A 72,089-nucleotide genomic window follows, 5' to 3' on the forward strand; every position below is an offset into this window, starting at 1 on the left:
TGAAAAATCTCGACGGAGTCCTCAATAACCGAGGTACATGCAATGCGATCCGTCGATCTCTGGAAGAATATGACCGAGGTTCTCTAGGGTGAGAAACCTAGTCTTCTAATTCTATTTATGTGTAGTTTGCTAAGTTGTCCAAACTGTTCTTGTATCTCCGTGGGTGTTTAAACTATAGGGTGACCTGTTTTCGGGAGTCGTACTGGGTTCTATGCTTGTTCTCATGATGATGTGATTACTCGTACTTAGGCAGTTCTCCGTCCTGAAGTTCATATTAGAATTCATACCTAGTTTCACAGTCACCCTTTCGTGTATACGAGTCATATATAATTAAGGTTGAAAAGGTAGTCGAATAACTGGTTCTTCTTTAAGTTCACATCCCATCGGGGAAAAAGAATTTAAAGTGGAATCATCAATTCTAAACCTGTAGAACCTTGATTATATATCACTCTTATGCATACATTCTTCAGTGATAGATCAACCGCATGAATCCCTGGATTAAACTTGACGTACTGCACGAGTGGTACTTCGGGGATTTCTTCGGAAAGAAAATAACTAATAGGTACTCCTGGCATGAGTACTTCGGCGTTCTGATGTGACGGTTTCGCTGGAAAAGTGATCTAGAAGAAAGGGGTGTACGTATGAAGCTGTTTTCGTGAGGATCAAATTGAATCGAGTCGTATGATAATGTCGAAATCATACCGAAACTTAAAGACATTAGATTTGAAGATAAGACGTTTACAGACAAAACACAACCGTGCAACCATGAACAAAGTTACAGTACTTTAGGTTTACCACAAGACTGTTGCTGTGAATAAGGTATACTACAAAAGACAAGTATACGCAGCACGAGAGTCCCTATACAGACAGGATCTCGCAAAAGGTAAGACTCTAGTTGCACTAGTTCTAGATAGTTTTTAAGTCTGTTACAACGAAACGCCTTAATTACATTAACGTGGTTCCTAAGCAGGCTCTCCTGTAGCTGTGATCCTGAGAATCTTCCCATCTGCGCCAGAATTCTGCATTATCGGGCAATCTTTCTTGAAGTGCCCTGTCTCACCACACTGGTGGCATGTCTGGCTAGTACTAGCTTTGGTGATGGAATTACGGTGCTTAGCTAGTGTTATGTGGACACGAGTGACCTCCTCGTTACTCCACTTTGAAAATTGCTTCTTAAATAGTTCTGCGCTATAACTCGTCTTGCGCGCAGGGTCAGTCTCGATGAAAGGGACTTGAGTGATGGGTCGTTTCGGTGCTCCACAGTCACGAGCATGATGCCCTATGTTTAGGCAATTGCAACATTGCATCTCATGGCAAGTCCCATGATGATGGAAACTACATTTATCACACTTAGGGAGTTTTCCCTCATATGGCCTGCTCGGTACGGGAACGGAAGGGGTTTCCACTTGCTGCTGTTGTATAGCCAGCTTTTGGGCTCTCTTGCGTTCCTTCCGGGCTTGACGCTTTCGTTTCTTGTTCTCTGCTTTCTGGCTTTGCGAGCCTGTGACTGTTACTGTTTGGTGACTTCCTGGATGGATATCACGGTTGGGAACTTCATTACCATCAGCAGTATCGACTGTGCTGCTAGCGCTACGGTGCGCAATGACCGCGGTTACGGTAGCCACTACAGCAGCTGTTAATGTCGCTTGAAAGGTAGCGGCGTCCATCGAAAAAGTAGAGGTCTCGTTGCTTGGCTGGTTGTTTCCAGATGACGACATGATTCTGTAATACGAAAGATAAGGATTTGTGAGCGACTTTGGTTGACCCTGATGTACTTAGATTGTTCATGTAAAGAGTAGAAGTATGTTCTCGAAAGTTGGACCTACATCCCCATGATGCAGTCCTAGTCACGGGTGGAAGTAAGTTCGTAGAATGGTCTCAAGATGGTTGTCGTTCGAGCTGAGGTATCGTGGGTTGGTGAATAACAAGATCCAACCACTGAAAGAGACTTGGAAGTGTCTCCGGAGATAAATCGCTATAGTCCAATGATTTGACTAAAGCATGATTCAGATAGACTCTTATGAATGAATGACAAGAGTACTTGAATGAAGAATGACACAGAAGTTAGCCGGCTGTTAATATCTGTGATATTCACGATGTAAAGATTCTGGAAAATGACCTTGTAAAGGTCTTACATCATATCCACTAAAGATAGTTCCTGACAGCATAAAGACCTAACTAAAGTACTTATGGTACAAGATAATTTCATAGAAAATGCCACATCCGGCATAGACAGAAAAATACGATTCCTTTGTATAAGGGAAATAAAGTAAAGCGTCGACTACTGGCGACGGTCATCCCTCTGGTGAACTCGTAGTTCAACCAATTAACGTTCCATGTCAAGTAGGTGTCTTTCGCACACCATATGGCGTACCCGGAGCTCTATGACTTCGGCTCGTGATTCGGCCAGTTCTAGTAGCAGGGTTTCATGGCTTGTCTCTGATCTCTCGTGTGCATCTTCTAGATGAATGGTGTGGAGGGTATGCATTCTAGCATAGGCGACAACTTCTGTAATCTGATGTAGGGCTGTCCTACTTTGAATCTCATTCCGGGCCACTCTGTGGACCAAGATTGGCAAGACTATATCTGCTAAGCCCTCATTGCTCAAGTCGTAAAAGCTTCGGTCGCCATCAAAAAGCATAAACTGATCTTGTCCTTGGCTCCATATTTCCAAGCATTCCACTCACTCAGGGTCGGGCCATGAAAAGCCGGAAGAGGGTTAGGAATTGGAAAGGAGCTACTTGGGGTAGGTTCTCAACCTCTGGTTCGGGGTTAGTATCATACGAAAGGTCTTCTTCATGGTGATCATCCAAAGGGATAGGATGATCGTTCTTTGGTTATTCTCCAAACCAACCAGCTATGACTTCATTCGGAAGGTACTGGTTGTCGAGGGGATGGAGTCCAGTCATGTTTTCTATGCGAGATTTAGGGTAAGAGAATAATTATTAGACGAACTATCTAGATAATTCTTTAGAAAATCTTCATCAGTTACATCGCTATTTGTGAAGTGCATACCAGCTATGTGTAATCTAAACAGGATAGACCTTCGAATAAGTGACCTTAATTCCAAATTCACACAGAATAGGGGTAAGGCCAAATTATCACTGATTCTAAGTCTATAACATCCTAATTACATGTAGCCTTAGTGTATCCACTTAGCAACTATCAACTTAGTAATGAAGATCCCGTTTTAATTCTCAAGTATAAAGTACTTATAGTAACACCAAATACACCTATAGTATTTGAATTTTAATGTTATATTCTATTGTTCTCATTGTGGTAGGGTTGGTAAGATTTTAGCATTGTTGCAACCACACACTTAAACTTAGGCACAGGCTAGTCAACCCTCGGGTAATATAGGTGATCAGGCTATATCTTCCCAGTTTTGACCATATGTCTCTAAGCCCACTTGTGTTGTCCAACAATCGTAATTATTTTGTACTATCCTAGTGACACTGATTTTAGTATGAATGCAGCACGTATACCTACTTAAATATTTTACTATTTAAAGTATAAACTCTTGGTCAGAGTATTTTTAATCCCTTATGTATTTATAGTTCGTATATCTTTTATGGGTTGATATACTTAATTCACTATAAACAATGCTATGATACCAATCTGTCACACCCCAAAACCAGGAACGGCGGAAACGTTCTGGGGCGGAGGACGTCATGTATAATATCAACAACAATGTAAAGTAGTAAACAAGCAACAACATCATCCATTGCATTAATAATATAATTATTATACAAATGTGTTCTATCAAATTTTGATAAACACTAAAGCATAAATCAAAATGAAACATAAGTCTTGAACAAGCTCCATCTTCCTTTCTCCTTGCATCGGTACCTGTCTATGATGACCTGAGGATACAAGTAATTTTGAAAGCGAGTATCAGCTCTAAAGCTGGTGAGATCATAAGTATTTAGTGTCTTAATTTGTATGTGAGAAAATGTAAGTATATGTACTTAAAAGTATTGAAAGTGTATATGAACTGTAAGTGTTTGAAAAACCCTAGAATCCCTATGATTCCTATTAATAACAAAAGGAGTGTTCTACCAAGACCTAACTATTCTGAATGTAGTCTTCTACCAAGACCTAACTGTTCTGAATGTAGTCTTCTACCAAGACCTAACTGTTCTGAATGTGTGTGTCTCTTGTAAGAGGATGTATTTTCCAAAGTATAACTATCATTATTCAAAAATATAGTTTGTACAATAATGTTTAAGTGAGGTTATCACTAGAAATATGTAATGGAAAATCAATGTAGTACTATGGTGTAGTGTCCAACTACAACCGTACTTATTACCTTAAATCTAGGGTAATACTTCCAAGTACTGTAGTATTTAATAAAAATAACTACATCGGTACTCAACTACCTTATTTGAGGGATAAGGTATAATGTGATGTCTAGATCCCAGACTATACGCTCCCCTATCAAAGGGATTTTGGGACCTACCCATGACCCCTGCGTGAACGCAAGCCGTGAGCATCCAAATTACCGAATGATCATGTATACTCGATATAACTATCACAATTGTGGTGTGATTCATCAGTATAGTTAGATCCTAAACTGGTTTCGTGCTATAGCACCTAATGATGTCTGTTCTATGTATATGTAAGTGTGATCATGTAATTGTACTCAAGTAAGAGTGATCATGTAATAGTACAGTAGTGTACTGTAATGTTCTACGTGTGCTAGCTGTAATGTGTGTTCTCTCTATCTAGCAAGTATAGTAATGTAATCATTCTAGTATAGTTGTATATGTTCTCGTCCTAGTATAACTGTATATGTAATGTACTGAAAAGTTCTAGAAAGTATTGACTTATGAATGAACTGACTCATTGAATGATATCGCGTTCTAGCAATGGTTCTAGTATCTTCCTGAACTACCGATATGGTAGCTTTCTAGTAATCTAAGTGTACGTATGGACATGGATGTATACCCTTGCTACCCAAGGGCATAGGATGAACTGGAAGGACCTTTTATGACTATATATGTGTACATGATATATAACTAATATTTAAACGACCTTCGGACGAATACCCAAAATCCCACCAGACCACATCTCAAGGCGCGAAAAGGAAATAGGGTGGATAGCCTTCCTAAGTCTTTTAAACATTTCTTATATAAGTATACATATAGAGGCATGCAATTTATAATATAAAAGCATAAGTAAGATTTGTAAGACATTTGAAATATAAGTATTATTTTAAGAAAAGATCGACTTGGTGTCAATCTATAAAACAATTTGAAGGCATAAGTTTAATAAAACAGTTGAAGTATAAGGAAAAATTTGTTTGAAACACGGTTGTAAATAACTTTGAAAGGAAATGTACGGAGTAAGCTTCACAGTGTAAAACGGAGTTTAAAACATATAAAATGTTATAAAAAGTCATTTGAAGGAAACTGTTTGGTAAAACGGCTAATGAGTAGCCAAATCATTTGATTGTTGTATATTAATCACATGTGATTGATGTAATAAGTAATATAATCCTACTTGCTAATCACATGTGATTGACATAATAAGTAGCATGATTCTACTTGTATCCCCCCCATAAAACATTTAAAAAGAGTTTAAAACATTAGTTAAGGGGTATGAACTCACCTGCGGTAAGTGACTGGAATTGAACGGACTGTTATCGTACGGAAGGATCGGACAAGTGCTTGGTGTCAAGTGGAGACTTAGACACACACTATGATCCTAATTACATATGAAACCATATGTATATAAATAATTAGTGATTATAACACTAATTATACAAGTAATAACATTTAAGTGCGAGGATAACTCTTTTGGGTCAAGTGCTAGGAAGCTAAAGGGTTGCAACAAAGGAGTGAAATGCCCCTAATGTGAGTTTAAGGTCAAAATACCATATTCATTAGAGTTTACGGCCCAAGGAAGTAAGTTCCTGGCCGTAAACTCCCAACCAAGGCTTGGGATGGTACTTTCAATTACTACAACCTTAGTGGGAATTGTTTCAAGGCATATACAAGTGTTTGGGCACCATATTGACTCCTTTGGGGAGTTTACGGCCCAAAGACCCTTTTCCCTTGGAGTTTACAGCCGTAAACTCCCTTGGGAGGGTGATTATGGTGCCTTCAAGTCTCTCAAATAACTAGGAACAATTCTAAGCTTTTGTACTTGGCCTTAAGAGGATTTATGGCACCATTTGGTACCATTTCTTGGAGTTTACGGCCATAGAACATCTTGGGCCGTAAACTCTTCAACATATGTGCTTTCCTTATGTTTTCTAGCTCCTAGATACTTTAGGGTATTTGTCTAACATGAAGTCCAAGCCTTTGGGGGTGATTGGGCACTTTTAGCCCTTGGAAAAGGGGTTTACGGCCCAAGAAATGTTCTTGGCCATAAAATGCTATAAACTTATGATTTTGAAGTGTTTTGATGTCTAAAATAGTCACAAGCATATGAGGGTTAAAGTCCTTAGGCTTAAGGGGTGAGTTAGGGCACATTTGTCCCTTGGAAATGGGGTTTACGGCCCAAGAAACCCTTGGCCGTAAACTCCAAAACTCTTGTGATCTTGGATGATTTTGGACATGTAACAATGTTATAAAGCATATGACAAGTATTAAAACACATCTAGGGAAGTAGACTCATAATCTGGGATGAAAACCCGAAGATCCGTGAGAGAGAAATGGGCGTTTCTCTAAATGGAATTCAACTAATGAACCAATTTGGTTCAAAATTCTATTTATAGTCCTGAGATTTTTGGTAGAAAATATTTCTATTCTCGAAATGGATTCTATTGATTCTAGGGTAATGGAATTTACAGTGTTGCACAAAATCCTTGTGCAACCACTCTCCTAATACCCCTTTTTGGTGTAAAACCCTAAAACTGCCAAACTTATTCCAAAAGTTTGAATTTTTACTGTAACTGCTCTACTACTATTGGATTGAAATGGTTTGATTTAGAATGGAAATTTTGGGTTGTCACAATAGAGAACCTGAGTGTACAAAAAATATACTAAGTCTATTACAATACGCTTCGCATAAAACTGACTTAGTAAAATAACTAAAAATGTGAAACTAAACAAACACACAATTCGAATTTTACAATTTAACCTATACAGTTTCTTGCTTCATGATATAAGCCGCTAATCAATAGCTTATGAGATACTCCTTACTTTAGGTGAACAGACTATTATTAGGAGAGTAGACAGATTTCAACAGCATATGTTGAACACCTGGGTCGGATCTCTTCCAATCACACAGAGGGGTTAATATATAACTAACCAGAAGTAGAGGGTTTGAGAAGTAGAATGGTGCATATGATGTGTTCCAGGTTCGAGCTATTTCATTCACGCAGAGGAGACATCATATGGCTAATAGACAGAAAGAATCGCATAGATAGGAGATGCAAAGAAATAGAGTTGCATATGTTGCAGTCCAGGTCGGATATGTTCCAATCACACAGAGGATGAAACCTATGATTGATAGTAAGAAAGAAAGAAATTAATTTTCTACAAACCTACTTTATCAGAATTCCCCAGACACCCTATCAATACCAGAATTAAGGACAGAGTTCGTACATCGAGGAAAAGTTAAACCACGGTTCTAGATACAGATTATTTAGTGTAATTCGCAGATTCCTATGTACATCTCCCTGCTGAACCTACCCAAGCGTCGTATTGTTAGGCTAAACAGAACTATCCAAGTCAGTTAAGATTTGTCAAGTCTCTAGATTTCTTATGTTATGTATGCCTCATCAAGTCCAATTTAACCTTTCGTGCCTACCAGTGCATTGAACACAGAGCCTACAAAATTTAGCTTTCGTACCTTACACATATTCAAATTGTATATTATCACATATTGATATCACTTCCCAAGGCATCACCTACAAAAACATATTTTTGGATTTTTTTTTAATTTTCTAAAAAAAAAAACAAAAATAACACTATTTTTGAATTTTTGATATTTTTGATATTTTTGTTTATTTCTCCCCATAAATTTGTGCATAGAGGAGAATGAAAAGTAAATACGTAAATTTAAACTACCCTAAAAACAAAAATCAGTCTTCAAAGCTTATTATTTTCAAAAATCCCACCAGCACATCGAATTGAGCTTTGTTAAACAATTTTGTTAACAAATCTGCCACAATAATAGCAGTGAGAACCTGTTCCAACCAAATGAGTGAACGCTCATAACAATCGCTAATAAAAAGCATTTTATGTCAATGTGCTTGGTTTTTTAGTGTTGGACTGGATTTTAAGAAATTTGAATTGCGGCTTCATTGTCACAGGAAATAGGGGTTTTTAGAAAGTTTAAACCATAATCCATTAGCTGATTTCGGATCCATATGACTTGAGAACAACAGGCAGAACGAGCTACATTTTCCGCCTCCGCCGTTGAGGTTGAGACTGTATGATGTTTCTTGCACTGCCATGACACCAACCGATCTCCCATAAACTGACATACCGCATAAGTTGATTTCCTGTCAAGCTCACAACCTCCGTAATTACTATCAGCAAAAGCATATAAATAAAATTCAAAAATTTACCGGTACCAAAGACCCAATTTTGGGCTGCCTTTGAGATACCAAAAAATTCTTTTGACATCAATTAAATGGGAGAGTTAAGGATTAGCTTGGTAATGTGCGCACTGATAGACCGTGAACATGATGTCTGGCCTACTCGCGGTCAGATACATCAACGATTCGATCATCAAACTGTATTCATTCTGATCTATGGATGCACCTTCAGGATCTAGAGTCAACAGGGGTCGCTCGACCATTGGTCTCAAGTCAGGTTTTGCGTCTCTGAACATGCACTTCTCTAGCATATCATCAACTTACTTGGCTTGATGGAGCAGGATTCCTGTTGAATATTGTTTGACCTAAAGCCTTAGAAACATGGTTATCTCCCCCAGATAACTCATCTCCAACCTCTTCTTCATCACGACTTCGAGCTCCTTCCACAACTGTGGACTTGTTGAACCGAATATAATGTCATCGACATATATTTGCATAAGAATCTGATTAGCACCAACATGCTTATTGAACAGGGTTTGATCAATTGTCCCCCGTGTATATCCATGCTCGAGCAAGTTCTTCGTAGGAGTTGCATACCACACCCTTGTAACTTGATGTAATCCATATAAAGCCTTTTGCAACTTGTAGACATGATTCGAAAACTTTGATTTGACAAACCCAAGAGGTTGATCAACGTAGATTTCTTCCTTCACACCGTCGTACAGGAAGGTAGTCTTGATGTTCATCTGGTAAACTGTGAAGTTCATGTAAGAAGCATACGTGAGGAAAATGGGAATACCTCCAAGAGAGCAACCGGTGCATAAAATTTAGTGTAGTCTAGTCCCTCTATTTTATGGATCCACAGATAACCAATTGTGCCTTATTCCACACAATAACCCTGAATTATCTTGCTTGTTTCGATATACCCAACGCGTGTCGAGGCACTTTTTTCCTTTAGGTAATTCAACCGGTTTCCAAACCCCCAGCTTTTCAAACTAATTTAGCTCTTCATGTATTGCATCAACCCAGCTGGGCTCATTTAGCGCCATATCAACATTCTTTGGCTCTATTTGAGAGATGAAGTAAGAATAGGGACATACGTTGACGTATCCACTCTTACTTCGCATTCTATTACCGTCGCCCATCTGATTGATGACGTTTTCGATCAGGTAATCGTGCTGAAGTCTGGTGGGAAGCTCCTGGACGATGTCATTGAGCGTTACGGGAAGGTTGTTGATGTTGATGTGTCCATCATGCGCTATATCAGATAACTCAGATGATCTGGAATCATTAGAAGTGCTTGCCACATACTCGTTAGCAATCGGCTCGGGAAAGAGTAACTCCATGAAAGTCTGAGTTGCAGCGGAAGTCTCTCTGGTCATGAATTCTCTTTCTGCAGGAGTAAGAGGAGTTGCTTCAGCATCGGGATTGGTTCTTTGGCATTGCGAACCTGAGGAAGTACTTGTAACAACTTCATCCACCGCATGAGTCGTAGAAGGCACCAATGGTGGTCTGTACACGACATCTTCTTCTTAATTTTAAATAACTTCCTTCGAACCAGAGCAGGAACCAGACAAATCATATGAAGACACATTTAACGATTTGAAAAGAGATGTGTAATCAAATAACCAATATGGACTAACTCGGACGTCCGTTTTGTTCTCTTCCAACCAGCACACATCAAAGGATTCTACAATTTGTTTTGTCTTCTGATTGTAGACCTTGTACGCCGTAGGAGCAGCATAAACTACAAAGTAACAATCATCAGCCTTGACGTTGAATTTGGGGTCGGATTCCAGATGAAGGAGGGTGCAAGGATAGCCAAAGATACGAAAATGACTAACAAATATCTTGTGACCATAGAGAATCTCGTACGGGGTCTTCGTATGAGCTTTGTTGATCAGGACACGATTTTGAACATAGCACGCCATGTTGATTGCCTGGGCCCAAAAGAACCTCGGAAGTTTGGAGTCACATAACATCATCCTTGTAGCGTCTTGCAGTGTACGGTTCTGCCGTTCAACAACACCATTTTGCTGTGGTGTGCAAACGGCACTGTATTGATGGAATATCCCTTTTTCGGCACAAAAATGATCGAGAACGACATTCTTAAATTCCATCCCATTTTCAGTTCTGAGCGCCTTTACCCAGTGATTGTTCCAGTTCTCTATCATTACAACAAACTTCTTAATCAGGTTAGCAATCCCAACCTTGTTAGACAAGAAGAAGACCCACGTGAACCGCAAGATATCATCTATCAATACAAAGCAGTATGAATTTTTGTTGATGTTGTGGACGTTAACCAGACCAAATAAGTCAGTATTCAACAATTGGAGCAGCTGGTTGATCGAATTAACCTCTTTTCGCAGGTGTGGCTTTTTGTGATATTTTCCTTGAGCGTAGGCCACACAATTTTCAAAGATGATGAAATATTTGACAGGAAGCTCACACACTAGTTCGTTCTTTGAAAGTCGATTCAGGTTCTTTGCGTTAGCATGTCGGATCCGACGGTGCCACAACATAACACTATTCTTGGAAACCTTTTGAGAAGAGACATGTGACTTGTTCAGGTAGATCATTTTTCATGTCAATGAAATATGCATTTCCATCCCTTTTCGACTTCACAATGATCCATTCATCTAGGATGACAATGTCTGGCTTCAAAATTAAACATTCCTTATCGGTGAAATGCATCGACTAGCCCTTGTCACAATTTTGAGGGACACACAACAAAATGTGCTTCAACTCGGGTGCATAGTTCACGTTCTCGAAGCTTATCACTCTATTTGAAACTGTTCCCTTTTGAGTGAGCTTTCGACCATCCCCTGCCTTAAAGGACACATATCCCCCATTAAAATTTTGAATGTTGTGCAATTGGGAGATGTCTCATTTCATGTTCCGGGAACAACCGTTGTAGACATACCATGATCTGGCGACATTCCTCCACAGCTGTTCCTGCACAATGAGCGGGATCATTTAAATTTGGGGACACAGGTGATTACAACCCTGGGTTTACCCTTGACATTCATAGATTTATCTTTTTGATTTTACAATTTTGAATTACAATCTAATGCACCGTCAAAAGATGATGATCATTGGAAAAGTGTAGATTTGGGAACCCACTAATAATTAGGTTTTGAATAATTCAAAGGTGATTTAGAAATATTTTTCTTTTGATTTAAGCGTTTAGATTTCCGGCTAGGATTAGTCGATGACCCAGACGCACCCTTTGACGACATCGGCCTTGGCTCAGCCGCATTCGATTTCGCCAAAGCACATGTGGCTGGTTTAGCGAAAACTTGTTTGTTCGTTTTAAGATCAACCCTTTTCTTACCTTATGAACTTTCCGATCATCATCACGAAGACGAGATTTCGAGGACTTTCTCTGTGTTGAAAAATATACAAATGCCTTATTAGGACAGTTGCGAGCAATGTAGCCGATGGTACCACAGTTGAAACATATTTCCCTTTTTATCATTAGAACTGGTACCGCCTTTATCATATTTTGTGCTCTTTTTTACTCTTCTACCTTTCCCACATGTGCAATTACAGGAGTCTGATTGTGTGATAGGTGTAGAAGGTGTAGATGTGAAAGTGTCAGATTCAGTAGATTTTACAAAGCCAACACCACATTTATCAGAAACATTAGAGTTTGACACCAAATCATCACAAATCAAATCAGTGTTAACTGACATAGTCTTGTCACTGTTCAAAATAGGAACACCAAATTTAGGCATAAAATTATTATCAGCCTCAGTCTTTCCATCCTCCTACTTTCCCTTACTTACTGAAAAATCTGCATGGGTAGTAGAAACGTTAGTATCTACCTTCCTAGCACTACATTTTGTTGTCTGTTTAGTAGTTGGTTTACCATAAACCATAGATGGCTCTCGTTCAATCTCCTCCTGATTCAAAGGTTGAGTAGTGTAGTTGTTATTGAATGGGGGAGGGAGACTCTCATAACCTATACCAACTTTCTTTTGATCCTTCCACTTCATTTGTTTCTCAACCACTGTTGCAACTTTGTTACTTGACACATCATATTTTTTACGTTGGAAACCAACATTTTCAAAACGATTTTTCAATGTGTCAAGTTCTTTAGTTACAGCAGCAAGTTCTTTTTGAAGGTATCTATAATTGACACACTTTTTTCTATAGTCCTCCTATAGTTTCCTGAAGTCCGTAGTCTTGGCCTCTAATTATTCTTCTAGAGGTTTATGGCCTTTCCTAAGGGTGTACCTCTCATACTTATGGTCCTCATTCTCCCTATTTATCAATTCCATTTTCTCACGTAAATATTTGATTGTGTTAATCCAATATTGAGAACACAAGTTTTTCACTGACCTCTGGGTTTGCAGGCTCTAGGGTATTCTGCACCATAAAAACGAATTGCAGTTCCATCATCTCTGCCTCTGGGTCCACCTCAGCTTCTCCTTCTGGGATGTCGTTGATCTTGGAAAGATAAGCATTTTCAGGTCATGAGATGTTCAGAGCCTGAATCTGATCGTCCTGGTCGAACGATTGAGCCACCACTGCAGGATTTGTTGTCTGGTTGTTGGTGGTAGTTCCCATGCTACTTCCCACACTATTGTTCTTTCGCTATTCTCCCTTCTTTATAGCTTTGAGAAATATCTGGCAAAAAGGCCAGGTTCATGGAAGTTGAAGCATCTAAGTTTGCCCTTACTGAATCCCACCGTCTTTTCAGCATTCATTCCCAAATTGTTTTTTCCTATCTTCTTGGAGAATTGCTTTGCTTTGAACACAGCCATAGCGATCTACCATGTGATCTCTATCTCCTCAACATCCTTTGGATGTATTTGATCCAAGTGAGCAAAGGATAGTTGAGGAGGTAGCTCGCCAGCCACGAAGGCGTTGTAGCAGCTGACAAGGCCAGTAGCTAAAGCCATATTTTCAGCACTTTCTTTGGGAGTAGAAACTAAAGCAAATGCTTTCGAGGAAGATGCAACTTGTGGATAAGACATTGAAGATTGAATGTTTTGCATGGGCGGAGTGACATAAGATGGTGGTTGAGGAGCAACAAAAGGTTGAACTTGTGGGACAGTGAAGGATGAGAATGCACTGTTGGATTGAATCCCTAGGTTGGCTATTGAGTATGAATTCATGTGATTAATCTTCCTTTGTTTGTCTTCTAGGTATCATGCTTTGATAATTGTCATGGTTTCAGCGAGACTTAGACAGTTGAGGTCCTTTGTCTTCTTGATCACAGAAACGTTCATATCCCATGACTTTGGCAATGAGTTTAGCAGCTTTTTGTTGATTTCGGACCTGGTGACCACAACACCTGCAGAGCTCATCTCGGTTGTAAGAGTGATGAACCTCTGCAATTAAGCCTCTATGGACTCTTCCAAAATATCATTAAACATATTAAACATTTTCCTGAGCATATCCTAGCGAATTTTCTTCATGTCCTCGTTGCCTTCATAAACCTCGATTAGTGCCTCGCATAGAGCTTTTGCAGAAGTATATTCTCGGAAACCCTAAGCAATTTCTGGTGATAGGGCCATAGTGAGTGTGTCAAGTGCTTTCTCTTGCTGTTCAACTCTCTCAAAATCTTCATAACTATAACCTTTAAAATATTTATCAACAATTGTTCCATTCTCAAGGGTTGTGGTGATCTGGACTGGTACTTTTAAGATACTTCTCCAGATTTTGAAGTCTTTTATTTTTATGTATTTTTACATACGGTATTTCCATTCTGAGAAACCCCCATCAGATAACAGTCTTGGAATGCGTGTAGTTGTTCCCATAATGGAGTCCAGTTCTTGATGAATAGTGGTCTTTTGATATTCCATTTTCTTTGTTTTTTTTAAGTTGAATTAACAAACAAAATAAAACAGGAAAGTACAAAATGGAAATTGTTCAATAACCAAATGGGGTTTGCGGCCATATAAGGTTCATGGTCGTACACTCTTCACGAACATACAAAGTAGTTCACGGCCGTACACAGTTAAAGATGAAGGTTTCACGGTCAAAGGATGGAACACGATCAATAACATTTAATGGTTCACGAACGTACACTTGTTCATGGCTGTAATCACTTCAACTGTTGCAACTGTAGACACTTACATTTCGATGATAACATCTGATTTTGATCCTAATGGCCTTGAATCCTCGAAAAAATTTTGAAATCCAACAATTAAGCTCGAATCACACATGAAAATGATGAAAACCTCGAGCTATAAACACCAAAAACAAGTTTAACACCGGATTAGCTCTGATACCAATTGTAAATTCCAAAATCAAGGATCCAAACCAGTGATCAAACAAGTAATCAATCAAACAAACAAGAATGGAGTAGAGAAAAGACTTAGTCAAAAAATGCATACGTTTATTTCATAAAAATGTCAGGTACACCTTGAGCATACACACAACACCGTGAACACTCTCTTACAATATCACTAACACATTCTGATAGACTTCTATATATAGGGACAGACTGGTCGTGAACAAGGTTTACGACCGAACACACATTCACGACCGTATACCCAATCATGGCTGTGAACACCTTTACAACCTCAAACAAGACCAAAACACACATTAAAAGACCAAGACCCTATTAAGACCTATACAAATATTTGCCTAGCCCAAACCATATAATTGTATCCTAATAGGAATGACCGATCAAACGTTGTTTATAGAGAAAGTAGATAAAGACTTGATTGTCATCCAAATCTATATGGATGACATCATTTTTGGGTCAACAAGTTCATTGTTGTGCAAATAGTTTGAAGAAGTCATGAAGAAAATATTTGAAATGAGCTCCCTCGGTAAAATGACGATGTTTCTAGGATTACAAATTCGTCAAGATTCATCTGTAATCTTGTTGCATCAGGGAAAATATGTTGAGGATATGCTTGAGAACATCGGGTTCAAAGACTCCAAACCTGCCTCTACTCCCATGGCTGAAAGACCTCTGCTGGGACCATATCCAGAAGGAGACTTCATAGATCAAAATCGAATATTGATCGATGATAGGATATCTTTTGTATTTTACAGCTAGCATACCTGACATTATGTTCGCCATCTGTCAATACTCTAGATATCAGGCTAATCCTAAACTATCTCATATGATTGTTGTTAAAAGGTATCATAGCCCGCTAAAGCGGAAATACGCGGTGTGGCAGTACCAAGGGTTTCATAACAAAAGTTAAAAGACAACACCAACCATAGTTTTAAAATCATCACAAATCTACAATGAGTTTGAACAAAATTTTAAATGAAACTACAACGTAAACTGAAATACAACACATGCGAATGCTCCTAAAACTGAAGTGTCACTAAGTGCCACTTACTCGATGATTACTGAAAAAGTATGTAAAATGAGCGTCAACTATAAAAATAGTTGGTGAGTACTCACAAGTTTATAAATAATATAGTTTGAAATTCATGATAATCTGAATATTTATAACAGTTTCCACAAAAAAATGTTCATTGCTAGAATAAGTAAATAAGTTTTCATGAATAGAAGTTTGTTGCTAAAGCAAATAATAAAGTTTCCATAAATAGAAATATATTGCAAAAATAAGTAATAAGTTTGCATAAACAAAGTTCTTGGTCATCATGAGAGATAAAGTATGTTGTCCAAATGAGATGCAACGTTTATATTCTCATGGGAAATAAATTTTGTTACTAAAATAAGTAAACATGTTTCATTGCTATAATGAGCAATCAAGTTCTTTGCGAGCAGGAGCAAACGATTTTGTTACTATAAGCGGAAACGAAGTCCGTTGTTAAAACAAGAAAATATGTATTTAGTAACATAAGTTCATTGTTATAATGAGATACAAAGTTTATTGCTATAATAAGTAATGAGTTTGTATGTATATGAGCAAACAATGACTTCCGAACCAAGCCTATGACTGATACCCTATCAAGATCTATGCTTATCGTTCCATATATTACATGGTATCATGCACGCAAGCAATCGGGCGAGCGAGGAGTTGTCGATTCCTAATAGCTCTATCCATAATGACCATTGGCTCAAATAGTTAATGGTTGGATTAAAGTGTAAGAGAAGGGACTTAAGACGATAAGGCCTCATGTTTCAAGTTGCATAGACATACATAGCAAAATATAGCAATCTTGTTTGATACAAATCAGTTTAAATACAACGAATAATAAATGGTTTTTCGGACATGCTTTTCCTCCCCCAAAACGTAAAAGCCGAAAATAGGGGAGTCGTGAATACTCACAATGCTTTAAGATGATGCAAATGATTCCTTGAAGTATGTTCCATTCGTACCACTACCGATTCCTACAATAATGATATTCGCTAGTGAGTCTGTAATCGAAATCTAACACTAGTATATTTACTACTACTATAGAATTATGTCAATATTACGTCAAAAGTTAATATTGATTAGTTACAAACATTTTTCTGTGAAAATTAAATTTCAATGAATCAATAGTTATATAACAATTTAAGTGGAAAATTTTCATTATTGAAAAGTTAATATTTAACATTTTAAGAGGTGTTCCAATGATTAAATATTGAAAGACTAAATCAATTTAGTTGAAAAAGTTCTCAAACTTTGTATTTTAGTTTCAACTGAAGTCAAGGATGTTAATATAATTTTTCTTGCATTTTTTATATGTCTAGCTATTTATACCATTTTAATTTCTTGAATAACCATAAAATCATGAAAAATAATAAACATTTAATTAAAAATACCAAACTTGAGATTTGGTTCTAACTACATTAAAAGACTTCCAAATAAATTTTCATGGATTATAGATGTGTATAACCATTTTTCTTCTATTTAATTCTCTAAATAGATAAAAATTCAAGAAAAGTAGAAATCGTTTAAGAAAATTCCCCATACTTTTTATAACAATGTCACAACACATACTTAAGTTGAGAAAAATATAAAATTGATTTATAAACTGTTTAACCAAATTTTATGATTTTTCTGTATTTAAGTGTATTAAAACTTGGGAAAATAGAAGAAAAATAGGATCCAGATGAGAAAAATCATCAAAATTTGTATGTATTGTCCGCACATACTAAAAGAGTTTCTAGTAAATTTCCATGAATTTTGGATGAGTTAAACTATTTTTCTAATTTTTAGTCCATTATAAACACAAAGATCACCGTATAATAGATATACATTCTTGAAAAATTCCCAAAACATTTTTCTTAGTCTTAAACATAAGGTAGAAGCTGCGAAAAATAAGAGATGACATTTTCACATTCCCTAAAATGGTTTAATGATTTATTCGAACTAAATAAAAAGAAAATTAAAAATCATACTACATAGTAACAAAAAGCGATGAAATTTCATCAGAGATGTTTATTCTCTTAAAGTTTCATCCACGAATTTTTCCAGAATTTATGTTCTAGTGTAATTATTTGATATGCTTTAACACTCTATCTTCTTATTATTTTCATGTAAAAATAAATAAAATATATATTGAGCTGAAAATTTCCAGAATTCATCCTCATATAATTTAATAACAATGAATAATCGTTTTCGTATTTTTGATGTCGAAAAACATGCCTAAAGGCTCAATAAATTATGGAGAAAACTTGATTCTTGTGATTTTGGTAAAGATTATTGATGCTACTTTGAGAATTTTTGAAACATGTTACAAAGACTTTTGAATCAAGATATTTTTGTTCCTCTTAGTACATGATGTTAAGCGCTCAATATTTCCTAGATTTTTAGTGATGAATAAGACCTTTGAACATGCAATACAAACTTAGTAATCCCAAAACGGTGTTGTATGAGCAACAATTTTGTAAAAATTGCTAAAACTCGAAATATGGAATTTTCCAGTAACATCAGATGGGTTTGAAAGCTAACTCAAAATGTTATATTTTAGAAAAAGAATCTAGAATCTTGGTTAAAAAATGAGTGAGATATGGTAGTTTAAAGTCAAGTAAAGAAATCTGGCAGATTGCATGCATGATGATTGGTTAGAAAAGTAAGTTTTCATAATTTCTTTGAGTAAATATTTTGAAAAATTTTATGAATTCATGATAAACTCATATTCTAGTCATGTTTCCAGATATCAAAAGATCAAAACTTATCAAAATACATACATGCATTTATGAACAAAAATTTGTTTCTCAAAAAACTCTTAACTTGAGTTTAATGTTTTAATCCTTAAAATCGATTTTTGCACTAAGATCATGAACATGGAACTTTGTTTATCATACATGGATGATGTTCTATAAACCATTTTAACAAAAAGAAAACAAGTTCAAAGAAGATGAAGAAGTAGAAGAAGGAGAAAGCGTAAGAAGAACCTTTATTTCTCTTTTCTCATTAGTAATTAAATCTTTTATAAAAAAATATATAAATGTTTTATAAAATATACAACTTAACATAGCTTTTATCCATAAAACCTTGATTTTTGTCTTATAAATTAAGCGTAAATGTTAATGACTTAAATTTTATTATCCTTGATCGTATATTCCTGAATTTATTATTTTAAAGTGATATTATAACGTTCATGACAAACTTTATAGAGTTTTAGGTGTGAAAGTTTATAAATTTGAGTTTACGGCTTTTCGGGTTTTTCGGATTTTGCTAAACTTTGAATATCATTATAAATTGAATCTTTGAGACTTCAAATTATTTTTGTGTTTCCTAACTCTTATTCAAGTTAGAAATAATGTTTCTAATTTATTTTTATTGATTTATTGGCATTCTATGTAGTTATCCCTAGATCCAAATGAAATTGAGGAATCAAGTATACTAGCACTAGTCTTCAACTTTGACTTAAGTTTCTATAAGACTTTGACCTAATTTATACTACTAGGTCAAGTGCAAGATGGGTGTATATGATTCATGAAATGGTTTTCAAGTCAAGGAATGACCCGAATGTGGATAATCATTAGAGTTAAGTGGTTGTAGAATTCACATACCAATGTCAAAATCCAAGTACACTATCCACTGATTCTAAATGTTTCCAAGTTTCTATTTGGTTATAACTTATCTTTTGATTACTAAGTCTATTATGTGTCATGCCTACTCATGCAACTAAGTTTATCAAATCTAGAATCGACTCGAATTTTTACGGTTGTCACAGTCTCCCCCAATTGAAAGAATTTCGCCCCGAAATTAGCTTAACACAACTGTATAGTTAGAGAGGTGGTGACTTTAAGAGTTCTTTGATTACTTTGGGTGAATTCATCAAGGGAAGGACCCAACTTATTTAGCTATAATCAAATTAGTGTGTCCTTAATTCGAGTTCTATCATATAGATTGTGGGAAATTTAGTTTATGGAAATCCCGATCCAAGCATGGCAACATAGTCGAAAATGATTATCCAGTTAGATATTATCAAACTTAAAAGAGCGTTATAAGTTTTTTCTGAAGCACTAACTGCATAAGGCATTAAGTCTGCATTGATCTTAAGTCGCACTCTAAATCACCACTAAGTATAAATTCGCACTCTAATAAAGAAGGGATTAGGAACAATTTGTTCACTTCTGGGTTGGCTACTAAATTTGGAAAAGATATATTCCAAAATTAGAAGGGGTAACACAAATGAAAGAGAAGCGATCGAGGGTAAGTTCTTAAATATACGTACTAAGGGTAGACAACGAAGTTTTGTTACATTTCAAATTTAAAGGCTATTTAAGTGTTGTCTACAAAATAAATTATGAAAGACCAAGGATTTTCGAAGTTATATTTATTACTATTATTACTCTTGCTATAACAATTAAATTTTTGAAGAATATATATATTTAGAGAGTCATTGTTGCAAATGGAGGTGATAAAAGTTTATGATAAATTAAATCACCTTGTCTAGATAGCAATTTGACTGTTTAGAAATGATAAGTAATCTCACTATTATAAAAATGTTTAATAATTCCAAGATAATTAAGATACATGAGTAAAGATAGTAAAATATTAAAAAGTTAATTTAAAATTAGTGGTTTAAGTCATCAATGAGGGATTTATATAGTAATATTGATATTACGCTTTTTGAAAAATTGTCCAGTTGTTTAAGTCATGAAAAATTCGAGTTTACGAATCAGAATATTTATGAAAACAGGGTTGTGAGTTTAGAAACCCACTGAAAATTACAAAGTAGAACGCTATTTAAGAAATGTGTAAAAATGTCGATCATCTAAAATAGTGCATTCTTAATTTAGTGATTCTACAAAAATAATCATTTGAAGGATAAATAATCGTAACATTTAAAACTTTTTATTTTCTTAAAGAAAATATGAAACCTATCAAATGTATTCTTCACATATATTTTCTTGTTTTTGAAAAATGATAAAAACAAGTGTAGTCACCTTGTGTATTAAGTGCAAGGGAAATACAATGAAATATATGGTTTAACCAAAATTTTAAATTTAGAGCAAGATGAAAAAATCTAAATAAGGATTACTTCTTTAATAGTAGATTTCAAAATAAGAAATAAAAAGTATATGAGAAATGAAATATTTGAATATATAAAAGTTGACTAAATCAAAATTTTGCCTCACGACTATACACATATTAATCGCTCAAAACGAAAGGGTAGACTTCTAGTCAGTATATGTACGAACATGGTACCAAGAGAAGCAAAATAGACAGAAACAAAGTTAGACAATGTATTATGTTACTATTATGGGCGTGCGAGATCTAAAATCAGAAGGAGAGTGAGAATTCAAGTTCGGGGGAAAGAAAAGGAAGGTAGCAGCGACAATGATTGCTATAGTTAAAATTTTAAGGATAATATACGTAAGTAGATCTAAATCTTAGGTTGAGATATATTTCAACTTCAACCCTTGATGTATGTTAATGGTAACATAGAAATGTAGAAGTTTTAAAGTGTTTGCTAAGCTTTGACAGAAATTCACGAGTTATATTTTAAATTAAACTCCATTTGTGAAAAAGAAGAAGCACTACAACTGGTAATTGAAAATTTGTCACACCCCAAAACCGATAACGGCGGAATACGGGGTGGATGACGTAGTGTACAGTATCATCACATTTGTATAATAGTAAAAGCAAGAAACATACAACCATTTCATTTACATAGTAAGTGTATTTACAAATGTGTTTTGTAATGTTTGACAAACACCAAAAGTAAACAAAAATAAGAGATGGGTCTTGCATACTCCATCTTCTCCAAAAATGCTGCAACTGTACCTGTCTATCTTTGACCTGAAGATACAAGTTATTTTGAAAAGAATATCAGCATAAAGCTAGTGAGTTCATAAGAGTTTAGTGTGAGTACTTGTATAAAAAGCATTAAAATCATTAGTATGAAAACTGAAGTTTGTAATCATAAGTAGTGGTAAAACCTAGAAAATCCTATATTTTCCAGAACTGTATAGTAAATGAAAATCTTTAAGAAATATGTTGTTTCTATCTTTGAAAGCCATTTATCGTAGAAGTGTAATAGTGACTCACCATTAAATAAGGCAATATAGTGAGTTATTCTTGGAGTACATAATAGTGGTGCAGCATCCTTTAGTATTAGATACTTATTTACTCCAGGATATTACTTCATCTTTCTTTTAGTATTTTAGTGCAGTTATAGTGTCTTTCTTGTATGTTACCAATAGTGTGAGTAATAACGGACCCTCATGACCTTCCCTGTCATGCATAGTGTAGTAGAGTAAAGGCATCCCTGGACCTGAGCGGCACGGACTGAAGTTATCAGTCGGGATGTAATAGCGTCTGCCCCGTATAGATCTATACATATAGTGTCGTCTTCCTATCGGAAAACTTCGGGCGTAGTGTGTAGCGTATGGAGTATATCATAGTGGATTAATGAATTATCTCATGATTAGTACATTCTCTTGTATTATAGTGTAGTAGTATTTTGTATAACTTGTATTGTATTCTCTTATTAGTGTATTGCTTCATAATTGAGAGAATTATAGTAGTGTAGAGTAGTAGTTAAAACAAGGGATAGAGTCCTTAACTATACCTATTATAGTTAAATTAGTGTGTGTGGTTCTAGTCAGGTTAGTGATTTAGGCATCTAATGAAATAAGAAGTACTCGTAATCTGTACTAATATATGAGATATATAACTAAGAAATCAATGACAGTTGGACGGATAACCACTACCCTAAGCCCACAATCAAACAAGAAACAGGAAATAAGGTGAGCTATCGGTCCTAAGTCCTTCAAGTCTTACTTATATAAATGTATTAGTGTGGTTACATTTTTATAAGAAGTTTTATTAAACAAAAGTGTTGTACAAAAGAAGCATTTAAAGCTTGTTTGTTTATCCAAGATAGTTTTGAAAACAATTGATTTATTTATAAAGCATAGTGATAAATCACATGTGATTTGAACTACAGGTTGTGAATCACATGTGATTAATTCTGTAATATGAAAAATTGTCTTGTATAACTTTTCATAAACATGTATATTCAACTTGTATCTCCCCCCTAAAACATATAAAACATTTGAAAGGTTCATTAAAGGGGTATGAACTCACCTGAAATCGGGTAAATCGGGTGAATCGGGTAAATCGGGTAAGAGTGTCGGCTGAGCGTTTTGTTCCAAATAATGACTTGTACACCTTTAGGACCCTAATGTCATATGAAAATATGTGTTTTACAATAAATTAATCATTTTATGCTTTCCATTTAAGTATTGAGGCATTCTAGCATCAATTCGGAGTTTTAGGGCCTAGAAGGGGTTCCCGGGAGTGGTTTAAGGCTAAAGAGGATTTACGGAAGGATCCATGAGCTCACTCCCTTGGAGTTTGCGGCCTAAAGGCCACTCCTTGGGAGTTTACGACCATAAGCCCCCTAGGCTTGGCTGTAAGCTCATGTGGTCTTCCAAATTGCATGATTAAGGCCTTATTTCACTTTCTTACTTTAATGGTATGTGTCTTGGACCAATATGGAGGGATTAAACTCTTGTTTTGTGACATTTTGGGGAGTTTACGGCCAAGACTTGTTCTTGGGCCGTAAACTCCATTAAATCCTTCAAGATGGATGTTTAAATGGTACAACATGTTCCCATTCACCTTAGGTAAATTCTAGAAGGCCTTATAATGAGTTTTGGGGAAATTTGGCATGAAATTTGGGGAGTTTACGGCCCAAGAATATCCTTGGCCGTAAACTCTTCATTTGGCCTCAAAATGGGAAGTTTAGTGGTACAACACACATCCAAAGTCCTTAGCTAAATTCCTTACATGCATTTGAGGGGTTTTGGGACTTGTTTGACGCAAAAACATGGGTGTTTACGGCCCAAGCTTAGCCTTGGCCGTAAACTCCTCTTTTTGCTATCAAATGATGTTGTTTGATGCATTTAAGCCTTCCTTGTTGTCAAGTCTAAATTACCAAACACTCTAGATGAGTTTTTGGGACTTTAAACAAGGGTTTTTGGGGTGTTTGAGGTGTTTACGGCCTAAGCACAAGCTTGGGCCGTAAACTCCTTTTTAAGATTCAATTCTTTGTGTTTTAGTGTCCAAAGCCTCCTAGGTTTATACCTTAATTAGTCCATAAGCTTAAAGGAAGGAAAAATGAGGTTTTTGGCATGTTTTTAGGGGTTTACGGCCTAAGGGGCTTCTTAGGCCATAAACTCCATTTTGTTCCTTGTTTTCTATGATTTTGGACTCTAAATGCAGTAAAGTATGTTTAGATTAAGATAGGATATGAGTCCTTACGTTTGGAAGTCGGAAATTCGCGGATTTGGGGTCGATTTCGGGTCTAGAGAGAGAAAGTAGTGAGAGAGAGGTGAAAGTGTGGTAAAAGAGTTCAATTGTAGTGTTCAATCGTTTTTATATGTCTCGGGTATTGCACCCGATACACGGCTACCCGATGCTAAAGTTTAACGGGGTTAAAACTTTTTACCCGGGTGATGTGGTTGAAAAGTAATATAACTCTATTTAGTTAAACGGGGTTAACATTTGCAAGTTATAATTACTTATGATAATACCGGAACATATAATTAACTAGATATTTATTTATTGACGACCCAAACAATACCGAGAAATAACATATAGTGACGCATTCCGTTAGTGAAAATAGGGTTTGTAACGACAATATATTTGGGGTTGTCACATTATCCCCCCGTTAGGGGAATTTCGTCCCGAAATTTAGAATTCATACAGATAAGAATTACAATACTACTACGCGAAGAGATGGGGGTATTTGAGTTTCATTTGGTCTTCGCGTTCCCAAGTGAATTCCGGTCCTCGTTTGGCGTTCCACCGAACTTTCACAATTGGGATACGGCTTTGCTTCGTTCGTTTTACTTCTCGATCCATAATCTCAGTGGGCTCTTCCACGAAGTTGAGGCTCTCATTGACCTCAATCTCATCAAGGGGAATTACGAGTGTCTCGTCTGACAGGCATTTCTTCAAGTTAGAGACGTGAAAGGTAGGGTGTATGTTGCTTAGTTCGTGAGGTAAGTTGAGTTTATAAGCTACGGGGCCGATTCTGGCGAGAATCTCAAAAGGCCCTATGTACCTTGGGTTCAACTTTCCATGCTTTCCAAAGCGTATCGTGCCCTTCCAGGGTGACACCTTCAACAGGACTCGATCTCCCACCTGGAATTCCAAAGGTTTTCTTCGTTTGTCGGCGTAGCTTTTCTGTCGATCCCTAGCGGCTTTTAGTCGTTCGCATATCTGTACAATCTTCTCGGTCGTTTCTCGAATGATCTCTGGACCAGTGAGAGAGCCATCAGGAACTCTTCCTTTAGCTAGCTAAGTGTCACCCACCTCAGCCCAGCACAGAGGGGATCTACACTTACGGCCGTAGAGGGCTTCGAATGGGGCTGCCTTGATGCTCGTATGATAACTATTATTATAAGAAAATTCCACAAGAGGTAAGTGTGTGTCCCATGACTTACCGAAGTCAATCACACAAGCTCGCAGCATATCTTCTAAGGTTTGAATTGTCCTCTCACTCTGTCCGTCGGTCTGCGGATGGTAGGCTGTACTCATGTCCAGCCTCGTCCCTAGTGTCTTTTGCAACGATTGCCAAAACCTAGAGGTGAATCTACTATCTCTGTCTGAGATAATAGATATAGGGACGCCATGTAGTCGTACTATTTCCTTAATGTATATTCTAGTGAGTTTCTCCATCTTCTCCGTTTCTTTAATGGGTAGGAAGTGTGCGGACTTGGTCAGTCTGTCCACAATGACCCAAATGGTATCTAATCCACCCACTGTTTTGGGAAGTTTGGTTATAAAGTCCATTGTGATCCGCTCCCACTTCCATTCTGGTATCTCGGGTTGTTGAAGGAGTCCTGAAGGCTTTTGATATTCGACCTTGACCTTCGCGCAAGTAAGGCACTTACTCACAAAGGTGGCGACCTCCGCTTTCATGTTTGGCCACCAGTATAGCTTTTTGAGATCCAGATACATCTTATCTGAACCCGGGTGGATGGAGTAGCGAGTGTTATGTGCTTCCTGTTGGATTAATGTCTAAGTCCATAACTATAATTGGTAAGACTTGACCCGACCCGGCATGGTCCATTTGGGTTGCATGGCATCATGCACTTGGATAGACTATAATGAGAGAAATAAGACACTTATGGTTATTAATATATTATAAGTTCTAGTATATTAATAATAAGAATAATGAGATTATTTAATTAGTATTGATCAAGAATTAATCTAGGATTAATTAAGTGATCAAAAGAAGAGTAATTAAATATATAGGTTGATTGTGTAAATCATCCATACTTGTATAGTGGGCTAATGATCCATGGATAATCAAGTTGGGCTAAAACCCATAGGATGGTCCATGGATGATCCATGGTGTATTTGAACCCATGGATTCAAGGAAATGGAAAGTCATGACAATTAGAGTTTACCCTAATTGTAACACTATATAAAGATCTTATTCTTGACCAAAATGGGCTACTAGTATTATACTAGAGATTCTAGAGAGGGATAGCCGATTTCATGAAGTGTAGAATTCTCTCAAGTTATTCCAAGTGTATTTGGTGTTGTGTGAACCATTTGAGGTGTCACACTTGGGGCACTAGGCACTCAAGCTTCATAAAGACATTCTACATCAAAGAGGTATGTATTCTATCTTGTTATATTGATAGTTTTGTATGCTAGATTAGGATAATACCTTGGATATTCATATTTTCATGTATAATAGAGAAAACATAGATCCAAGGTATTTAGGGTTGCATGTACACTTAGGAGTGTTAGAATGCTCATAACCCAACACTTCCGTCATAACCAAATCTCTAGAACCTCCATGGCGTGGAGTCCAGATTCGGTCCATGAAGTAGTAGGCTCCGTCACCCTTAACCTCCAGATTTTTATCCATTCCGCGTAGAGATTCTCCCAACACGTTCTCAGGCTTTAAGGCTTCCAGCTGAGCCTCTTTGATCTGTGTGGAGAGATGCGAATGGATAGTCATCGTCAACAATTTGGTCTTTCGACTAGTATACTCCTTCCTGCTCAGTGCATCTTCTACTACATTGGCTTTTCCCGGGTGATATCTAATTTCACAGTCGTAATCGTTAAGTAGCTCGACCCATCGACGCTGCCTCATGTTGAGTTCATTTTGATTCATTATGTGTTGAAGGCTTTTATGATCAGTGTACACCACACTCTTCGTCCCATATAAGTAGTGTCTCCAGATTTTTAGTGCAAAGACAACCGATCCTAACTCGAGGTCGTGAGTAGTGTTGTTCGCCTCATGGGTCTTTAGCTATCTCGAGGCATATGCGATAACCTTACCCTGTTGCATCAAGACACAACCGAGCCCCTGATTGGATGCATCACAGTATACAACAAAATCTTCTGTCCCTTCGGGAAGGGATAATACTGGTGTGGTGCATAGGGCTCGCTTCAGGGTTTGGAATGCCTTCTCCTGTCTTTCTTCCCAGTCGAACGGTACCCCTTTCTGTGTCAGCATAGTGAGAGGCTTCGCAATCCGAGAAAAGTTTTGAATGAATCTACGGTAGTAGCCAGCGAGGCCTAGAAATTGATGAATTTCTGTAGGCGTCTTCGGCGCTGACCAGTTCTCAATAGCTTTAATCTTGGAGGGATCCACATGAATTCCTTCTTCACTAACCACGTGACCTAAGAATTCAACTCTTCAGATCCAGAACTCGCACTTAGAGAACTTCCCATATAACTTTTCGGATCGCAATGTTTCCAAGACTCGTCGTAAATGATCCCTGTGTTCTTCCTCGTTCCGAGAGTAAACGAGGATATCGTCAATGAAGACGATGACGAACTGATCCAGGTATGGACGAAACACTCTATTCATCAAGTCCATGAATACTGTGGGGGCGTTAGTCAGTCCAAAGGGAATCACTACGAACTCAAAATGTCCGTAGCGGGTTCGGAAAGCTGTCTTCGGAACATCTTCCTCAAGTACCCGTAACTGATGATACCCAGATCTAAGGTCAATCTTGGAGAAGTAACTTGCTCCTTGTAGTTAATGAAACAGATCGTCGATACGAGGGAGAGGGTAGCGATTTTTAACCGTGAGTTTATTGAGTTCTCTATAATCGATGCACATCCGAAACGATCCGTCTTTCTTCTTCACGAACAAGACCGGAGCTCCCCAAGGTGAGAAACTCGGTCTTATAAAGCCCTTGCTGAGCAGTTCGTTGAGTTGACCGGATAGTTCTTGCATTTCGGTGGGCGCTAGACGGTAGGGCGACTTAGCTACGGGGGTAGCTCCTGGAATTAGGTCAATTCTGAACTCAACCTGACGTTTGGGAGGTAGGCCGGGAAGATCCTCCGGGAAGACATCAGGGAAATCGCATACTATGAGAATGTCTTTTGGATCTTTCGATTTTTGGTTAGTGTCGACGACGTGGGCAAGGAAGGTGCGATATTCCTTGCGTAAGTATTTCTGAGCCTGAACACTGGAGATGATACGAAGGCTCGTACTCGGCTTATCTCCATATATTAAGAGGGTTTCGTGATTCGGAAGGTTCAGACGAATGGCTTTGTCGGAACATAGGATATCAGCGTGATGGAGACTCAACCAATCCATACCAACAATGACATCAAAATTTTTGATTGAGACTGGCATAAGATCGATTGGAAATGAGTGATCGTCTAACATGAGAGTGCAACCTATGTAGATTTCGCTAGAGCTTTCTGTTTTCCCATTAGCCATTTCTACGATGAATGTTTCTTTTAGTGGTCGAGGGGTTTGTTTGAGTAAGTATTTAAAGTTATGATTTACGAAGCTTCTTTCTGCACCACTATCAATTAAGACACAGGCATAGGAGTTGTTGAGAAGAAACGTACCCGTGACTACCGTGGGATCTGCTACCGCTTCATTCTGACCGATAGCGAGTAGCCTTCCAGTTCCTCCAGCATTTGTGGTCTTTGGACAGTTTCTCTTAAAATGACCAGCCTCTCCACAGCCATAACAAGTTGGGGTCACTCTCGTACCAGGAACCTGCGTGATAGGTTTGGGAGGGGCCTTACAAAATCGGACAGTATGGCCCTTTCGACCGCAGTTGGAACACTGCAGTTCACGGCAGGGGACGTTGTGGTGGAAAGGGCACTTGGGACACTTGGGCAAGTTTCCACTGTATGCTTTCGGCAGGGCTGGAGCAGCTGCAGTAGTCGGGGTGGCGGCAGCATGGACCGCCACAATTTGCTGGTCCTTTAAGGAGTTTTGAGTTTTCTTGCCCTTCTTCTTATCCCATCGCTTCCTCTTTCTGTCAGATGAAGCGGGTGGTGCAGTGGTTGTTGTGGTTGCTGTCGCTGGAGTGGAGGAGATTTCATGGTTGATCAGACTCTGGGCCAATTCCTTGGCGCTGTCAAAAGTTGTAGGGCGTGAAGCTAGAACATTTCCTCGATACGGAGGCACTAAACCCCAGATGTACCGTTCAACCTTCTTGTTTTCCGAGGGGATCATATTGGGGCACATAGACGCCAAGTCGCAAAACCTGGCCGTATAAGCCGTTATGTCAGTCCCCTTCATCTTGAGGTTCCAGAGTTCTTCCTCAAGTTTCTGAACATCCCCTCTAGGGCAGTACTCTCCTCTCATGAGGTCTGTCAGAGTGTCCCAGCCCATAGCATTGGCTGTGACCAAGGAGAGTGAACTAACATGGCCGTTCCACCATGTCAAGGCCCTGTTAGTGAGGGTAGCAGTAGCGAACTTGATTTTGCTCTCCTCGGGACAAGAGCACATCTCAAACACCGCTTCGGTTCTTTCGAACCATTGGGATAATGCTAGGATTCCTCCGGTACCGTCGAAGAAGGTAGGTTTACAGTTCATGAAATCCTTATAAGTGCATCCCTGCACCCTATGATGGACTTCACCGAACCTGGAGTTACCACTGCTCGCATCCCCAGAATTCATTTGGGCCATGGCTGCTGTCACGGCCACGATCACCGCTGTTTGGAATAGCACCGGATCGATCTGTAGGGGAGGAGGTGGTGGAGTAGGGGTTTGAGTTGCGGGCCTTTTTCTGGTGGGACGCTTTCGTGGAGGCATCCTTTACTGGAAGAATTATAGAAATGATAGCAATAGTAAGAGCCTATTGCGAATATAAATAGAGTGTTTCGTGGATTAAATCAACATAATCCAAGATCAAGATGAGAGTTATAGCAATAGAGAAATCAACTGCCAATATATTGGTATTAATGATGCAACACAAGTTCATGAAAATTTGACCTAGCAATAGGTCTTACATCATACCATAGAGAAAATGTTGGCAGTTAGAGGTTTAACTAGAGTACTTTCAAGCTAGGAATGTTTACAGATAATAGATCTACGGAACATAGAGTGAAAAGGTTAATCCATTAAACAAAAGATTGAGGTAACTAGACGTCCTCTACTGGCGACGGTTACTTGTCGGGTGAATCCTCAGATCTGCTAGCTGACGCATAACTTCTTGAAGGTGTAGATCATGAGTCCTTTGGTGTGCACGGAGTTCTCCAACTTCGGCTCGGGATGCATCCAGCTGGTGCTGCAGAGCCTCATTGGTCCTCCTTGTCCTGTCCATGGCTTCTTCGAGTTGGCAGATGCGAACTGTGTTGAGTTTTGAGTTGGCATCCACTTCTACAACTCGACCTATAGCAGCTTGACCCTGCTCGACGTTCCTGGAAATCCTTCGGATCATGATGGGCAGGACCTGATCTGCTGATCCTCTTTCATTTATGTTGTAGAAGCTTCGGTCTCCATTGTATGGCATGGGCTGACCCTGTTCTTCGCTCCATCTGTGCAAGGACATGGCCCACATAGGAGTGGGACCCTGAAATGCCGGATGCGGGTTAGGGTTCGGAACTCTGGGAGGTAAGTTATTAACTTCTGGCTCGGAGTCGGAGTTATCCGGAAAGCCTTCTGCTCGGTGGTCATCCAAAGGGATTGGGTGATCATCGTCCGACTCTTCACTGAGCCATCCCCCATTACCCTGGTTTAGGTAGTACGGGTCGCCAGGAGGGTGGAAGCCAGCCATGGTATCTATGCGAGAAAAGGGGAAAAGAAGATTAATAGGCGTACTAACCTAAATTATTTATAAGATGGTCGTCACGAGTTGGACCAATACTTGCATAATGCATACTAATTACATGTGACTGGGGCAGGATAGTCCGTCGAATAAGTGACCCTAAATCTAAATCCACAACCAAACAAGGAACAGGAAGTAAAGCAAAGATCACAGATTCTAAGTCTATAACGCCCTAGTCACATGTAACCGGAAAGTATCCATTTAGCAATTATTGCTCCATCAGTAACGACCCTTTTTAGTTCTCACAGATGTATGTTTTTAGAGGTACAGAATACTCCTATAGTATTCTAATGTTAACATTATTGTGGTAGTGTTGGTAAGTTTTAGACTTGTTGTAACACCACAACCAAGCTTAGGCACATGCTAGTCACTCCCAGGAAAACGTAGTTGATCAGGCTACATCCCCCTAAATGTGACTATATGTCTCTAAATCCAATCGTGCTATCCAACAATCATAATACTTTTGTTTTGTTCTAAGATGATACTGACTTTTGTGTTTTATAGTGATATGTGTATATATATACTTAGTTAAATCCTTTAGATACTTAACAGTATATATTCTTGGTCAGAGTGTTTTAGTCCCGAAGTGTTTATAGTTCGTATATCTTTTATAGGTTGATATACTTGATTCACTATAAACAATGCTCTGATACCAATCTGTCACACCCCAAAACCGATAACGGCGGAATACGTTTCGGGGTGGATGACGTAGTGTACAATATCATCACATTTGTATAATAGTAAAAGCAAGAAATATACAACCATTTCATTTACATACTAAGTGTATTTACAAATGTGTTTTGTAATGTTTGACAAACACCAAAAGTAAACAAAAATAAGAGATGGGTCTTGCATACTCCGTCTTCTCCAAAAATGTTGCAGCTGTACCTGTCTATCTTTGACCTGAAGATACAAGTTATTTTGAAAAGAATATCACCATAAAGCTGGTGAGTTCATAAGAGTTTAGTGTGACTACTTGTATAAAAAGCATTAAAATCATTAGTATGAAAACTGAAGTTTGTAATCATAAGTAGTGGTAAAACCTAGAAAATCCTATATTTTCCAGAACTGTATAGTAAATGAAAATCTTTAAGAAATATGTTGTTTCTATCCTTGAAAGCCATTTATCGTAGAAGTGTAATAGTGACTCACCATTAAATAAGGCAATATAGTGAGTTATTCTTGGAGTACATAATAGTGGTGCAGCATCCTTTAGTATTAGATACTTATTTACTCCGGGATATTACTTCATATTTCTTATAATATTTTAGTGCGGTTATAGTGTCTTTCTTGTATATTAACAATAGTGTACTAGAGTAAAGGCATCCCTGGACCTGAGCGGCTCAGACTGAAGTTATTAGTCGGGATGTAATAGCGTCTGCCCCGTATAGATCTATACATATAGTGTCGTCTTCCTATCGGAAAACTTCAGGCGTAGTGTGTAGCGTATAAAGTATCTCGTAGTGGATTAATGAATTATCTCACGATTAGTACATTCTCTTGTATTATAGTGTAATAGTATTTTGTATAACTTGTATTGTATTCTCTTATTAGTGTATTGCTTCATAATTGAGAGAATTATAGTAGTGTAGAGTAGTAGTTAAAACAAGGGATAGAGTCCTTAACTATACCTATTATAGTTAAATTAGTGTGTGTGGTTCTAGTCAGGTTAGTGATTTAGGCATCTAATGAAATAAGAAGTACTCGTAATCCGTACTAATATATGAGATATATAACTAAGAAATCAATGACAGTCGGACGGATAACCACTACCCTAAGCCCACAATCAAACAAGAAACAGGAAATAAGGCGAGCTATCGGTCCTAAGTCCTTCAAGTCTTACTTATATAAATATATTAGTGTGGTTACATTTTTATAAGAAGTTTTATTAAACAAAAGTGTTGTACAAAAGAAGCATTTAAAGCTTGTTTGTTTATCCAAGATAGTTTTGAAAACAATTGATTTATTTATAAAGCATAGTGATAAATCACATGTGATTTGAACTACAGGTTGTGAATAACATGTGATTAATTCTGTAATATGAAAAATTGTCTTGTATAACTTTTCATAAACATGTATATTCAACTTGTATTTCCCCCCTAAAACATATAAAACATTTGAAAGGTTCATTAAAGGGGTATGAACTCACCTGAAATCACGTAAATCGGGTGAATCGGGTAAATCGGGTAAGAGTGTCGGCTGAGCGTTTTGTTCCAAATAATGACTTGTACACCTTTAGGACCCTAATGTCATATGAAAATATGTGTTTTACAATAAATTAATCATTTTATGCTTTCCGTTAAAGTATTGAGGCATTCTAGCATCAATTCGGAGTTTTAGGGCCTAGAAGGGGTTCCCGGGAGTGGTTTAAGGCTAAAGAGGATTTACGGAAGGATCCATGAGCTCACTCCCTTGGAGTTTACGGCCTAAAGGCCACTCCTTGGGATTTTACGGCCGTAAGCCCCCTAGGCTTGGACGTAAGCTCATATGGTCTTCCAAATTGCATGATTAAGGCCTTATTTCACTTCCTTACTTTAATGGTATGTGTCTTGGACCAATATGGAGGGATTAAACTCTTGTTTTGTGACATTTTGGGGAGTTTATGGCCAAGACTTATTCTTGGGCCGTAAACTCCATTAAATCCTTCAAGATGGATGTTTAAATTGTACAACATGTTCCCATTCACCTTAGGTAAATTCTAGAAGGCCTTATAATGAGTTTTGGGGAAATTTGGCATGAAATTTGGGGAGTTTACGGCCCAAGAATATCCTTGGCCGTAAACTCTTCATTTGGCCTCAAAATGGGAAGTTTAGTGGTACAACACACATCCAAAGGCCTTAGCTAAATTCCTTACATGCATTTGAGGGGTTTTGGGACTTGTTTGACACAAAAACATGGGTGTTTACGCCCCAAGCTTAGCCTTGGCTGTAAACTCCTCTTTTTGCCATCAAATGCTGTTGTTTGATGCATTTAAGCCTTCCTTGTTGTCAAGTCTAAATTACCAAACACTCTAGATGAGTTTTTGGGACTTTAAACAAGGGTTTTTGGGGTGTTTGAGGTGTTTACGGCCTAAGCACAAGCTTGGGCCGTAAACTCCTTTTTAAGCTTCACTTCTTTGTGTTTTAGTTTCAAAAACCTCCTAGGTTTATACCTTAATTAGTCCATAAGCTTAAAGGAAGGAAAAATGAGGTTTTTGGCATGTTTTTAGGGGTTTACGGCCTAAGGGGCTTCTTAGGCCGTAAACTCCATTTTGTTCCTTGTTTTCTATGATTTTGGACTCTAAATGCAGTAAAGTATGTTTAGATTAAGATAGGATATGAGTCCTTACGTTTGGAAGTCGGAAATTCGCGGATTTGGGGTCGATTTCGGGTCTAGAGAGAGAAAGTATTGAGAGAGAGGTGAAAGTGTGGTAAAAGAATTCAATTGTAGTGTTCAATCGTTTTTATATGTCTCGGGTATTGCACCCGGAACATATAATTACTAGATATTTATTTATTGACGACCCAAACAATACCGAGAAATAACATATAGTGACGCATTCCGTTAGTGAAAATAGGGTTTGTAACGGCAATATATTTGGGGTTGTCACAAAATCTGCCAGTGTTGACCTTTTAGGCTTGAGTCCAACAATGGTTAAAATGGAAAAGGTAACACTCACTATATTTAAAAGAATAATTACATCTGTTGAAAGTGCGTCACTGGGAGTTTAAAAGTGAACACTAAGTTTTTGCATTGTTGTAAATTTTGAAACTTCATAGATTATAAAACTAATTTGAAATATAATAAACAAATAAGGTGTGTTTTGAAATGTAGGCATCAGTGATGTCTTGTAAACACATTTGGATTAGAAAGTTGTAAAAATACCGTGTTAGGTTACAAGAAAACACATTTAAGTAACTTACAATGTCTAAATGAGAAAGCGGTTAAAATTGTCAAAACAAAAGTGGTTTGAAAGATCCGGTGAAGCTTTTACGCATAATATGAACTTCAATGTCATACGTTTAAGTTTTATAGCATAGACTCTAAACACTTTTATAAAAGACAATGTTTCTAAGTTTTTCGAAAACGTGCCAAAATGGTAATCAAGGTTTAAAATGGTTTATATGCCGCCCTAAAAAGCACATATTTCCATTAAAATGTGTTTGAAATGAAATTGAAATAGCAAGTTTAAAACCAATAATGGTTAAATTGAGTTTGGAAGAAAAGTGTTAAGTTAAAGCTAGTTGTCAAAAGATTTTTAGCAAGAATATGGCTTAAATTTTTAGGAAAGGTATAGTAAGTTGTATGAAGTGTTTATAAAGTATTTTATCGATTATAAATAAAACCGATGATATGAAATAACTTTTTGATGGAAGATTAAGAAGTAAGCAACAGGTAGATTAGTATATCTAATCGTACCTAAATAGTAAGGCGAGTACGAGGCGAGTATAACGTGAGTACCGATGTCTTTTACCCAAGATAAAGGACAAGAAAATTTGTTTGTAAATCTTTTTATGGTGTTAATACAGTTTTGTGGCCTTTTATAGAGGTCAAAGGGGTATGCTATGTTAAGTTTTAAGCTAAACGTGGATACAACCTAGAGTTAAATCGTAGAGTAGTAATAAGGTCTCACGTATGGGTTAAACCTTCGTGTCTCCTTGTGAGTCGAATCCAGAATGTCCGCCAATGGTATCCAAGTGATTATTTAGTGGAGACTCATCTACCTCCTTATGCGATGCTCCAATTCTCATCCGTGTCGGTATCGAAACACTTTTTCCTAGTTGTAACTCTAGTACGAAGACGATGAAGAGGTATTGAGGAATAATTGGTATAGGTTTCGACTTAAGATTATTAAAAGTGTATATCTAGCTACTAATCTTACATCAAAAATCAATAGCGACCGAGGGATACCCATTCTCTGTACTAAGTGCATTATTCCTAGAGTGGCTAGTGATATAACCTAAGTGGTTAACATATCACTTCATAAGGCATACGAATATTTCTAAATAAAGGAATTTTTATAAAAGTGCACTTAGTTTCTAAGTGTATCTAAATGAATGCCTATAATATTCAATGCCTGTACGCACACCGAAAAAATTTCTTTTTCAAAAGTTTAAGTTGAAAATTGTTTTGAACATAATTCTACTATAACCGTTTCCAGCCTCACATTAATTTTCCTTAATTAAGCATAGTTGGCCAGGCTATACTTAATTAAACTCTAATAATGTGTACTCAAATTAGCTATACCAATAGTATGTTTAGAATTTTAAAAACGTGTTGAATTTTTTTTGGCTATAGTTGTGGTTCCCCAAAGGAAAACCGTTATTATGTATAACCTTCGGCTCTGATACCGTTTTCTATCACACCCCGCTAAAGCGGAAATACGGGGCGTGGCAGTACAAAAGGTTTTATAGAAAAATTTAAAAGACAACACCAACCATAGTATTAAAATCATTACAAATTTGCAATGAGTTTGAACAAAATTTTAAATGAAATTTCAATGTAAACTGAAATACAACACATGCGAATGCTCCTAAAAGTGAAGTGTCCCTAAGTGCCACTTACTTGATGATTCCTAAAAAAGCATGTAAAATGAGTGTCAACTATAAAAATAGTTGGTGAGTACTCACAAGTTTATAACATAATATAGTTTAAAATTCATGAAAATATGAATATTGATAACAGTTTCCATAAACAAATGTTCATTGCTAAAATAAGTAAATAAGTTTTCATGAATAGAAGTTTGTTGCTAAAGCAAGTAATAAAGTTTCCATAAATAGAAATATATTGCAAAAATTAGTAATAAGTTGCATAAAAATAGTTCTTGGTCATCACGAGAGATAAAGTATGTTGCCCAATTGAGATGCAACGTTCATATTCTCATGGGAAATAAAGTTTGTTACTAAAATGAGTAAACAAGTTTCATTGATATAATGAGCATTCAAGTTCGTTGCTACAAGGAGAAAACAAGTTTGTAACTATAAGGAACAACCAATTTCATTGTTAAAACAAGAAAATATGTATTTAGTAACATAAGTTCGTTGTTATAATGAGATACAAAGTTTATTGCTATAACAAGTAACGAGTTTTTATGTGTATGAGCAAACAATGAGTTCCCAACCAAGCCTATGACTGATGCCCTATCAAGATATATGCTTCTCATTCCAAAGATTATATGGTATTATGCACGCAAGAAATCGTGCGAGCGAGGAGTTATCAATTCCTAATAGCACTATCCATAACGACCATTGGCTCAAATAGTTAATGGTTAGATTAAAGTGTAAGAGAAGGGACTTAAGACGATAAGGCCTCATGTTTCAAGTTGCATAAACATACATAGAAAAATATAGCAATCATGTTTGATACAAATCAATTTAAATACAACGAACAATAAATAGTTTTTCGGACATGCTTTTCCACCGCAAAACGTAAAAACCGAAAATAGGGGACTCGTGAATACTCACAATGATTTAAGATGATGCAAATGATGCATTGAACTACGTTCCATTCGTATTACTACTGATTCATACAATAATGGTATTTGCTAGTGAGTCTGTAATCGGAATCTAACACTAATATACTTAGGGCTACAAAAGAATTATGCCAATATTATGTCAAAATTTAATATTGATAAGTTACAAACATTTCTCTGTGAAAATTAAATTTCAATGAATCAGTTGTTATATAACAATTTAAGTGGAAAATTTTCATTATTGAAATGTTAATATTTAATATTTTAAGAGGTGTTCCAATGATTAAATATTGAAAGACCAGATCAATTTAGTTCTAAAATTTCTCAAACTTTGTATTTTAGTTTCAACTGAAGTCAAGGATGTTAATACATTTTTTCTTGCATTTTTGGTATGTCTAGCTATTTTTCACCATTTTAATTTCATGAATAACAATAAAATAATGAAAAGTACTAAACAGTTAATAGAAATGACCAAACTTCAGATTTTAGTTCTAACTTCATTAAAAGACTTCCAAATAAATTTTCATGGATTATAGATGTGTATAACCATTTTTCTTGTATTTAATTCTCAAAATAGATAAAAATTCATGAAAAATAGCAATCGTTTAAGAAAATTCTCCAAACTTTTTATAATACTGCTATTACACATACTTAAGCTGGGAAAAAAATATAAAAATGGATATATAAATTGTTTAACCCAATTTAATAATTTTTGTACATTTAAGTGTATTAAATCTTGGGAATATAAAAATAGCATACAGAAGAGAAAAATCATCAAAATTTGTATGTATCATCCTAATATTATAAGAGTTTTGGGTAAATTTCCATTAATATTGGATGAGTAAAACTATTTTTCCTAATTTTAATCCATTATAAACACAAAAATCATGGAAAACTAGATATACATTTTGAAAAATTCCCAAAACATTTTTCTTAGTCTTAAACATAAGGTAGAAGCTGCGAGGAATAAAAGATGATAATTTCACATTCCCTAAAATGGTTTAATGATTTATTAAAACTAAATAAAAAGAAAATTAAAAATCATACTAAACAGTAACAAAAATCACATTCCCAAAACATCAGATATGTTTATTCTCTTAAGAGTTCATCTAGGAATTTTTTCCAGAATTTATTTACTAGTGTAAGTATGTTATATGCTTTAACACTCAATTTTCTTATTATTTTCATGTAAAAACAAAGAAAATATATATTGAGCTGAAAATTTCTAGAATGCATCTTCATACAATTTGATAACAATTAATAATTGTTTTCTTTTTTTGGATGTCGAAAAACATCCCTAAAGGCTCAATAAATTATAGAGAAAACTTGGTTCTTGTGATTTTGATAAAGATTAATGATGCTACTTTGAGAATTTTTGCAACATGTTACAAAGACTTTAGAATCAAGATATTTCTGTTCCTCTTAATACATGATGTTAAGCGCTTAAATTAATTTTTCCTAGATTTTTAGTGATAAATAAGACCTTTGAACATGCAATATAAACTTAGTATTCACAAAAAGGTGTTGTATGAGCAACAATTTTGTAAAAATTGCTAAAACTCAAAATATGGAATTTTCCTATGAGGTCAGATGGGTTTGAAAGCTAACTCAAACTATTATATCCTAGAAAAAGAATCTAGAATTTTGGTTAACAAATGAGTGAGATATGGCAGTTTAAAGTCAAGTAAAGAAATCTGACAAATTGCATGCATGATGATTGGTTAGAAAAATGAGTTTTCATCATTTTTTTGAGTAAATCTTTTGAATTTTTTTTGTGAATTCATGATAAACTCATATCCTAGTCATGTTTCCAAAGATAAAAAGATCCAAACTTATCAAAATGTATACATTCATTTATGAACAAAATTTTGTTTATCCAAAATCTTAACTTGGGTTTGATGTTTTGATCCTTAAAAATGATTTTTGTACTAAGATCATGAACATGCAACCTTGATTATCATAAATTCATGGTGTTAAAACACATCCATTATGTTCTAAAAACCATTTTAACAAAAAGAAGACAAGTTTGAAGAAGATGAAGAAGTAGAAGAAGGAGAAAGTGTAAGAAAAACCTTTAAAACAAGAAAGAAAATGACGGAAGATGAAGGATTTTAGTGATCACCTTGAAGAACAATCCTAGATGATGAAGATTTGAAGGTTGAGGTATGTTCTTGGTTGTATAATTTCTTGGGTTTTGAGAGAGAAAGAGAGAGTTTGAAAGAAAACAAAACTTGTTCTTGAAAGATGTAAAAAGGTGGAGTGAGGAGTGAGTGAAAATGAGTAGTTTGTGCCTTTTGAGTGTGAGAGAGATATAGGGAGAGAGGGATCCGAATTTTTGAGGTACAATACCCTATATTTCTATTTTCTCTTTATAATAATTAAATCTTTTATAAAAAAATATCAAAGTTTTATAAAATATACAATTTAACCTAGCTTTTATCTATAAAACCTTGATTTTTGGCTTATAAATTAACGGTAAATGTTAATGACTTAATTTTATTATCCTTGATCATATTTTACTAAATTTAATTATTTTAAAGTGATATTATAAGGTTCATCACAAACTTTTTGGGGTTTAGGTGGGAAAGTTTATAAATTTGAGTTTACGGCTTTTAGGGTTTTTCGGATTTTCCTAAACTTTGAACATCAAAATAAATTGAATCTTTTAGACTTCAAATTATTTTGTGTTTCCTAACACTTATTCAAGTTAAAAATAATGTTTGTAATTTCTTTTATCGGTTTATTAGCATTCTATGTAGTGATTCCGAGATCCAAATGAAATTGAGGAATAAAGTATACTAGCCCTAGTCTTCAACTTTGACTTAACCACCTATGAGACATTGACCTAATTTCTAATACTAGGTCAAGTGCAAGATGGGTGTATATGATTCATGAAATGGTCTTCAAGTCAAGGAATGACCCGAATATGGATAATCATTACAGTTAAGTAGTTGTAGAATTCACATACAAATGTGAAATCCAAGTACAATATCCATCGTTTCTAATTATTTCCAAGTTTCTATTAGGTTATAACTTAGATTTTAGTTACTAAGTCTAGTATGTGTCGTGCCTACACGTGCAACTAAGTTTATCAAATCTAGAACTGACTTGAATTTGATGGTTATCATAAAAGGATCTTTCGATACCTCAAAGGTAGCCCTTAATTGGGGCTATGGTATCCTAAAACTCCTGAATTTGACCTATATGCTTTGGCTAACAACAACTATGGAGGGTGTGATTTTGACGGGAAATCAACTTCAAGCGGATGTCAGTTTCTGGGGGTGAGGTTGGTGTCTTGGCAATGCAAGAAACAACAAACGGTGTCAACTTCAACTTTTGAAGTTGAGTATGTCGTTGCATCAGCATGCTCATTACAGGTGGTATGGATTAAACACTAATTGCTAGACTACAGTTTGAAATTTCTTGACACCTCCATATTTTGTGCTAATGATGTTGCGATACAAATTTATAAAAATATCGTTCAACATTCCAAAACCAAGCACATCGATATCAAAATTCATTTTATCTGAGACTGCTATGAGCGTAAACTTGTTCATTTGAAGCAGATACACACTGATAATAATGTGGTAGTTCTGTTTACCAAACCTTTTAGCAAAGCTTGACTTCAAATTTTCAAGATTTGTGTTGAAGGAAATGAATAATAATCTACAGGGAAGAGGAAGCACATATTTTTAATGAACCCAAGGTTTCTTCAACTAATCTTCAATTCTAAATATCCATAATTGAACGGAAAGGGAGAAACTTTGGATTTGAAGTTTCTGGGTCCAAGCACTTTTCGCTTAATGAAGCAGAACCAAAAAGTTTCAAAATTTGTGCTTCAAGGAACGAGGCCCTTAGAGAAGTTTGGTTGTTTTGTTGAGATTGGTGAGGATTCATATTTAGAAGAAGCCTCAGATGATGAAGTTTCTGTCTCTGAGCCAGAAGTTGATATTGTTACTCCTATAACAATTGTTGCAGAGGAACATGTACATGTGCTTGATGATGATAATGATGATGAGGATGTTAATGATGATGTTGCTATTGATGATGATGAAGGTGGTGTTGGGATGGATCTAGGGGATAATGCCCTAGGTTTTGATGATGATAGGGATGATGATGGAGTTGGAATGGGTCAAGAAGGTGATTTATTAGGTTTTGATGATGATGATTTATTCTTTGATTTTGAGCCTATTGGGTGTTAGGTAAGTATACAATTTGGGCCTATCCAACCGTTTTATTAATTAGGGTTTATGTATTTATACTACATGCATGCACCGTAGGAAGAAAAAGTGTTTATCTTTGGAAATCATGTTTAAACCCTAGCACACCTCTATAGCTGAAATTTTTTATTGAGTTCATCTGAGGCGTGACTTTTAATCTTTCAACATATGTCTGATTATTATTATGTTATTTTTTTATCTGTTTGAATTTTATCGATATTTTAGACTTTAATCTCATCAATTGGTATTAGAGAAGCAAACATGTGTCTCTTTGTCAATAGCCGGAGCTGAGTACACTGTTGCTGCATCATGTACATCTTAGGTCATATGGATTTAAAGTCAATTACGAGACTGTGGCCTAAACATAAAGCAAATCCCGCTCTATTGTGATTTCGAAAGTGCAATTCGCATCTGTCATAACCCAATGCAACACTTAAAGATGAAACACATAGCACTGTGGTACTATTTCACCATGGACATGTAGAAGACAGCAACTTAGAGATACATTTCGTACGATCGGCAGACCAGTTGGCTGACATTTTCACGAAAGCGTTGCCTGAAGCGATCTTTAATATAATACTCCAAGGCCTAGTAATAATGGAAGCTGGATCAGTTCCAAAACTACTTTCGCTTTCGCAGTAATCCTTTCTCTTTCGTTTTTATTTTAAGACACGAGAATTGGTGTGAACGCTCGCTCTAGTTCATTTCCGATTTGTTGGACATGAATTAAGACGAACGCTCTTCCTATCTTGTGCCTCAAAATTTTTTTAAAGTGAATGCTCGTGGTCAAATCTTTTTATATACTTTGTATATTAGACTTTCTTCTTTTGTTTTACTTTTCTCTAAAGCTTTCAAAATTCAAAAATATTTTATTTCTATTTTTATTTCTTTTTCAGAAAAATTCCAAAATACAAAAATATTTCCTTTTTGTTTGTAATTTCGTTATTTCCTTAAGTAGCAGTGCAGGTTAGAGTGAAAAAATGAATTATAGGGCAGGTATTATATCTATATCTCTGTACTAGCTAAGTGTCCCTAGAAGCATGTTGTTGCATGTTGTCTAAAGCCACAATAGACTCTATGTGAAGCCATAATGAATCAAATCTACCATTCATTTCTTCTAAACTAGGTTGGTAAATTCGCATTACTCATGAGCTACCTTACTCTTTTCACATCGAGTTAAGAGTTTTCTGCTTGGTCACCTTTGTTTAGCAGAGGTAGTTTCGGTTCTTTAACCACCTTCATTATTCTCCATTTGCCTTCGTACTCATAATTGTAATCCTTGAGACTCTAAGCTATACCACTGAGGTTTACGGTTACAAAACATTTAAATTAATGGTCTTAGCTTCATTCACCACGAGCTGAGTGAAACCTAAAATCCAACACACTTGAACGAATTGACGGTGAAGTATTAAAAGTTCTAACTTTCACCATGGAATTAACGAAACTCCACCTTTGTGGATTGTACCACGAAATATCTTTTGCTTTTTGCGAGATCTTTATGAATTGTTCTTATACTAATACTTTTCTTCCCATAAGATCCAATTTTAATTTTTTTGAGATTTCACACTTTCATCTAGTCACTAAAATAATTCCAAGCCTACTCGTTCAACTGACTACACTGGTCACACGATTCCTTCATCCAACATTCGTACTTATATTGAGTTTTTCGTTTGTTTGGAGAGTCAGCCACCCTATGAGCCAAATTAAAAGATGCCTTTCATTGTTTCTTGACAAACAACTGATCGTACTTCAACAGGAAACCAAACAGACACTTCATAGTATCTCTTGACTTTAAAGGAAGAGATTTGTGCCTAGGATCCATAGTTTCATGTCTTGTATGACATCACCAAAATCCCAATCATAAATTTGATTTATTTCTTTATCTTTGGCACACTCTTGCATGAAGATCTTTATAATTTTCCACAGTCTAGTCTGTGGCACCTATGTTTCTTTGCTTTCGTAGTAATAGTTGGTGCTTGTTTTATGTGTCACTGTGATGAACGTTTCTCTAAAGTGAACGAAAATTCAAAAGTTATTTGAAAGCGCCATAGAGAATTTGAATCGTTGGGGATATTGATGATGCGACTTTTATGGGATAAAACTTCAAATTTTGGGCGCGTGGAATTTGAACGGTTTCCATTCATCACGCCTTCTGACACCTTTTTCCAAGGGCTATAGCTGTCATATCACGAGTTATCATGTGCTTTTTTAGAGATGACATCATTATCGAAGTTTTAATTTTTAAGGTTATCCTATAAAAGGAATTTTGTTTCATCCTTTATTCCTTACCGTTTCAAAATATTCTCAAGAACCCTAAAGGTAATTTCTGCTAACTGTTCATCTTCTTCTCCGCTCAGCAACAATGGCTCTTTCTTTGTCAACACATGAACAATCCACTCAATTATCTCTCGTCACCATCAAACAAAATCAAAACCTAATTATCAAATTGAATCCAGTCAAGTAAGACGCATACATGTTACTGATTATCAAACGCCTAAAGTACTCACCTCTAGTAACCACTCTAACCAAGCTTAAGAGTGTTTCGATGTCCCTACTCTCCAAAGTCTATTCTCCAACAGCCTACACCAAAGAGGAGGAACGGATTATCTTTGAGATTTATGAGAAGAAGACTTTAATTTCAAATGATAGGTTTTGCTCTCTTCTAGGGCTTGCTTTTTTCGATTCAATGGTGAACCCAAATTCAATCTGTACTGCTCAAATTGTGGAAATGTTTTATCAAATGGGGTACACTGAACTTATTACCTCCATCTCCAAGTTCGTAAAACATAACCTTCCTCTTCAATGGAACGGTCTCTTTAATCTACTCTTTAAGGGTTTCTCAGAAAGGGTAACTGGGTCTGATTGTGAAACTAAACTGTTCATGACCATCATCGATGGTCTATATCATGGCATTAATTAGGACTATGTGTCAGTTTTATGGACTCAGCTGGTGCAAAGCACTAATTCCACTACTCGATATAGTGAGATTTCCTGTTCTTGATTTTGGGCCATTGTGGTGCAAAGGGAAATTAAAAAATCAACATTCCCGTTATGGCAAACTCTCTTATGTCTTCAATCTTTACATTTCACACCACCAAGATTATCATTGCTGATACCTCCAAGTTTTCATTTGTGGGATCAATTCCTGAATCCATATATAGGTGTATATCTGGTGCAAGTAAAATCATTATAGAATACAAGAAACTTCAAGGTTCGGATCAAAGGTTTATCACTCCCAGGATGCAGCACACTCTTGATGAAGCTGATAAGGTTAAGAAAGGGGGGAAACCAAAACAACTGAAAGAGGGTCTGTCTACCCTAGCTTATACTCTCAAAAAGTGAAATACGAAAGGCGATTCTTCAAAGCCTACTCCCTCTTCTCCAAAATGAAAGCTCTTCAAGAAGCCATCTCGTCAGGTTCACCTCTCTTCTTCAACAGCATCTAAAAACGAGTCTGATGATTCTCATCCAAGCGAATCTGAGGAGGATCAACCGAAACAATGAAGAGGTAAATTCTCTATTCCATACCCTCCACCATCACCTACTTCAAGCTATGTTCCTATCACAATTGCACCTTGCCCACCTACTGTTACTTCTCAACCACCCACTTCTATTCCACAACAAAACCCTTTTTTCACTGAATCAACAACCACTACGACAACCACAACAGGTGTACCTTTTTTTATGTCAAGGCATCTGATGCAGGGGTAAAGACATCGGGTTTTGAAACCTTCTTTACAACACCTCCCACTTCTCAACCTCAAGATGACCCTGACATCCCTCTCGGTGCTGATGGACTCGACTTTGACACTTTTCATTATAGTCTATTCTCAGTCCAGGGAGAAAGCGACGATGATGCCCCTGTGACTCAAAGGCATATTAGGGCACTTTTTAACAAGTTGGAATCTCTTATTGCTTCATCTACTGCCACTTCAATCCAAGCATATTACGAAGCAGCAGTTAAGGGTATGCTCAATACTCTTAAGAAAGAGCATGCTATCAATCTTGAAAAAGCAAACAAATCGGTTGAAGACTCTACTCTCTCTTGTATGCAAGCAACCGAAAAATTCGATTAACTAATCTTAGAAACGAAGACCTTTATGACCGAGATCCATATTGCAGCTGAATAGAATGATTCCAAAGTGAACGATGCGATTACGAAACTGAGTACTTTGCTTCGAATAGAAAGGGAGAATCTGGAAAAGCTTCATACCGATATCAATGCTGACAACACATCATTTCCAACTTCAATTTCCTCACGGCTTACCAAGTTCCAAGAAGACCTAGCTGTTGAAAGTAAAATAATGGATGAACTTGCTCTTCGAACAAATCAACTCATATCTAAGTCCATCATGCTCAAGAACGTGAAGAAATAAATTGAGGATCTAAAAACTGAAACAACAATTTTGAAAAGTTGCTTGGGAGATGTGAATACATTACTCTCTAATCTTCTTGAAGCACATGATCCTATTCTGACCATTAGTTTTTGTAGAGACTTGGCATATAAGCTTCATCCATATCTTGCTCTTCTTAATAGGATTGAAGGTGTTTCTGAGGCCCCTGTCCCTCTGAAACAAGGAGGAGAAGATCCAGTTACTAAGAAGTGGGAATTAACTAAAAACACAAACGAACCGAAGGGTAATGTAGCTTCGGCGTCAGGTTCAAAAGGAAAGAAACCAATGGGGGGATGTTGATGAAGAAGAAGAAAATGAAGAAGTTCAACTGAAATGAAAGGTTCGCGATCATGAGTTAAATGAAAATGCTCGCATTGCGATAGAAGCTGAAGAGAAGGAGAGAAAATGAAAAGAAGCTCATTACGCTTTGGAGATCATAAAAACGTTCTTTTCATTGTGGATGTTGGAGCGAATACTACACGAGGTTGTCGAATTCCTGAGTGTTCACTGGTTGGAGCTAGTGATTTCTTTTGATTTGGAAAACACAAAGGATTCTTAGTTCGACATGCCCATAACACAAAAAGCATTCTACTTTCATTGTTTTGAATCTATGGCAACAGTCCCCTCTCCTGATATGAAAGTGGATAAAGCCTTAATTGAGTTTTATCTCACTCATTGAAAACCATAGTATCTGACCTCGAGTTCTCAGAAGATAACTACAGTCCAATTTTCAGGGCCAATTGTTACAAGAGGTTTTGTGAATGCGAAGTTCAAGGTAACAAGAAATTCTGAACATGTTTTTGCACGAATTCACGTTTGTCGATCTGCCCAATCTTAATCCTCATGACTGGATTCTGCTGGTTAATTTTTTGTTGATTGAATAACAAAAGTAGAAACCCATTCTGGCTCACATAAAGAGAATGTTGGTTTCATATATATATATATATATATATATATATATATATATATATATATATATATATATATATATATATATATATATGTATGTATATAAAGTGGTGAAGCTTGACACCGAAAAAGCTAATGTTTTGAAATGAAAGCCCACTCTACCGATTGGAAGAGCAAGTGACATGAGTGAAATGAGAATGGGTAGAATTGATTTAGAGCACCACACAATGATGTTCCAGATTGGCAAGGATGCTTCTGGTTCATTTCAAAAATGTCTTTTTGCTTTAGTCGACAAACAGTTGTTCTCCACGTCTTGTTTGTAACACATTTTCGAGATTGTCAATAACTGTAAATCAAATGATGCAGCTGTGACAAAGAATTTCAATGATATGATTCGGTGGTACATCGTCTTCTATAGTACTTTACTCACTGTGCTTCCCAAGCTTTTCAAGATGATCAAGAAGACTCAGCAATAAAACACCTCTCACCCCAATTGATGCAAATTGCGAGATTGTTTGGTGTTAGGTGTTGCCTCATTGTGTTGTTTTGTATATAGTCCAATAAGTATACGGTTTGGGCATGTCCAGCCGTCTTATTAATTAAGGTTTATGTATTTATAGTCCATGCATGCACCGTAGGAAGAAAAAGTTTTTATCTTTGGAAATCATTTGTAAACCCTAGCACGCCTCTATAGTTGAAATTCTTTTTTGAGTTCATTTGAGGTGTGACTTTTAATCATTCAACATCTGTTTGATTATAATTGTGTTATTGTTTTACCTGTTTTAATCTTATCGATCTTTTAGATTTTAATTTCATCAGTGTCAAGCAATGATAACCTTAGCTCATTCTTTGACAATTTTGATGATGTTGTAATCACTTCAACGGAGACTCATGGAGATTCAAACATTTTCAAGCTACCAAGTCAAACACCCAATCATATGACAAATATTAATGACAAACTGGATTCAACTGCGAGGATTCCTCCCTGAGCAGTTGCTATTCTAATAATCATTCCATCTGAAAGTGATCCACAAGATACACAAGCCTCCCAGCCTCCTCTTAAAAAGTAGACGTGCAGATCCAAGGATGGTAGTGCTCATCAGGGAACAAGCTCAGCCTGCTCTTCAATCAACTACATCCGTTACACCTACCCAACTTACTCATGTGGATAGACCTATACTGAAGGAAGGTCCAAGTGTTGTTCGTTCTTCCTTTGAAGCCGGGAGCTCTTCAACTCCTCAACATGTGCACGATGCATTCTTTGAACGACTTTCCAGATTTTTGTCTCATGAAGGTGTTGATCCTGCACCCAGGGGCAAAGGAATATAAATTGGTGCAGGGATCCCTGACAAAGAAGACTCAACGATTTTTTAACTAAAGGAGGAGATTGGACTCTTAAATCAAAAGCTCATTGAAAAAGATGTTTTAATTGGAGCTCTAGATATTAGATTTTCCGAGCTAAAGAAAGAAAATGCACAAAAATCAAAACAAATATTCGACTTGCAACTCAATCTTGGTGCTTTAACTGCTGGTTATTTTGATCTGAAGAACAAGTTAATAAGAGAATTAGGCGACAAATTCAAAACATCGGTCGGTGAACCAAATGAAGCTGAGGCTTCCCATTGTGCTCCTGCCAATCAAATCAAGATCCACAAGATGCTTCTCAACCTGTCAGAACGACCCGTATTGTTGATCGTTTTTAAAAATGAACTTGCTCAGACTGTTCATGAGTAACTCTAAAGCAAGATCACACACAAGTCTCTACACAAAGAAAAGGGAATCTGGTCTTCATGAATAATTCATATAAAAATCTTTGTGGAGATCAGCCCCGATTGAGTGTGACTGATGTCGAGAAAAAGAGGTGCAAGGTCAAGTTTGGAGATCGGTCTGGAATTTTGATGTGGGGATTTCAGAAAAAATTTAATATCTTGGTGGTCAGGAGGAAAGGTGGAAATGTAGAGTACTATAAGCACAAAAATGACTTTAATTCTTGGACTTAAGTTAACTTTACTAATCTTACTGAAGCTCCATTCCACAATCTAACGAATGATCCTCGCGGGTCTGAATTCAAGCTCTTTTTAGAGAACCAACTAAAGAGGAAGTTTGATGGAATGAAGACCGAAAATTCATTTGTAAAGAAATTCAAAGGAGTCTTTGATCCCAAAACCAACCAGACAGTAAAAACTGTGATGTGGCCTCCATTAAAGCAAATGTGTCAAATTCCTATTGTTCAGCAGTTCCAAGATGGGTCTCTGCACAATATGGAATATTGGGTTTATGATGAGGCCACAGCCACCATAGTCATCAAATTCCTTGAAGGTGTTTTCTGTCTTTTTGAAGAAAAGGAACTTGTGCAGTTTGGTGAGCGCGACATCCGTACTTTAGCACAATATCAGATCGTGGTGAAGGATGAACTTCTAGAGGTTTCCGCCAAAGAGTTTGTTGGTATAGTCATTGAGATTATTAACAAAAACATGTGGGTAGGCTCAATGGGGAACTCATATGTTTTATTTATCGATAAGGATTGACTTCATTCTAGCCTCAAACCAAGGAGGAGACTGTTAAGACTTGTTTGGTTGGTTTTAGCTAGGAATTTATGTTTTGTAGGTTTTGTTACACTTCGTATAGGTGTTTTGTGGGTGTTTGGTTGGGTGGACTGAAAGCGTCTTGTTTTTGGCCCATGTGGTGTTTTCGGCCGCAAACTCTTTTGTTGTTACTGTTCCCTATAAATAGTGTCTTAGATTGTCAGTTGTCAGTAGCGGTTTTCTGTCAACTGTGTGCGTATTGTCCATTGCACCTGATATTTTCAGTTGATATAAAACGTGTACATTTGGATTGATCTTGCCTCTACTCCTTGTCTTATCATTTTGGCTTGTTTATTGCATTGATCACTAGTTGGTACTTAATTTAGGGACTTACAAGATTTTATCAACACCACCCGAAAATTCCTAAACCTGGAACCAAAAAGCTTTTACTAAAATATAGCTAGAGAAGAAAGAGTAAATGAATATTGAACTTTCGACAATGGATGAGGAGACCTAGAAAGAGGTTGTCTCTTAGAAACAGAATAGGGGTATACTTAGGATCATGTACTTCAACATTTGACAAAGTGGGTGTCTCCTCGACGTGTTTTAGTTTAGGATCGGTGATTATCGGGTACTCATAAATAGTAACTGTTGAAGATGGCTCCAGGGAAATATCAGAATTTGTAGACTCAAGTGATGGTTCAATACCCAAGCTAACCAAACCGCATCCTTTCGAATCACCACAAAAAATGGTCCATTTTGGTTTTGGGGTGAGTGGTCAATCAGATTGTTGGACTGATCCATCGCGCCTTCCATATTGAGGGTTTTCTCTACTACAACCCTTGGTTTCCAAGCACTTCCTTAGTATAAGAAGAGGGAGGTTTCTTGTTGAAACAAGAAAGTGACCCTCTTCAAATAAGATGGACCTGAAGACCTAATGCTTTGTGAACACGAGGAGAGTTACCCGAAGTCTGTTTTGTCACATTATGGAACTGAAGACGAAATTATGACCCAGAGTCGTCTGCAACATGAAGACTATCACAAGTTACCTTTCTCACTTTGCTTTTAATCTTAGTATCATCTAGTGTACTTTTTAGGGTCACCGAAGTCAGCTACTTTGCAATAGTTTATTACTTTCTCATAACTATTGGGATTCTATAAATAGGGCTTCTCACTTCATGTTTACTTACCAATTTCAGAGCTTATCAATATATAAGATCTTTCATCTCTATTCTATCTAAAGTTATCAGTATTGATACTTTAACCTAGTCCCTCTTCACTTATTTTTCTCATCAAATGCTAACTTGTGTTTGATTGCAAACCATGTTACCATTCAACTAAGTGTCTACGTGTTTAATTCATATTGATATAAACTTGCTACTATTTACATTGATATTAACTTATTATTCTACAATATATCATCTCATTACTAAATTTTATCATGTTTTTCTCTAAACAATTGGTATCAGAGCCAAAGTGCTTGCATTTTAACTCCTTTTAGAAAATCTAAGCTTTTCTCAAAAACTATGATTTAAAAGGCTTTCTATATCACTAATGCTCATTAAAAACAAGGAAAAAATGGTGCAAGCTTATTCTCTAAACATTTCCAACAGTGTTGGAGGTTCTAACAAAGCTCCAATACTTGTTGCAAGTTAATATCATCATTGGTCCTAAAGAATGGAAATATATTTAAAGAGACTCGGAAGACATGTGTGGAGATCTGTAGAAAAAGGACCTCATGTCCCTATTCTCATTTCCATTGCAGCTGATGGTGCTCAGGCAAGACATGGTGGTGGTCTTTCAACCATGATCAACCTACCAATGGTGATCTCGAAAAGATGGAGAAAGATGCAATTACCTTCTACGAGATTTCATGTGGCATTGCTCCAAACAACTTTGACATCATCATCAAAATATAAGTCTTCTAAGGAGATTTGGGATGTACTAAAAAATATCTACCAAAGGTCAGAATAAGCTCAAGACAAGAAGCTTACTACTGCACTCAACGAGTTCACCAACTTCAAAGCTCTACTTGGTGATAGTCTTGAAGACTCCTTCAAGAGGTTCAACCTCATAATCATGAAACTCTCAAATACTAATACCGTTAGAAGAAACCATGAAACCAACTTGTAGTTCTTGAATGGGTTAGTAATACATTGGATGACTGCAAAGGCGATTCTTCAAAAAGATAGGAAAATCCAGACTCTTTCATTATTCAAACTCGACGGTGAACTTAAGGATCAAGAATCCATGATGTTAAAGAATATGTAGATTTGAGTGGATCACTTCCCTTACTGGCTCAAACTCTTCAGTATGCCATCAAAGCTCCTCATTATCCCTATTTCAGAGAGTCGTCATACCAACCATCATATGACAACTCACTACGATCATATGAAGCAAATGTCGAACTAGATGATGAGGAAGAATTCCAAAACACCATATCCCTCGTTAGTTAATAGTTCAATCGACTTCCACCACCCACTTTTTGCAAAAACCAACAGTTCACTAAACCACCATTCAACCAAAACTTCAACCCTCAAAACAATCACCAACGATATCCCATAAACCCTCATCACCAACCTCAGCCTTAGAATGCTCCTCGGATGAAGGAAACATCACAGACTAACAAATCACCAGTCTCCGATACTACTACCGAAGACAAAAAAGATGGAGTTCTTATCTATCACAATTGTAACAAGGAAAATAAGTTTTCAAGATACTATAAAGCAAATCTGGTGAAAGACAAGGCATTTTATCTCAGAATAGCTCAGGAGATGGAGGATATGGAGAAAGAAAAGGTGAAAGAATGTGTAGCTTTGTTGGGATCATCAGGTGATGAAGATGAGGAGCCTGAAAAGAAAAGGAAGCGAGGAAAGATATGCACGGTGGCAACAACTAATGAAGATGGATCAACCAACCTGCACAGTAACTAATGCTACACGATAAGGGATGGGACTCTCAGCATCCTTGAACAAGCTATGTCCAAGGAGGACCATGAACAAGAATGGTTAATTGATAGTACCTGCTCATTACTTATGACTGGAAGGTTCGACTAGCTTTGTGACTTCTTGCTAATCAGTGGTGGTGGATATGTCACCTTTGGGAATAATGTAAATGGGATAATAAGGGGATATGGTGTATTAACTATGGGTAGCATCTCTATTCAACGAGTAGCTTAAGTAGAGGGTCTAAAACACAACTTGATCAGTGTTGATCAATTGTGTAAAGTTGATCATCGAGTGGAGTTTGATAGCGAGTATTCCTACATCATGACAAATGACAAAAACAAATTCTTGATCAAATCAAAAGCGAAAAGGACAATGTACCCACTGTATGTTTCTCTAATCATCAGCAAACAACAACTTTGTTTCTTGTCAAAAGCAATGTTGGAAGTAAGTTGGTTATGGCATCGAATGCTTGCACATCAAAATTTCAGATACGTCAACAACTTGGTAAGCGTGACCTAGTACGAGGACTATCAATTCTGAAATTCAACAATGATACTTTGAGCCCGGCATGTCAATTTGGTAAACAAGCTAAAGAAATTCATCTTTTGATTGTCGATTTATCGATTGCTTAACCTCTATAACTTTTTCATATAGATCTATGCGGTCCCTCAACTGTAGCCAATCTTCATCAAAATAAATACATTATGGTTATAGTTGATGATTACACTCATTTCACTTGGGTCTTCTTTCTGAGAGTAAAGTCAAACACACCTCTGTTTCTATATAACTTCATCAAAGAGATAGAGCTTCGAATCAAACTTCCGGTCCCGAGGATACGAAGTGATAATGGTACCGAGTTCACTAATCAGGAATTGTATAACTTTTTAGTATCAGAAGGAATTAGCCATAACTTCTCAGCACCTCACAGACCACCACAAAATGGAGTAATGGAGAGATAGAACACAACGTTGGTCGAAGTTGCTAGATAAATGCTCAACTTAGCCAACCTACCTCTCTACTTTGAGTTGAAGCGGTGGAAACTACATGCTTTGTTCAAAATCGAAGTATCATATACAAACTCCTTAATAAAATTCCATATAAAGGGCTTAAAATAGAAAACCCAACATATGTTTCTGTCATATTTTTGGTTACAGGTGTTTTTTGCTCAACAACACGGATCATCTTCTTGACTATTATTACTCAACAAACAAGGTTATGAATTGGGTTCTCATAAGATGAATAAGACTAATAGTTGAAAACTTTGATGTAGAATTCGATGAGTATTATGCTTGTAGCACTGCTCCCCATACAGAAACAAAGTTCCTCCTGGAGAAGGATATTCCACCGTCGTCAGGACCATTAAACATAGTTGATGTAAACTATGACGACCTCTTTGGTCCTGCAAAGACTTCACATCTGTCAGAGATATTGGTATCTCCGGTAGCACAACAACACTTTAAAGTATCTGGACCAACAATTTATGAAGGCACCTCTTTCAATACTTCCACCTTACTGATTGAGGGGGAAAACTCAAATCCTTCAAAAATTGAAACCATCGAGGATCCAGTACTTAAGGATCATTCTCCAGTACTAGTATACAAAGTGACCAATCAATCAGCTATCTCTGAAGATTTAGTAGAAGAAGAAGTTTAAAATATTGATACCACAGAGTATCCAAGGATAGTAACTCAGTCATTGGTTCAGGGGCAACCATCATTGTTCCTGGGGGAACCATCATCAATCAAGGGGAACATTCAGAGGCAGCGACAAAACCAATCCCAGTAGTCCAAGACTTATATACAAGATGCTCACAAATTGAGGGCGGACAACCTTCATGCGATAGCCCCACAGACTCCTCTGAAGTAAAGGACATTGCTTCAACTGCAGTTGTTGATCATCAACAATATCGTCTACATATCTTGATGAAAGATCACCCACCGGGTCAAATCTAGCAATCCATCTACACATATACTAACTCATTCCTCTATATATTTATGTAACCATTTTCAAACTGAAACTTTCATGTCATCAGTCGAGCGTCGAACCACAAAAGAAGCTCTGTTGGAGCCAGACTGGATCATTGCAATGCAAGAGGAATTGGTTGTGTTTGAAAGGAACCGGGTGAGGAAACTGGTACCCAAGCCTAAAGGCCACACTATAGTTGGAACCAGATGGGTTTACAAGAACAAATTATATGAATCTAGTATGGTTGTTTGAATCAAGGATTGTTTGGTTGAAAAAGCATACAGTCAACAAATGGGTTTTGACTATGATGAAACATATGCTCCAGTTGTAAGGATGGAAGCCATATGTATTTTTATATCGTATGAAAGTCATAAGAACATAAAGGTCCATCAAATGGATGTGAAGAGTGCTTTCCTTAATGGTGAAGTGAAAGAAGAAGTTTATCAGCAACAACCTCCAGGCTTCGAAAGCTTAGAGTTTCCCAACAAATGAGTTTCTTGTTAACTTAAGTACAAAACAGGTGTGATAGATCACGCTCTTTTCAGAAAAGTAAATGGCAAACACTTCATGCTTGTATAAAACTATGTGGATGATATCATATTCGGCTGAACTGATCAAGGAATGGTGGATGACTTTTCAAAACTCATGACAAATAAATTCCTAATGAGCATGAATAGAGAGATTAATTTGTTTCTAGGTCTTCAGTTCAAATAGATAGCTCAAGTAATTTTCATCCATCAAGAAAAATATATCACCGAGTTGTTGAAGAAGTTCTCAATGGACAATTGCTCCTCGGCAAAGGTCCCCATGGCCTTCGGGTATCAAATTTCAGCTGACCCTACAGGAGAGTCAGTTGATCAAAAGACATACTGAGTAATGATCGGTTCACTGATCTACCTCACTGAAAGTAGACCCGATATACTCTTAGCTACAGGTTTGTGTGCTAGATACAAGGCTGATCCCAAAGTATCCAACTTGACAGCAGTCAAACAAATCTTTAGTTTTCTTAAAAGGAGCAAGGCCTTAGGTCTCTGGTACCCAATAGGAAATGACTTCAGTCTGCACATTTTAACTAATGCAAACTATGCAGGATGTAGACTTGATAAAAAGAGCACTTCGAGAGGATATCCATTTCTAGGATGAAGATTAATAAGTTGGTCCTTAAGGAAAAAAACAATGTGGTTCACTCTCAACCGCAGAGACTAATAAGTAGCCTTAGCCAGTTGCTACTCTCAGGTCCTCTAGATGAAGACACAACTTTTGGACTACAAGTACAGGATGTTACAGGTACCTATCCATTATCATTCAGAGAGTGGAATAGCCATTTCACACAATCCTATTCACCAATCAAATGTGAAACACATAGAGCTACAATATCACTTCATCAAGGATCATATCCTCAAAGGTAATATTGGACTAATTTTTGTTCCAACCCATGTGGAAATAGTTGATGTTTTCACCAAGGCACTTGACTCCACAAAACTGAATGGATTTTAGGAAATGTTAGGAATGATGAATCTAGACCCTCGGTTCTTCTTGAAAGGATAACTATCGGAGACCTCATAGTCTTCGGGTGTGATTAAATCGCTTCTCTTCTTTTTATCAAAACAAATTATTGAAGTATTTTACTCACCTTATCCATTTCTAGAATAACTGTTGTACTACATACTTCATAGGTTTCTCCTCAATATACTCCGTATAATGTAGCTATATTTGATATATATACTCCTCGGGTCTCTTTATTTCTTTGTATTTCTAACCACTGTGAATAAGTTACACTTCAGTATCATCTCCCACATATGCAACAAACAACCCAAAGTCATCGTTCCTCAGACGCATTAAAGTTCATTGTTTGCTAGTTAATGAAGTTGAAACATTCCTCTACATATAATTGGTCGCACATGAAAAGCAGTTAGCTTTCAAAAAACTTTTCTTAATCAGGCCTATATTTTGATAATGGATAAACAATCTGGTTTTCCCTAAAAGACATTGTTTTTGAAAATCTTTTTCACTCAAACAATCACATCAAGCAACCATTCAGGTCACATCTATTCCGCTTCCCCACTTTATTCAACGGACTTATCCATTTTCACCCCATAATTATAGGGTGCATGATCATGCGCCTGCAACCATGTTAAATGCTCCTCTTTTCCCGAAAAACCTTTTCGATTTAATTTTAACTGATAGTGGTAAAACCCCAATGCTTTTTGTTTCATATCTGTAACTAAACTAATGTTAATTAAATTTGAAATCCAGAGGTATAAAAACCCTTCTTCTTCACCAAGAAAGCTTTATGCTTTCTGAACTCTTACAGACGATACACTTTTTCCTTATCTTCTTGCAAAAACAATTTTGTGCAAGTTCTTCAAAATATCTTTTGCAACAATGATGAAATATGGAATATCATAGAAGCAATACATGTAACAACCCAAAGTTTTCCATCGTCGAAAAACCCATTCTACCCGTAAAAATTCGCCGTTTGTCAATCCATTCCGTTTTCGTTTTGGTTTAAATTATTTAAATTTATATGTTTATAATAATCCAATGAGTGTCCAAACCCTTTAGGAACTCATTAATCTAGCCCAAAAATGTTTATTTCAAAAAGTTTAGAAACGTCCCCGCCGGGTGACGGAAACTTAATCGGGTGCGACCTAAAGCCCCGTTTAATGCCGGTATCCGGTAGAATTCCTCCGTGTCCAAGTTTTAGGACCTATATAAACATGTTTAAACATTCATTTGAAGATTTTTCTTCCTCTCTCTACTCTCTCTCTAACCTCTCTCCTAAATCCAAGTTTAAGGGTCCAAAACTCAAATTTAAGGCCTCAAATCTCTAAGGTACCTTCCCTAGCTTGTTATGTAACCTCCCTAGCCTTCAAATTCGAGTTCAAAACATGGAATAGGACCACATTCATGAGTTTATGGCCCTGGAACAATCCTAGGCCTTGAACTCATATGAAATGGGTTTTGGAGCCCAAAAACCCTTCCAAAACACAATTGGACCATAGATATGGCTATATGACTTCATGGAATGGACTTAGAACATTTTAGACATGGATTTTGATGGATTTGAAGGAGTTTATGGCCAAGGCACATGCTTGGGTGGTAAACTCATATATATGGGGTTTTTATGACCTTAAACCATTCCAAAACCTCAACAAGGCATGGATATGACATCTAGAATAATTGCTTTAGCCTTGGAACACTTTAGACATAATTTTTGAGGGATTTATATGAGTTTACAGCCAAGGCATGTGCTTGGGCCGTAAACTCCTTGAAACATGGTGTAAACTCATTTTAAGGTGTTAGAAAGCCACTTTAATACCCCTAAAGCCTTGGAATAATTTTTAGAAGTGCATATAAACAAGTTTTTGGCCTTAAAACACCAGGAATCCCTCTCTAGGAGAGTTTACGGCCATGAGGGGGGTTTCATGGGCTGTAAACTCCAAAAACTCCTCAAAAGTCCCATAAAAACTCATGTAAGCCCTTGGAACAATTTTAGCTATCACATGTGATTTGTTTGGAACCAATAACACAATTTTTCATGGGTTTATAGGAGTTTACGGCCAGGAGTCCTATGCTAGGCCATAAACTCCCTTAATTATGTCATTTGGTGTTTAAAAAGTATTCCAAGCCCTTAAACCAAGCCTAGAAATTATCCCTAAGTGTTTCAAGCCATTTTGTGCAATAAATCACCCTACCATGAGTTTACGGCCGTAAACTCATGGGGAGGGGGTCTTTAGGGCCGTAAACTCCCTAAGGAGTTTACTTTTGGAGTCCTATTTCAATATCCTAGCTATATGTGTCCCCAAATGTCAATCAGGTCCCTCCAAACACTTGTATCGGGGTGTTTTCGCAACTAGAAGTAATTGTCCCTATCAAATAATCAATCTAAGTCCTAATTAGATACAAATGTGTATCTTTACATTATACTTAGGAACCTCGTGCGTTTGCAAGTCCCGGACCAACGTTTAGCATCCGAAATCGTCACATTTCTCGTCCGGTAAGTTCATACCCCTACGCCCTTTTCCGTGTTTTTTCAATGTTTTCAGGGGGAATACAAGCAAACTACAACTGTTTTCGAATTATAACATTGATGTGATTCAAATAATATCTGGCAAAATTATAAAAACTTTTACCCCTAATGTATTATGCTGAGCATAAGGGATGATTTATCAACTACAACTAAATGGATTTCAGTTAAGAAAATAACCAAACTAATCAAATTATTATGGGAATAATTTGGGGTTCTTTAGTGTTCGTTTTATCATGTACTAATATGTATATAAAGTTATTAGATAAACTATGTCTGATTCAGTTTATCTCTGTATCATTTCAATGTATTGCCAGATAGTTTCATTGTATGTATCTATATTCACTGTATTATGTTTCATAATCTTTTGTATGTTTGATATCATATGAGAACCCTGTGAATAGTTTAGTACTACCTTGTGAGTTCGTCACTACCCTTTATGGATGATCAGTAAATCCTCCCCGGAAATGTAACCAGAGTCTCCTGGAGGGAGAGTGAGGAATTTGTGAATAGATCTATTCGGGACTGACAATCCCACACCTTAACTGCTAGCTACAGTTAGGCGGGCACGCCTGGGGTGACAAATTTCTGGATATCATTCGACGTCTGACAAGCGTCAAGGAGGTCTCGTTGTTGTATCAGCATGGTTATCCGACTCACAACATGTATTAATATAAGTTTATTCACAGTATCGCTTTGGGTTCAATTTGACTATGTTTCGATTCCATATCTACCTTCTATCTGTAGTTTCCATATCTAGTACGAGATGATGGTCCCATGGTTCTTAGTCTATTGGTCTTATATCTAATGCGGGATGGTAGTCCCAGGGACTTTAACTTATATCTAGTACGGGATAATAATCCCATGATTTCAATCTATATCTGGTACGGGATGGTAGTCCCATGGGTTTGAAACTATATCTAATACGAGATGATAATCTCATGGTTTTGAATCTATATCTAGTGCGGGACGGAAGTCCCATGGTTTTCAATCTATATTTCAACGAACAACAAAATATATTGTATCTAGTACGAGACGGTAGTTCCATGGTTTCCAAACTGTATTTCCATGAATATTAAACTATACGGTATCTAATATGGGACGGTAGCCCCATGGTTTTCAATCTATATTTCAACGAATATGAAACTATACTGTATCTAGTACGGGACGGTAGTCCCATGGTTTCCAAACTATATTTCCATGAATATTAAACTATACTGTATCTAATACGGGATGGTAGTCCCATGGTTTTCAATCCATGTTTCCATGAATATCAAACTATATCGTATCTAGTACGGGGCGGTAGTCCCACGGTTTTCAATTTATATTTTCATGTATATCAAACTGTCTTGTACTTAGTACGGGATGTCAGTCCCATGGTTTTCAAACTATTCTCTATCGATAGATCGTACATTTCAAACTAATTCATATTTAGTTCGAGATAGTAATCCCATGATCCTCAATATACATAGTTTTATGTATTAAACTATACTTTGTGATATTCAACCGGTCTTACATTTAGGAAAATATGGGATTTTCCTGGGGTAAAATACAACACATAAACGAATTGGTAATAAGTGATAACTAAACTAACTTTACATAAGAAAATATGGGATTTTCTTGGATAACAAACCTTTTCGGAAAACTAAAGGAAATTGGTACATTTTCAAAAAAACAAACATCTTATGAACTCACCAGCTTTATGCTGATTTTCAAACCGCTTGTATTCTCAGGTCCAAGATAGATAGGTACCCAGCAATCCTTTTTGGAGAAGACGGAGCATACTGAAGATCTCGTCTTTTCTTTTGTTAATATGATGCATATGTATATCACCTGTATAACTTTACTTTTGAAACAAATGTAAATTCTATATGTAATGTAATGGTTGTTTACTTTACTTACTATGTGCATTGGATTTGATACTTAACGCGGAGTCCGCCCCGGAAATGTTTCCGCCTTCGGTTTTCGGGGTGTGAGAGATTGGTATCAGAGCCCTTGTTTATAGTGAATGAAGTATACCAAACCTTACATGGTATAAAACTATAAACACTAAAGGGCCTAAGTGCTCTGAATTAAAAGTATATTCAAACTACAAGTATTTTCAAAAGTATACAAGTATACTGAACCGTCGTGATCCGTAACTACAAGTAGAACAAAACATAAGTAAATGGGTGTTGTGTGCTGCGGTTAAACCTGGGCGGTTATGTAGTCGTGTCTAGGATCAATATAGCCTGGCCAACTATATTCATTCGAGACACGGCCAACATGTGCTTGGGAGTGACTCTGGTACATAGCATGCCTAAAACTTACCTAATATACCAAAACAACGAATCGTCGCTACAGCGAACCATGAAATACTATGGGAGTATTTCTCGAGCCAATCCTTCGTAGAAAATCCTCGTATATGCGTTGTTACTTGACCATTCCTCTAGCGATAAAATGTTCTGTCTTGATAACTCCTTCCTGCTTTATCGCTTTGTATGACGCTATATTTGTCTTGAAGAGATATCCTCTGTTTCTTATCTCTTGATTCAATTCAGAGGACTTATGATCCTCTCGTTCCTGATCTTTTTAGATCAAGATGCCTCCAAGAAAGAGATCCAACTCAAAGAACAACGACAATCCTCCTCCGCTACCACCTCCTCTTCAATTTGATCTCGCATCACTTCAGACAGTTCTGACTGCCGCAATGGTGGCAGCCATGTCGCAAATGAACCCCGGTGGCTCCGGAGGTGGTCCCCAGCCCGAAAACCTAGAAGACAGCCAAGGACACCGAAGAGGGGGTTCCTATAAAGACTTCATGAACGCGAAACCCACATCCTTCGATGGCACTGGAGATGTCATTTCCCTAACTCAATGGTTCGAGAAAATCGAATCAATCTTCGAAATATGTGCCTGTTTGGAGTCTGACAAAGTAAATTTCGCCACCTGCACCTTCCTTGACAAAGCCCTGACTTGGTGGAACGGCCGAGTCAAGTCCTTAACTCTACCTGTAGCAAATGCTATGGGTTGGGAAGCTATGAAGGAGCTTCTGCTAGCGGAATATTGCCCTCGGGGCGAAATTCAGAAGCTAGAACACGAACTCTGGAACCTAAAGATGAAGGGTTCCGACATAGCCACTTATACTTCAAGATTCGATGACCTGGCATTAATCTATCCGGGAATGGTTACCCCGGAGAGTAAAAAGATTGAGAGATTCATCTGGGGATTGACCCAACAAACAAAAGGGAATGTCTTGGCTGCGAAGCCAGACACCTACAACAGCGCTAAGTGTCTTGCACAAATCCTGATTGATCATGAAGACAACTCTGATCAGGAGGATACTACTCCTGAGCAAGTCACAAGTGGAGGTGGAACTAAAAAGAAATTCTGGAACATACGGAAGGCCCAGAGTACGCAAGGTTCCTCTAAGAGATAGCAAACGGTAGCAGTCCATGCTGCTAGTGCCCCTATTGCTGTTTCGGTTGTTGGTTCCACATCCCAAACTCCCACCAGTGGATACACTGGTACCCTTCCTTGGTGTGGTAAGTGCAGTTACCATCACCGGATCCCTGGTCCATGTCGCGAAAGGATCTGTGACAACTGTGGCAAGAAGGGCCATCTTGCTCAAACCTGCAGAAAACCAGTCAAATCAACAAACCAATCATCTGGAACGGGAATCAGTCTATCCTGCTACAATTGTGGCGAAGTAGGCCACTTCAAAAGAAATTTCCCTAAAGTAGCAACAACCGACAACAACAGAAGAGTCCTAGCAATAGGACGAGAGGAGACAACTGCTGATCCTACTGTCGCCGCAGGATACTCCTCTTTGACAACTCTTAAACCTGCAACTCTGTTCGATTCCAGTACCAAAAGGGTAACCTATTATCTATCTATTTGAACACCTGTCTAAACTTAATCTTTTGCTGGTAATCGAAAACGTTTATCGTTGAGACGGCTAACCAATGAGATAGATAACACTAACTTCATACCTATAGATGGTATTCCCAGTCCGGAGGATCATTCTGCTCCATTCGATTAAATGGGAAAATTTTCACGAAATGCTTTGATGCTATGTTTAACATGGAATGATTGAGCCTCATTCATGTTGTTATCTTGGTTTCGAAAGGGTCGCCTGTCTAGATCTTTTCCCCGACCCGACTCTCATGATCTTCGGCATCAAACCTTCGTATTGTTTCATACTTTAAAGCTCGAAAAGTTTTCCTGATAAGAATTGACACGCATCCCTCGTTCCTATGATCATCGGAAACGAGAAGTCTGCAGCTCTTTTCCTAAACGTCTTTCCCGAAGGATTCCGAGAATTCCTTCCGAACGTATAGCTAAGTCTCACACCAATCTAATCTCTGAAACTACCTCGTGACCAAACCTCAGTGAGAATGGCGTGTCCTTGTCAGTGACCAAGAACTAATATGATCACCACGGGTTAGTAGTGGTACCCTTCGGTCAAATCATTATCCTTGATCATATAGCTAAGTAAAGCGGTGATACTCGTGAACCTTTCCAATAAACTAAGGCGATAGGGAATTAGTCGGCATCAGAGATACCCATAGAAACCCGTCGATTCTTGGTTCCCATCGATTATTATCGCCTACATATCCATAAATTTCTTCTAGAACCATCATACCCTTCATGATCCTCGTAGAATCGATTCCGCAATCTTCAAATTTCGGCTACCCTCAGAACTTAGTAACATACATCCAGTACTTCAGGTCTCGAATCCTTAGAAGTACCTACCCGAAAAAACCCTAGAGATTCCTTTGAGGAGATCGAAGTCATCAAGGGTCGGAACCTCCATGGGATAACCGACTGAGATCATGGATTGAGAGAGTTAATGTATGAAACAAAGACATATCCCGATAGTGGGAATTCGCTAGAACGCCCAGCAGAGACCTGATTCCACTTGAGAAACTGAAGATCGAAGGCAACAAATCCATTCATGTATCATTCCAAATTCATGACCTATATCATATTCTTTGAATTTCGGGACAAAATTCTCTCTAACGGGGGGATAATGTAACAACCCAAAGTTTTCCATCGTCGAAAAACCCATTCTACCCGTAAAAATTTGCCGTTTGTCAATCCATTCCGATTTCATTTTGGGTTAAATTATTTAAATTTGTATGTTTATAATAATCCAATGAGTGTCCAAACCCATTAGGAACTCATGAATCTAGCCCAAAAATGTTTATTTCAAAAAGTTTAGAAACGTCCCCGTCGGGTGACGGAAACTTAATCGGGTGCGACCTAAAGCCCCGTTTAATGTCGGTATCGGGTAGAATTCCTCCGTGTCCAAGTTTTAGGACCTATATAAACATGTTTAAACATTCATTTGAAGCTTTTTCTTCATCTCTCTACTCTCTCTCTAACCTCTCTCCTAAATCCAAGTTTAAGTGTCCAAAACTCAAATTTAAGGCCTCAAATCTCTAAGGTACCTTCCCTAGCTTGTTATGTAACCTCCCTAGCCTTCAAATTCGAGTTCAAAACATGGAATAGGACCACATTCATGAGTTTACGGCCCTGGAAGAATCCTAGGCCGTGAACTCATAAGAAATGGGTTTTGGAGCCCAAAAACCCTTCCAAAACACAATTAGACCTTAGATATGGCTATATGACTTCATGGACTGGACTTAGAACATTTTAGACATGGATTTTGAGGGATTTGAAGGAGTTTACGGCCAAGGCACATGCTTGGGCTGTAAACTCATATATATATATATATATATATATATATATATATATATATATATATATATATATATATATATATATATGGGGTTTTTATGACCTTAAACCCTTCCAAAACCTCAACAAGGCATGGATATGACTTCTAGAATAATTGCTTTAGCCTTGGAACACTTTAAACATAATTTTTGAGGGATTTATATGATTTTACGGCCAAGGCATGTGCTTGGGCCGTAAACTCCTTGAAACATGGTGTAAACTCATTTTAAGGTGTTAGAAAGCCACTTTAACACCCCTAAAGCCTTGGAATAATTTTTAGAAGTGCATATAAACAAGTTTTTGGCCTTAAAACACAAGCAATCCCTATCTATGAGAGTTTACGGCCATGAGGGGGGTCTCATGGGCCGTAAACTCCAAAAACTCCTCAAAAGTCCCATAAAAACTCATGTAAGGCCTTGGAACAATTTTAGCAATCACATGTTATTTGTTTGGAACCAATAATACAATTTTTCATGGGTTTATAGGAGTTTACGGACATGAGTCCTATGCTAGGCTATAAACTCCCTTAATTATGTCATTTGGTGTTTAAAAAGTATTCCAAGCCCTTAAACCAAGCCTAGAAATTATCCCCTAAGTGTTTCAAGCCATTTTGTGCAATAAATCACCCCACCATGAGTTTACGGCCGTAAACTCATGGGGAGAGGGTCTTTAGGGCCATAAACTCCCTAAGGAGTTTACTTTTGGAGTCCCATTTCAATATCCTAGCTATATGTGTCCCCAAATGTCAATCAGGTCCCTCCAAACACTTGTATCGGGGTGTTTTCGCAACTAGAAGTAATTGTCCCTATCAAATAATCAATCTAAGTCCTAATTAGATACAAATGTGTATCTTTACATTATACTTAGGAACCTCGTGCGTTTGCAAGTCCTGGACCAACGTTTAGCATCCGAAATCGTCACATTTCTCGTCCGGTGAGTTCATACCCCTACGCCCTTTTCCATGTTTTTTCAATGTTTTCATGGGGGAATACAAGCAAACTACAACTATTTTCGAATTATAACATTGATGTGATTCAAATAATATCTGGCAAACTTATAAACACTTTTACCCCTAATGTATTATGCTGAGCATAAGGGATGATTTATCAACTACAACTAAATGGATTTCAGTTAAGAAAATAACCAAACTAATCAAATTATTATGGGAATAATTTGGGGTTCTTTAGTGTTCGTTTTATCATGTACTAATATGTATATAAAGTTATTAGATAAACTATGTCTGATTCAGTTTATCTCTGTATCATTTCAATGTATTACCAGATAGTTTCATTGTATGTATCTGTATTCACTGTATCATGTTTCATAATCTTTTGTATGTTTGATATCATATGAGAACCCTGTGAATAGTTTAGTACTACCTTGTGAGTTCTTCACTACGCTTTATGGATGATCAATAAATCCTCCCCGGAAATGTAACCAGAGTCTCCTGGAGGGAGAGCGAGGAATTTGTGAATAGATCTATTCGGGACTGACAATCCCACACCTTAACTACTAGCTACAGTTAGGCGGGCACGCCTGGGGTGACAAATTTCTGGATATCATTCGACGTCTTACAAGCGTCAAGGAGGTCTCGTTGTCGTATCAGCATGGTTACCCGACTCACAACATGTATTAATATAAGTTTATTCACAGTATCGCTTTGGGTTCAGTATGACTATGTTTTGATTCCATATCTACCTTCTATCTGTAGTTTCCATATCTAGTACGAGATGATGGTCCCATGGTTCTCAGTCTATTGGTCTTATATCTAATGCGGGATGGTAGTCCCAGGGTCTTTAACTTATATCTAGTACAGGATAATAATCCCATGATTTCAATCTATATCTGGTACGGGATGGTAGTCCCATGGTTTTGAAACTATATCTAGTACGAGATGATAATCTCATGGTTTTGAATCTATATCTAGTGCGGGATGGTAGTCCCATGGTTTTCAATCTATATTTCAACGAATATCAAACTATACTGTATCTAGTACGAGACGGTAGTTCCATGGTTTCTAAACTATATTTCCATGAATATTAAACTATACGGTATCTAATACGGGACGGTAGTCCCATGGTTTTGAATCTATATTTCAACGAATATCAAACTATACTGTATCTAGTACAGGACGGTAGTCCCATGGTTTCCAAACTATATTTCCATGAATATTAAACTACACTGTATCTAATACAGGACGGTAGTCCCATGGTTTTCAATCCATGTTTCCATGAATACCAAACTATATCATATCTAGTACGGAATAGTAGTCCCATGGTTTTCAATTTATATTTTCATGTATATCAAACTGTCTTGTACTTAGTACGGGATGTCAGTCCCATGGTTTTCAAACTATTCTCTATCTATAGATCGTACATTTCAAACTAATTCATATTTAGTTCGGGATAGTAATCCCATGATCCTCAATATACATAGTTTTATGTATTAAACTATACTTTGTGATATTCAACCGGTCTTACATTTAGGAAAATATGGGATTTTCCTGGGGTAAAATACAACACATAAACGAATTGGTAATAAGTGATAACTAAACTAAGTTTACATAAGAAAATATGGGATTTTCTTGGATAACAAACCTTTTCGGAAAACTAAAGGAAATTGGTACATTTTCAGAAAAACAAACATCTTATGAACTCACCAGCTTTATGCTGATTTTCAAAACGCTTGTATTCTCAGGTCCAAGATAGACAGGTACCCAACAATCCTTTTTGGAGAAGACGAAGCATACTGAATATATCTCGTCTTTACTTTTGTTAATATGATGCATATGTATATCACTTGTATAAATTTACTTTTGAAACAAATGTAAATTCTATATGTAATGTAATGGTTGTTTACTTTACTAACTGTGTGCATTGGATTTGATATTTAACGCGGAGTTCGCCCTGGAAATGTTTTTGCCTTTCGTTTTCACGGTGTGACAATACAAGGCATCTTGCTCTGTTAAACCCACTGGATAAGGGTCACCATTAATGATTTACTCCATCCATTGCAGCCAGTAACTACAGAGGCATCTTCGACGATCATGAAAGCTATAGTGACTCTATCAAGATCATTATCAAGTTTCTTCCCACTCATCCTCTTTTTGATGCTTTTAATTCATTCACTGAAGTTGTTCCTCAAGCCATTCTATTCAAGTGTGCCTTCTCTGCATTTAGGCTACTCGACAAACCTCAAGAAATCCATCTTCGATTAATCGATGATTCCCAGGTTTTTCTTACCAAGGAAAAATTTCTGGAATCCATCAATTTAAGGGTTTTACCATCAATGGAGTTCTACTCTCCCTGCACCAACGACATCTTCTCTACATTGTACTAAATTAGGTATCGAGCGAAGCCTAAAGGGGTTGCTGAGTTTAAGAAAGGAAAAATGTCTACTGTTTCGCAATAGGTGTGTCATTACGTCATCAGATGCTTATCAGGAAGAACTGGAGGAACAGACAATATGGCCAAGCCTCTTCTCTACATTGTTTGGATCATCCTCGCAGGCAACCTAGTGAACTATGGGAACATCCCCTGGGAGAAATTTGTTCAATATGTTAGCAATGGGACCCCAAAGGAAGGGATGGTTGAACTTAGATCACCAAGGTTCTGGTCCATGTGCTTGGTGGATCTTCACAAAGATTCAAACCCCAGTCTTGGAAACGACACCACTCTCTTCTCTACAATATATCATAGGCACATTCCATCCAAAGACCAATATATCTGCGGTCCTACTAGACGTCTTCCCTATCATATTCTTTAAACTGTTGGACTCACTTCTCTTTTGGTGGCTGACCACATTGTGGGTACGAGTAGTACTACCCCCATACCGTTCTATGCCTCGAAGCCCCGTACAGCCAACCAATGTCCAAGACCCGCAGCCCATGCCAAAAAGGCTTAAATCGTTGGCTATCAAATGAACACCTATCCCATATTTCCTTGGGTGTTTCACAAGCACTAACCAGACGAAATATGTCAGGAGGCAAAGTAAACCTGATTATTCTCATTGCCTTTATGTTGCTCATGAACTTACATATTTCATCTTATGCAACGTCCTTAACATTAAGAATAAGTTCGTTGTATTCAGCTTGAGTCTTAATAGTTTTTCTTGTACCAGAGTGCATGAAGGTATCCACCGTCATCGCTTCCCATATTAGGATTCCATGTTCTTCAAGACCAAGAATGTAGTCTTTGAAGTGTAGAGCCCAAACTTCATAGTCTTCTGGGAAAAAGATTGGGATCCCAGTAGTTGATCTAATGTTTCTAGAAAGATCAAAAGAAAGATTTTTTGGATCTTCTACATTCATCTTTAACAAGGTTATCAAAATTGTAATGAACTAGATGTGTAAATACTAATCGAGTTAAGGTAAAACAAACACCCAGATCTAGCATCTATAATCAATGAAAACCATGGATACGGCTAGAAAAGATCTAATAAAAACTCAAAACCTAGTAAACTCGATAGAAGATATACGTATGTATTACACAGTCTCCTGCTTTGATACCAATTGTAGAAATAATAAAATAATGGTCGATAGATTCAGAACAGTTTAGATGAATCAAACAATTAGAACAAAGATTTCATACGATTGAAAGTGTGCTGAATGCTTTATTATCAATATCTTAGAGGAGTTTGATTAGAACTTCTTTGTAAAGATACATAGGGCAATCAAAAACATTAATTCTAAAATGAACATGCCTATTATATTTATAGTCTAACCCTAGCACCATAATGATGGATGGACAGGCCCAATCTGATAATAATAAAGACTAAATACATGCATATTTTACTAAATTGACACAACACAATAAATATCCCAATAGTGGTAATTTTTATGGTCATCACTTTTACTCGCATAAGTGAAATTCTAATCTATATCAAAATTGGTAATATTTGTCGCCTCCACCATGAACCTATCCAAACGCACCCCTTCTCATCCTCCAAACCCTGATAAACCCAGCTCGACCATTCTTGAGGTTCCTCCTGTTCATGTAGATGCTGCTTCTGAAAGTTATTATACGCCTATCAACCTTGAGCAAGCATTGCAAACTATGACCTTGAAAGCATATCAAAACTAATATCTTGAGACCGGGGCTACAAATCAAATAACTCATTCGATAGGTACACTCTCTGCTTATATCAAACTATCATTCTGAGCCATATTATTGTTGGAAACGGTTTTGAAATACCTATCAATGGAACGGGGCTCATGACACTTACCCCATCTCTTCCACCTTTCAAAATGAACCATGCTCTCTTTGCTCCACATCTTATTAAAAACCTTTTATTCGTTCATCTCCTTAAAAAAGATAATCATACTACCATTGAATTTGATTGTTTTGATTTTCTTGTGAAGGAATTACAAACCAAGAATCCTATCCTCCGATTTGACAGTACCATAAACCTCTACCTGCTCTCTCTACCATCATCTCGCACCAGTCCTTCCTCTTTTACAGCTCTTTCTCAAGACTTATGGAACTGATGTCTAGGACATCGTAAAAGTTTTCATTACTTATTTTGACTAAACATAAGTCTATTTTTGTTTCTAAATTTTTAGATTCAAAATTTTGTCAATCTTGTGTTTTTGGGAAACATATTAAATTGTCGTTTAATGATTCCTTATCTGCTACAATGCTCTCATTTAATATTATACACAGTGACTTGTGGACCTCCCCAATTCATAGCTATGATGGTCACCGATACTACATGTTGTTTCTTGATGATTATACAAATTTTTTGTGTACATATCTTGATATGGGCAAATTTAGTTCTAAAATTCATGCATTATCTTAATACTTTATGTTGTTTTTGTCTCAAATATTGAACAAAAGGTACTTAAATAGTTTAAAATCTCATTTTAACAAGAAAGACATGCTCGGAAGGAAAAGGGAGTATAATTGGTGATTGGAAGCTTGGATCTTGGATTTTGAAGAAAGAAGGATGTTGCTGGACAGCTTGACCCCTTGTTGTTGTTTTGGCCTTATCTCATGACTCGTAACTCCGACTAATGAGATTCACAATTTTCTAAAGAATGGACATAATTTTCGGACGACTTTCATGATTTGAGAAAATGTTGAGTCCAAACAAACTCGACGAATTTGGGTCCTCCAACTCACCATGTTTAATAGAAGCTTCACGATTCTTGACACCGACTTAGGGAATATGGTGTTTTAATGAAACAACTCAGCGAGTTTGGGTCCTCCAACTTACCGAGTTTCACCATTTTTCAGAATTTATATATTTGGATTGTTTCTATTTGAAACCCTAACATTGGCCAGAGACTTTTAGCGACTTTTGGAGGTCAGACACATTCTCAAGTAGCTTTGGAACTCAGAATTCGACTAGAGGATATTTGTGAAGAGATCAAAGGAAATTAATCACTACTTTTCTCTTAATTCTTTGTGTGAATCATATTTACGACATTGAATTTCATTTTTATGGTTTTATTTGCTAAAGTTATGGGCTAAAACTCCATACTTTCATTTAGATTAAATGATCTTATGAATATGGTTTGATTAGTGGCTTTGGATTAAGTAGAATTGGTTATTTATATTGTTAAGCTTGTTAAAAGTTTCTTATGTGTTAATGATAATTATCTTTTGTTAATGACTAAGTATATTGAGTAGTATGGGCATCTGTTTGATTACTTGCATCATATGGTTTTGTGAAAACAAGATTGTATGCCTAGTGTTGTCAACATCACCTAGGGTTAACTAGAGAATAAGTAAATTAATATGTGAGCATGTGTGATGACCAACCACATATAAGTTAATTGAACCAACCAATTTGATTAACTATTATTACAAGTCTTACTTGATTCGAATTGAACACTAGTAAATTCTTTGATTTAATCACATGATCACAGCTTGAATTGATTTATTTACTAAAGGATTAGTAATGGTGAACATGAACCTAATCACATTAGAAATTAGTAATTAATGATATATTAATCCATTACACTTGCCACGAAATTAACCATAGGAATAAGTTAATCGAATCTAAACGGAAGTCGCTTTAATCTTATTGAATCTAGTTGTCTTTTGGCTCTCCTTTAGTTGTTAATTGCTTTTTGCTAAAGTATCCAGGTTACTGCTTAAGTTTCTAGTCTTGAAAAACTAGAGAAAACACCTTTTTTAATAATTATTTTATTTAGATAATATTAGTAATCTTTTAATTGTTTACTGTTCCGTGTTTTGATACCTTAGTTGCCTACACTAAATTGCTAATTGATAGGTACACTACCTTTCGTGTGTTTGTTTTTGTGCTTAAGTTAGTTACGATTAAACTAGTACATTTCACAAGTATCAAGTTTTTGGCACCATTGTCGGGAATGGTTCTAAATATTTAATATTATTTGCTAATTGTTATCAATCCTTTTTGTGAGATTTATTTCAAATAAAGTTATGAGTTTTCTGTTTTAAATTTTTTTTCTTATGTATTTTCCAAATATTGATGCTCTTGATGCTTTTATTGAGGAAATAGTACATGAAATTGAGTAAGAAGATGAGGAGTATGACTCAAATGAAGATTTGATGAAATAAGAAGATGGTTAGATAACATCTTATCTAATGAACAAGAACAGTCTGAATCACAAGAGGTAAAGTTACAAGATGAAGAATTTAATCCAAAAAGAGTTTCAAGGAGCTAGAAAGGTTGCTAGCAGAGGGGTCTGACAAAGAACAAGAACAAGCTGAGTTATACGAACCAAGCTGTGGTTCGACCATTACCACGATGTGGCCCCCTATTTTTGTGTTTGGTGTTTTGAAGCATGGGGTGACGTGTCACACCCCAGCCGACGACGGAAACACCGAGTGGTGTAATGCCATATTTGTATAACAGTTATATAACATACATTGAAAAGTACTAAAGAATTTTATAAACTAAATACCTTTATTGATGATTAAAATTTACATTATTATTGTTTCCAAGTATTTATTACATAGTATCCAAACTATTTCATACGTATTAACGGATATATGATCCGTACAAACAAAAAGAATAATAGAAAAACTTCTTCTGTTCAATAAATATTCAGCTTATCA

The sequence above is a fragment of the Lactuca saligna genome, chromosome 6, assembly GCF_052625555.1.
Source record: "Lactuca saligna cultivar CGN05327 chromosome 6, ASM5262555v1, whole genome shotgun sequence".
NCBI classification, from domain to species: Eukaryota; Viridiplantae; Streptophyta; class Magnoliopsida; order Asterales; family Asteraceae; genus Lactuca; species Lactuca saligna.